This window comes from Paramormyrops kingsleyae, chromosome 12 (assembly GCF_048594095.1).
Source record: "Paramormyrops kingsleyae isolate MSU_618 chromosome 12, PKINGS_0.4, whole genome shotgun sequence".
Taxonomy (NCBI): domain Eukaryota; kingdom Metazoa; phylum Chordata; class Actinopteri; order Osteoglossiformes; family Mormyridae; genus Paramormyrops; species Paramormyrops kingsleyae.
Window position 1 is genome coordinate 30,120,637 of NC_132808.1, and position 72,089 is coordinate 30,192,725.

Genomic DNA, 72,089 nt, shown 5'->3' on the forward strand with positions numbered 1-72,089 from the left:
TTCTTATATTCTCCTGTGATACGACGGAAAATATACTATCTCCGGTTTTCGGAAGGAGGTGCGATGCTCATGGTTTCTGTGGCCTTTTTCCTTGCCCATCCATCATCAGATATTGAGAGAGGATGAGAATTGGCTTTGAAAAGGATCATTTTTACGGAAGGCCCTTCAGGAGGGACACGGCCACAATATTATTAACTCGGCCCATCTGAAGCACATAAAGGTCCCATGCAGGCTTACGGTCATGCAATATTTAAACACAATAAGTAGCTAAATAAATATTCAGTAAGAACAAAGCGATACCACTTGGCTAAAAGACAGGGTAAAGGAGTATACACAGTAGCGCAAATATTTTAACAATGCGTGAGTCTGCATTTGTTAGTGGGTTTGCTTCTAAGAAAGTAATTCATTGCTGTGCGACTCTAAGGAGGTCCCTGTTGCCCAGCTGCAGTATATCGTATTCTTTTAATTACTGTTCTTGCAGTATTTGTTTCCTGTCTGAAGGCACCCATTAATATACTGGCAAAACGTGCAGAATAAATGGGTTTCTGCGCAGCCGTGATGTAATGCCTGCATTTTCCGTATGAGGCAGTAAGCACTGGTATATATCTTAATATGACGTATTACCTCCCAGCTGCGCTATCTGGGCGGGTTATCGGTAAACGAGACGGCAGGTGGGATAAGCGGCGGAGGTTTTGCGCCGTGCTGTTTGCCCTTCGACGCTGTGAGTCTGCTGAAGGCCACAACTGAATCAGATGAACCAGGATCCAAGAATTTCTCGTAGAAGTTTTCAATAATAAAAGCTTTCAAAATTCAAAACTGAATACTGCTGTCCAGGCTCAGGTCAGCAGTGGTCTTATCTAGTTGGGTTAGTTAGTTGTTAGTGGTGCGTGGCTCTGTGAGCTCTTGCCTCTGTTCCTGTGATCGTATAGCCACCGGTTTGAGTCCTATGTCTAGCTGTGTAGCTACATGTCCACTGGGCCCTTCAGCAACACCCTTAACCCCCTGGAAACTCTGTGCGGCTGGACAGTTGGCCGACCCTGTGCCCCCAACCCAAGCTCTGCACTTTCCTCTATGTTTGTGTCTCGAAAGGTGAGCAGGATGTGATGCGTGAATAAACACATTGCGGAGTCTCTGCACTTGTGCAAATGAAGCCTAATTTAACTTAAATGCTACGATCAGGTAAAGGCTGAGGAATCTGATGAATTTGCAACACGCATCACCTTACTGAATATTGTTAGCGATCACAGCTGAAAATGCACATAAATCAGATGCTGCAGTTTCAGGTAAAATATCCTCATTTAGAGATGCATCGCTAACACCTTACTTACAGTAAGTCCATGTTTTTAGTCATTTATAAGCACATTCATAACAAGCAATAATGCATTCATAAAGCATTATAAACATGGGTATCAATATTCATCAAAAGGCATAATAGAAGATAATGTAACCGAAACATCTTAGTTCTGCTGTAAGCAAACTTTTTGCCATATGTTCCTTGTTTAACTACAGCTTGTGTGCTGGTTTGTAGAAAAACTGGTGGTGTTTCAGCTGCAGTCTCCACTGGCAATTCGCACTGGTGACTCGCAGTGTAGTAGCACTGCCATCTCCAGTGCTGGCAGTTTGAATCCTACTGTCATCCAACATGTGTGCAATGTGCTTGGTCTCGCTTTGTCATGTGGGCTTCCTCCTGCAGTCAAAGAATACACACAGTCTCTAAATGGCCTGGTGTGTTTGCCTACACACTCCGCTACCACCTTGTTGGGCATAACTAGCTAATAGCTCATTTTTGCCTACAGAATTTCTCAAGTAGGGAGTCGTATATCCAGAGAAGCCTTTCCACACGCTGCCATGGTGGCGAACTTTAATTTCTGCACTTGCGGCCTTCTTGTTAGTCCGCCCATTCTTCTCTGCCCTCTCATTAATAAGGTGTCTTTTTTTTTGTTTGTTCATTACAGCATCCTATGTAAACTCTAGACCCAGGAGCATGTGAATATACCAAGATGGTGGTTGTTTCTGAGATGCCGGAACCACCTTGTATGGCACTGAGGATCGAGCCACATTTAAAATCACACAGCAGCCTCATGCTGAGATGAACAGAACGTGGACCTCTCGCCCCTGAACGTGGACCTCTCGCCCCTGAACGTGGACCTTTCGCCCCTGAACGTGGACCTCTCGCCCCTGAACATTAACCTCTCGACCCTGAACGTGGACCTCTCGCCCCTGAAAGAGGACCTCTCGACCCTGAACGTGGACCTCTCGCCCCTGAACGTGGACCTCTCGCCCCTGAACATTAACCTTTCGCCCCTGAACGTGGACCTTTCGCCCCTGAACGTGGACCTCTCGCCCCTGAACATGGACCTCTCGACCCTGAACGTGGACCTCTCGACCCTGAACGTGGACCTCTTGCCCCTGAACGTGAACCTTTCGCCCCTGAACATTAACCTTTCGCCCCTGAACGTGGACCTCTCGCCCCTGAACATTGACCTCTCACCCCTGAACATTAACCTCTCGCCCCTGAACATTAATTTCTCACCCCTGAACATTAACCTCTCGCCCCTGAACATTAACCTCTCGCCCCTGAACATTAATTTCTCACCCCTGAACATTAACCTCTCGACCCTGAACATTAACCTCTCGCCCCTGAACATTAACCTCTCGCCCCTGAACATTAATTTCTCGCCCCTGAACATTAACCTCTCGACCCTGAACATTAACCTCTCGCCCCTGAACATTAACTTCTCGCCCCTGAACATTAACCTCTCGCCCCTGAACATTAACTTCTCGCCCCTGAACATTAACCTCTCGACCCTGAACATTAACCTCTCGCCCCTGAACATTAACCTCTCGACCCTGAACATTAACCTCTCGCCCCTGAACATTAACCTCTCGACCCTGAACATTAACCTCTCACCCCTGAACATTAATTTCTCGCCCCTGAACATTAACCTCTCGCCCCTGAACATTAACTTCTCGCCCCTGAACATTAACCTCTCGACCCTGAACATTAACCTCTCGCCCCTGAACATTAACCTCTCGACCCTGAACATTAACCTCTCGCCCCTGAACATTAATTTCTCGCCCTTGAACATTAACCTCTCGACCCTGAACATTAATTTCTCGCCCCTGAACATTAACCTCTCGCCCCTGAACATTAACTTCTCGCCCCTGCCTGCATGTTGCCACTGTAAAGCTGCAACCTCGTACCTGGGGGTCCCTGCTGCATGCATTAGCTAGCAGGTGCTACTTAAATTAAAAAAAATAATAATTTGTCCTTGGACTTAATGTGCGTTTGATGGACTGGTCCGCTATCCAGAATCTGCCCCTGCTTTGCTCGCTTATGGGAGTTTTACTTACACACACACACACACACACACACAGAATATTCTAAGGGCAGAAAAAAACACAAAAGAAAACGATTGGTTCAGAGAGAGAACCAATCAGATTGTGGAAGAGGTGGGTCCAAGCAACTAGAGGAGGCAGGGCCAAAATATCTGATTGGTTGGTTCCCCATCCTCTAGTTGCTTGGTCCAACCTCCTCCACAATCTGATTGGTTCACTCTTCGAACCAATCATTTTTCATTCTGCCCTCAGAACATTTTTGTGTAAGTATAGCTCCCATGAGTGATTTACTCCCAGTGCTGCCGGAGAGCCTCCAGTACTTCCAGCAAACCATGTCCAGGAGAATTCATTAGAACATGAATGGACGTTTTTCCTCAATATAAATATTTTTTACAGTTAAATAAAATGACATATAAGAATGGTTCCTTTTAGACTTCAGTCAGGGCAGGGTGCTGATATCCCAAGTATAACTGAATTAACTAATATTAGATTCACAAGTAAACACAAAGCAAACAGGAACGTTACATAAGCACTTGCCTGAATTTAGAACAGTTCTTCCTACAGCAGAACAATAAGTCACAAAGAAAGTACAATATACTGGTACACCTCCGCTATCTCTGAATTAGCTATGGACATGGATCTCCATGACACCGCCTGTACATGCTTATCGAGAAATGAAACCAGCCTCATGATTTTCTTGTCCAAAAGTGACATCCCTCCCGTGCAGCGGTGGTGTGTGGCTCAGTGGGTTGTTGTGCTGTGTCTGTGCTTAGAAGGTTGTTGGTTCAAATCCTAAGGCTCTCCCCTTTGAGTCCCTAAGCCAGGCCCTTAATTTTCAATTGTTCTTGGGACTCAAATGTGCTGGTTAACACCTCTTGTCTTGTTTGTTCAACAGAGATGAGGGGGGAGGGAAAGTAACCAGGTCTGGATAACTGGTTAGTCTTTGTTAATTCTGCCATTTCCACTAGCCAGCAGAAATAGCAAGCAGGATTGTTTATTTGATCTTCATCCCTCAAAACCTCAAGGCCATTTTTATTAAAACTTATGCATAAGGTCAATTTATTCTGTGGATCAGACGCAATTGAGCACCTTGTCATTGAAGCGAACGGCAGCTCGACAGTCCCTGGATGGCCGTGTGTTTAAAGCGAACACAGGAGCAACTGCCAAGGCTTGATAGAGCTGTACTGAATGCTTATTGACATTTAAGCCAATCCCTCATGTACTTAATGTGTGTGAGGATGGTGAAAAGCAGCGACACCTTACAAAAGAGGGAAGCAAGTAATCCCCCAAAGGCCCAACGGGCTTAATAACCTAAAAAGGGCCCCTTTATCACTCCTTTCTTGTAAAGTAAATACAATAGATGTGTTTTGCTGTTATGTATTTTATCTGTTAGACAAATTATTTGCAATATGTCTACGGAGATTGTCTAAGACAGGGTTTCCCAATTTCGTCCTCGGCGACCCACAGATTGTCCCTCCCACAAGAACTTGGACTGTCTGTGGGTCCCAGGGGACCGGACTGGGAAACATTGTTCTAAGAAGTGCATTTAAGTTCTGTCAAAATGTATGCTGCATGTAGCAGTAAATCTATCTGCTATCCCTTGCGCTGATGACACAGATAGTGCAGGACGTGTAGTTCTCACATAAAAAATAAACTGTGAATGAAATTATGTAAATGGCCAATCGAAACTTGGGTATGTTACTTACAGGGATCAGCAAAGTAGCAAAGCTGCCAAGACGAGTCACCTGCCTGTGAGGAACCGTGACGTGATGCTGGATCGTTTCAGTTCAGAAGGCAGGGTAGGATGGAAAAGTGACCTTTTGGGTAAGTGTACAACTATGGTCCATGGCATTGTGGGCAGACGCTGTCACCCAAAGTGACGCACGAAGCAGGGTTAGAATGTCCCGGAAAGAATTCGGGGTTGAGGGCCTTGGTCAGGGGCCCAATGCTGATATCACTCTGCTGACACTGGGATTGGAACCAGCGACCTTTCTAACATAGCCAAACAACGCTCCAGAACAGGGAAGTTTAACTGGCGTGATGATGATGGGACCCTGGAGCCAATCACAGGTAGCATAAGGCACACGGCGGGGGTGCACCCTGCCCGGGATGCCAGTCCGTCACACGCACATATACAATCAGACCGTAAGGGTGATTTAGAGGTGACAATTAGCCGAGGAGAGCAAGATCCCTAGAAGAAACCCACACGGTACTGGAAGCACATGCGGACTCTACACACAAGGAGGGGAGAGGGGATGAGAACCAAAGTCCTGCAAATGGGGGCAAAACCACTAGCCGCCGAGCAACCATGTGGCCCCCATGTATCCGTCACTAAACATCATACAATTACGGCCGTAAGCGATGGAAAGTGGATGCAGAATCAGCATCTGCTGCCTGATAAGTGTCCCGTATGAATGACACACCCATAACTCACCCTTAAAGTGCTCCGTAACCTGCATGAGAAATTGGAATTAGCAAAATAAAAAAAAGGAGCGTATAAAAACCAGTGACAGATGGAATTACAGGACCACAGCATTTGACATCTTCTGAGGTTATGGCCTGTCAGAAAATTTATAGCTAGTGTTCTGGGTCAAAGGAAGTTCTTGGATTCGAAGCCGCCGAATTCACCGCGGCAGAGATTTGCAGGAACCACTGCCTGTTTCATAAACCTGGAGAGTTAGGGTTGGGGTTAGGTTTAGGGTTAGGGTTAACAACGAATCAGCACGAGCGTCTTCCCTGAAGTACCCATGCAAATAGCTATTGTGATCTGTGCCTTTTTGTAATCTGGAAGTCTGTAATTAAGGTGTAGAGCCAGGTTTGTACTTATGTGTTGCAAAATAATGCGATCATTTAAAATTAAATATTTTAATATTTTCTCTCCTTTATTTATTAGTTTTATTACTCCTGTATTTGTTTTTGCATGAGAGATACAAGAACTAATAAATAATTATGTCTAATTTTAAGGACTTTTCTTTTACCAGTAAATATATTTCTGCTGGTGCATTTGGTGAAGCAGTTGTGGTTGTTTGTGCGATAAGCGGAGTTTGGAGACACCGTTTCGGTGAGCCCAGCGGGTCGCCGCAGTTCTTTGGCAGCACTAATTAGCTTCCCCTCTGTTTCTGGCCACAGCAGAGCAACAGACAGCGCTTATGGTTATAAAATTATCCAGACCATAAAAAGCATTTTTAACAAGCATGCCAAAGTCAGCAAAAAAACAATGATTTGCTTTTGAAAAGCAAACATTAAACAAACATGAAATTAATTGCATAGGCTAGTACATGGAACCAGTTTATCTTAAACATAAGCACTTTGTAACTATTGCATGAGTCTGTCATGAAAACTTACCAAATCAGGAAATACATACAGTTAAGTCATTTTTCTAAGAATCTTCAAGATGTTTAAAATTCAACACTGATATTACTATACAGGTAATGGATTTGAATGATGATACAGAAAGAAAATTCTGCTGAAACTATAACTGATTCCCCCAGAGAAAGCTGAATGGCTCCCCTAGGGCTCCAGGACATACACGCTTCCGCCACGTTTTGGTGCAATTTTACAACATTATTCAACGACAGATTTGAAAATGCAGAAATATAAGGTTCAAAAGCAAGGAATGTAACATTCCCCGCTTTATAAATTATGAAAAGCTTGCAGGAAATTCGTTTCTTGAATTGAGTGAAGCGCACTTACACACTTCTTTCAAATTACAATTTCACAAGACCTTTGCCATACGGATGACGGATACGATTTCCACTCATCATGCTCAATGTGAAAGCCCTGAATGGGAAACAGGATTTGGAGGGCATCAGGGAACAGGGGTAAACGTGTGACCGTGTGCAAACAGTGGTCTTGTTTCACCCTGATTTCCAAGAAATAATTTAAAAACGGCAGGCAGCTCATTCTTTATATTTGAATTTTACACAAAATCCACGAAACATTGATTTAACATCTGAATATTTGAAATTGCGGCAGAGTGGCTTAGTGATTCAACACTGTGTCCTCACATTGTACATGTTCCATAGTTTGCATGCTCTCCCCAAGCTCTCTTTTCTCCATGTTCTCCCCAAGCTCTCTTTTCTCCATGTTCTCCCAATGTTCTCCTTATGATCTCCCCATGCTCTCCCCAAGCTCTCTTTTCCCCATGTTCTCCCCAAGCTCTCTTTTCTCCATGTTCTCCCAATGTTCTCCTTATGCTCTCCCCATGCTCTCTTTTCTCCATGTTCTTCCAATGTTCTCCTTATGCTCTTCCCATGTTCACCCCATGCTCTCTTTTCCCCATGTTCTCCTTATGCTCTCCCCATGTCCTCCACATGGTCTTTTCCAGATGTTCTCCTTATGCTCTCCTCATGTTCTCCACATGGTCTCTTTTCCACATGTTCTCCCCATGTTCTACCCAGGTTCCCCCCATGTTTGTCCCATGTTCCATCTGCTTCTTCTAGTTTCCTCATGCAATCCAAAGACATGCAGTTAATTACTGTTGCTAAATTACTTGCATGGGTTTGGCATGTGTACCGATACACCACCTTTAATATTCTGCTTTCCCTTGTCCTTATGCAGAAATACAATTACATGAAACATTTCATATTGCTATAACATTTTTTTACTTGAAAACGGTGGGAAAAACACAATATTTAAACATGAAAGTAACCTATTTTACCTGTAATAGAAGTCCGATTTCAAGTCGTGACCTCACAATGATTTGCCAGCTGCTTTTTTTTTCCGTTTCAACCTTGCATGTCATAGCAAATTAACCAAAGTTGAACAAAAATGCTAATTCATCATCCTGTACGAGCGATGTGCATCGTACGAATGGGGAGAAATGCAGAAGAGCCGAAGTGACAGGAGTGCAGTTAGCTGCAGACGGCTCAGCGCAGCTGGCAGAGCCGAAGTGACAGGAGTGCAGTTAGCTGCAGACGGCTCAGAGCAGCTGGCAAAGCCAAAGAGACAGGAGTGCAGTTAGCTGCAGAGCGCTCCGCACAGCTGGAAGAGCCGAAGAGACAGGAGTGCAGTTAGCTGCAGAGCGCTCCGCACAGCTGGAAGAGCCGAAGAGACAGGAGTGCAGTTAGCTGCAGAGCACTCAGCGCAGCTGGAAGAGCCGAAGTGACAGGAGTGCAGTTAGCTGCAGACGGCTCAGCGCAGCTGGCAGAGCCGAAGAGACAGGAGTGCAGTTAGCTGCAGACGGCTCAGCGCAGCTGGCAGAGCCGAAGAGACAGGAGTGCAGTTAGCTGCAGACGGCTCAGCGCAGCTGGAAGAGCCGAAGAGACAGGAGTGCAGTTAGCTGCAGACGGCTCAGCGCAGCTGGCAGAGCCGAAGAGACAGGAGTGCAGTTAGCTGCAGACCGTTCAGTACAACTGGCAGAGCCGAAGAGACAGGAGTGCAGTTAACTGCAGACGGCTTAGCGCAGCTGGAAAAGCTTAAGTAAACCTTTCTGAACTGTTTATAGGCAACAAAGGAAATAGGGGCAAAAAAGGGGAGAAAAGCCTTAAATATCATGTAAAGCCAGGATTTCTAAATATCAATAAAGAGCCATAAGTCTCGCTCCTGTAGTAGCACGGTATTACATGTTAGTGATTTTGTCTAAATAGATATGTAAGGCTTTTTTTTACAGCCATCACAGGGCACGGGGCTGGGGTACACCCTGGACGGGATGCCAGTCCATCACAGGGCACGGGGCTGGGGTACACCCTGGACGGGATGCCAGTCCATCACAGGGCACGGGGCTGGGGTACACCCTGGACGGGATGCCAGTCCATCACAGGAGACACACACTCATACACTACAGGTAATTTAGAGATGCCAGTTAGCCTGACTCCATGTCTTTAGACTGATTATCCACAGGAAACCCACACATGCCATACCTGGAGGTGTATGACAAGCCACTGTTATTCACCGTTATGTTAGTCACCTGGATCAGCCTCCCTGACACGTTACAGAAGCATCCATATCTCCTGCGACAGTCTTGCATAGAAGCCATCCAGCCATAAGCTTCCTGACAGACTTCATGGCTGTGGGATCGTGAGTAGATCCCTGTGAGTAGATCCCTGTGAGTAGATCCCTGCGAATCGAGGATGGAAAGAAGATACAGTTCAAGTTTCAGTTTTACTGTCACGTGTTCCGAGGGTGCCACAGGTGCAGCATAGGGGACAGGTCCTTTAGGGGATGGGACAAACGGTACTGAAGTTAACAATAAGAGTGCAAGATATACTGTACTACAGTACAAGACAGGGCAAGACAAAACAGTGCAATAGCAATGTATAACAATGAGTAATAAATATGCACAATAAGGACTTCATTCGAAGATGAGTACGGATATGGGTTTGCCAATAGCAGCCGGCAGAGCCATTCAAGCAACAACTTGGGAACAGACTCAAAAACTAAATGAGTATTAGGTTGTGGAACAGGCTACATTTGTGTGCAAAGTTAGCCGACTGTCTGGGAGCAAGCATGAAGTAGCCAAACAAAACAAAAATAATTCTTTATATAATGATTAGGCACAAGACACAGGCGAATGCTTATCAACCAATTTTGCCTCAGCCCTGAACATCCATGCCGTCACCAGACCAGACTTAGAGAGCAACACCTCTATCTGGAGACCCTATGAACTCGGGATTAATGACTGATGTGAGTGCTGATGTATGAGCAGCGGATGAGGCACACATGAGGTGTGAGGTATCTGCAGTACTTATCATCTCTAATGGACTAGCAATCCCATAAAACTGCCTCTGGCTGAGATGAAGATCTGAGCAGATCTAAAATTACACTCACCTGATGTCAACAGGTCATGCGAAATTGCCTATTATGTTTGTAACAAGCAGCGGTTATGGATGCTGCTATTCTGGAAACCAAAAGAAAGGCTGTATTATTTGCTCTACTAACTGGATAGCCTATAATTCCACATGCTGTAGACAGAAGCTGCACAGTGATTAACACTGAGGTTGGTGGTCGTCAGTGTTCCGCTCGATTCATTTTGACATCACACCTTTCCAAACATACTTTGCACTCAAAGCAGAATCACTTACTGGCATACTAGAGTTTAGCGCAACTGTAATACCAAATAAAAAAGATAGAAGACAATGGAGGAGAGAAAACACAACTCCGTAGCTCGATACATGAGATACAAACCTCTAAGGTCAACTGCCTGCCCAATCCCACAGAGAAATGCCAATAATAGTCATATCGGAAAATGCTGCGTGTTTCCCATGTATAGTGCTGTCTTCTGCCATGCTGTCCAGCGGTCCCCATGGCACCTGTAGGTCAGCTTCAGCCATCTGCAGATCAAATCTTCAGTCACCTGCACACCAATAGCTCTGCCCATGGCTGCCGATATGCATGACTTGAGCTTGGTCGACGTCTGCCCAGGTTCGGGGCTTCTGGCCATATGGGAAGGACATTGGTCCGTGGGGTCAGTATAGACGTGTTGATATGTGACCGGCTAAGAGCAAAGACAAAGACAGATCGGTGACATACAGTCACACCAGCAGCCTTATTTATGGTAGGATAGACTAAAGTAATTGCTCTTCAGTCTGGATTTAATACTGACACGGGGCAGGCATCCCTCAGCTACGCTGGCAGCCTGTCCCATCGACCAGGCGTCCCGTGGTTGAAGGCTGTGGCACCGGCCGCCTCTTTACGTGAGGAATTACAAGACGGCCTTCATTCTGTGATCTCAGTACATGCTCTGGATTGTACATGCTGATCAGTTCAGTTAAACAAGTTCTGATGTCGTGTAAGTAAGCAGAAAAGTTTTCAAGTTCACCCCGTACTTAACCAGAAGGCAGTGGAGATGTATTAGAATAGGCGCATTACGGTTAAATGTGCTTCTCATATTTACAATCCTTGATGCTGCATGTTGAATCTGCTGTAGGGGAGGCAGTCTGCAATTTGTGCTTCCTGACAGTGGGGCATTTCTCTCTCTCTCTCTCGCTCTCTCTCTCTCTCTCTATATATATATATATATATGTGTGTGTGTGAGCTATTTTTCAGCCTTGAAAGGCTATGACACTCATCAGTTTAATGTTTTTAAGCTCAGATAATATGTGAATTAAAGCGTGGCTCTATATCAAATCTTCACCGAGGTCGAGAGCTGATACGGTGAAACTCAGGGTTAAGCACTGATAACAAGGCACAATGAGTAGTGTTATTACCTCCTAGTAATAGGACTTCTGTGTTTTCATTGTTTACAGACAGATAATTATCACTCATCCATCTGTTGACTTCATTAAAGTAGCTTACTGGGCTTATTATGGATGTGCGGCCATTTGGCGCGATTGGGATTTTTATTTGTGTGTCATCGGCGTATGAATGAAAATTAATTTTCCGATTTTGTATTATCCCTCTGAGAAGCGGCATGTCGCAAAAAAAGAAAAAGGTCCTAGGAATGATCCCTGCTGTACTCCAAATTTAACCCACAATTCCAATGATGCAGTGATATTTTTTTTTCAGGAAATGCTCATGAAGTTTGTTTGGATAGGAACCGAAGCAGTTGATCTGGGCTTACTCTTTATAATCAGACTTCACATTACGTCCTGTTTACAACTGAGCTGTCAACAGTGTCAAAAGCAACAATAAAATGAAAAGTAAATAAACCCTTGTGCCTAGCCCCCGGTTTTGCAGTGAGGTGAGATCGCCCCTTTTGCAGTGCAGTGTGATCGCCCCTTTTGCAGTGCAGTGAGATCACCCCTTTGTCGCTTGCTGTTTGTATGCCTCACTGGGGGAATGTGGTCTTGCGCATTTGAAGCGGGTCTATTGTTAAGAACATGAGGATCTGTATTTGACTTGATTACAACCACTTGTAAGTGATCCAGAATTACTCTCGAAGCTAGTAGAGTATTAATTATTATAAATATCAACACTTCCAGTGACTCTTTATGTGAGCTTTAGTGTACATGTTCTGTGTTTTGTTTTCAGATGTTTTTTTTACTCTCCTAATTCATTGGCCAGCTGGAAGTGTCTGGAAGCGCAGATACCCAGTCTGTCGAGAATTAAAATGTTTCGTGGGTTAATAATTATTGACTGAATTTGAAGTCTGAGGAAATAAATTTTGCAATTAAAGACGTCCATGAAATTGTTACCACTAAAATTAGAGGGGGTTGTGAACAACAGAAAGACAATTTTGTTAGGTGGGTTGGGTTTTGTTCTAAAAGAAAGTGCAACTGAATTTGTTATCGCCGATTCGGTAAGAGTCTGTTATACGTTATATCATGATACAGTAGGAATCTGTTCTCAGTTAGCAGTACTTCAGTTTAAGAGTACAGGCAGGATCATCAAAATATGGTACAGTAAGCACCTAGTAACTCGCTTTTATAGGAGCTGCTTTTTTCAGGGCCACTTTGAAAGCTATGTCGTAGTCATTTGTGGTTTCGGAATTGCAACCAGAGATGGATGTAACACCATTGAGTAACAATGTTAATAAACAAAAGCAAACGATGTCCTGCTGTTGACGTCCGATGCCGTGACACTTTTTTTATGGTTGCTGGGGCTATTTGTGAATGAAAAATCAATCAAAAAATGATCAGAAAGGATTGATTTACTAGAACGATGATCAGCTTCACAAGTAATAATTAGGCTTGATGTGTGATTATGCACATGCGTGGGCCTAATTACACACTGGTGGAGCTTGACAGTGTCGAGGATGGACAAAAAAAACTTTGCCAAGTCTGTTTCTGCATTTACATGTGTATAATGCCGTTTTATCTAAATTCATAGCCAAGTCAGAGAGGAGCTCAGGCAAGATTGATGAGTATGATACTAAAGGAAACTACTAAGGGAATAGAATAGAATAGAATAGAATAGAATAGAATAGAATAGAATAGTCAAACGTGATATTAGGTGTCTCAAATGAGAGCTAGCTGCTCAGTTTTAGAATATTTTAAGAATTTTATTTTTTTTTCTTGAAGATGGTCCTACGGCCGCCTCCTCAGCCTATGCTGTTGGCTTTGTGTAAATAACGAACAAATCAATGGGTTCAGTTTCCGGGAACGATGGTGCAGTTATTAGTATTGTTGCCTCACACCTCTGGGACTCGGGTTTGAATCTCCACCATGGCTCCAGGTGTGTGGAGTTTGCCTGTTCCTCCTGTGTCACTGTGGGCTGTCCTGCAGGTTCCCTCCCCAGTCCAAAAACATGCTGAGGCTAATTGGAGTTATCAAACTGTCCGTAGCTGTGCCCTGTGATGGGTTGGTGCCCCATCCTGGGTTGTTCCCTGCCTTGTGCCCATAGGCTCTGGACCCCCCCACAACCCTGAATGGTACTAGTGGTTACAGAAAATGGATGGTTGGTTTGGGCTTCAGCTAAATGTAAGGCATCTGTTGGCCTGAACCAAGTCTCTGTGGAGAGCAGCTGTGAAGTATTATATTGTTAGCTAGAGTATCATTACCACCCTGGGAGTAACATTTAATGCTGAGTATTGTGTAATAACTCGACTGGAACATTTTGAGCTTCTAGTAGTATAATAGTAATTATTTACTTAGGGGCATTCAGTGGGATATCTAATGTCTGTCTAGCTTTGGTTACTATTTTCTATTATGCAGGTTATAACATATAGGATGCAGTGGAAATCCAGAGTGAGTGCCTGAAGTTTGTTACACGGGGGAGCAGATTCAGGCATGGCGGAGCCCATGCTGCTGGTCCGGGGGGGTCTAGGGCTGACTTGGTCCCTACCAGTGTTGTTGAAACCATACCCACACCCTTGCGCAAGATGCTTTTTCATGCATATCACACTTTATGAAGGAAATCCACAGAGACACGAAAACAGATTTGATCTTCAAATGTTCTTGCACGGCCAAAGGTGAGCATATCAGAGATGTATCAAAGACTAAACTAAAGAAAAATAAAATAGATAGAGAGAGAGATATAGATATAGACAGATATATAGATATAGAAAGATAGATATAGTTATAGATAGATATAGATAGATCTGGTGAGGGCACTGCCTTGGCTGTTCTGCAGACAGCAAGCCCACACTATCCTTACACTGGTGTTCTGCCTCTGTTTCAGAACAGAGCCTTGGGGAGATTTTGGAGCAGAGACTGATGGGGGGGGGGGGCTCTCAGTACAAGTGGCTTCCGATAAGCATCCAACTTCACTAAGTCGAGCAAATTTTTCCCTGTCGACACGGGAATCTCTTACTATAGTCAGTGACGGCATTTCATCTGTGATTCAAGTGTTTTTTGAAAATACTATTTTGCAACTTATTATCCACAGTTGATATGGTTATATGTGCTTCCCATTAATAGCTGCTGTTATGAATCTTTAAGGTCATATTCACACATGATATTTAAAGCAAAAAAACTGAATACTGTGTCATTTTAATCTATTAGGTAGGTTGAGTAGTCTTCTGTATAGGTTTAATTACTGTATGTTGTTAATTAATCATAAATTAATTATTTTAGCTGCATGAGGAAAGAGGCCCACGTTTAAAAGATGTGTTGCCAGCTCCACTTTAGGGTTTATGTGGAGGTTATTCAAACATAACATTATGTTTTACTTAAAAATGAACCCTTTGAAAAACAAACTCTCTTCCCATCATGCACCACTGAAGAGAAAAAAAAAATGTTCGGCAAATGCAATTATCTGTAGATGCAATAGATGCTATTACTGAATAGCATCAAGTATGTTTTGTGTCCGGTCGATGCATCTGTCAATCTCTGTGTCTTTCAAGTCGCCTATTCAGTGTACGGCCGCGGTGAACCCGGAGCCGGCCGCCAGAAAGACAGGACACAAGGTGCAGCTGCACCCGGGACGGCAAGCCGGTCAGTCGCAGGGAATGTGCTTTTGCCGAACTATCCAAAATTATTATTCCCTTCATTTTCATTTTTTAAGTACGTGAATCTGAAGTATTTTACTTTAATACCGAAAAGGCCACAACAGCGTCTGGAATTAACAGCAAAACAACACGAGTACTTGTTTGTTTGCTTGGTTGTTATTATTACTATTATTATTATAATTTGTTAATGCCAAGGCGTAGCCACTTGTAGCCCCATATTATCACACAATGTGGATTCTGTCACCACGGCTGCATTGACAGATGGGACATCAGGGTAGTAATTACACTGAACAGATCTACAAAATGACAGTTGCCAAAATGAGGTGAGCATGGAATATAATCCTACAGAAATGCCATGCAATCAAGCTTTAAAAGTGACTGAAGAGGTATACAAAAATTAGAATTAACTTTGATAGTTAACATGCCAGATATGGCCTAGACAGTGAAAATGATACTTTTAAAGTGACTGTATTTGAAAGGCCTTTATCTCAGGGAAAGTAATTTAGATTGACCGGTAATACATATCTAGAATTACCAGTATGATAAATGAGTTTGGGGGAAAAAATAGAACATTTACTGAAATGCTCAAAATAAACTGCCTATTAAAATTTGAATAAATATTTATATATTGGTTGAGTGATTTCATTATAATGTCAGCAAATCCAAGGTCCATTTTCTAAAAAAAGATTTTGTTAAATGGGACAATTGCCGATAGAAACTTCATGAAGAGTTATGTAAATATATCCTCCAGGTTCAAAGGAAAACATCAAACATTGCATTTAGGAAAGAATTAGGCCAATACCCTCTAATGATTAATATCCTAAAAGGGACGTTTCATAAGTATGTTAGTAAAGCTAACAATGCACACACCCCACGCCCCCCACCCCCTCCACCCTGCCCTCGAACAATCACACGGCCAAACAGATGAGGCCGTACAAGTAGCTGAACGACATCATCGATAGCAACAGATAAACAAACACAAGCGCAGCCAATCAGAGCGACAGATGAAGATGACATACGGCCACAGATCATTTCGAAACACAAAATTATGGGCAGATTTAATCAGTGGCATAAATAACAATCTGATAGCTTGCTGTGTCCGATTTTGGGAATCTTCACAGAGATTGGTTAGCTGAGGTAACGTAGAGACAATGCGATCGATCTCATATCATAACTGCAAACATGCTGTGGATCAGCATAGTATATTATAAAGAATCATACATACAGGAGTACCTATAATGTATTATTACATATTATGTATACTGTACTGCATATTATCAGATCAGTAGAACCAAAACACTATTTTGTAAGTGAATGGTACAGATCTCTAATATATTTATGCCATTTAATTAGTAAATAAAGGCATGCAGATATGCAGGAATAACAAATAGGGACCTAGACTTAATTGTTTAGTATGTATTAACTTTAGATGTTGGTTAGTCATGCACCGCATGTTGAATTCTGGTTCTCCATCCCCCACGCGGAACACCTTCGAGATGTTTGTGGGTTTCGGGACACGGCCCTGTCGGTTTCTCTGAGTGTCTTCAGTCTGATTTAGGTTGACTGGGCCGGGTGTTTGTCCAGGTCTAAGTTCAGTCCAATGTATCTATATCCAAGCTCAAAATCTGGAGGCTCCTTTTCCATTTAGGATCGTTTGGGGGTTTTTTTTCCTTCCAATGAAGCATCAAAAGTTTTTCCTCTTTCGTCACCATCATATTTTTCCAGTTGTACATATTTTTATTCATTATTCAATTCGAAACGCTGTGCACGCTTTAGCCAGCAAGCTACACCAGCCAATTTGCAAAATCTTAATTTGTAGTATTTCAGTAGCCGCATACTAAGAAACATCATTTAGTCTTAATTAATTAACAAAACTTTTTCCTCGTCACTGGAAGAGAAAAGACAACATCGTGGCCTGATTTGCTGTCACAGTTTTCCATTCCAAATAAAAGTGTACTAGATTCAGAGATATAGGTACCTTAACATTCCTTCTATACTCCCTAATTATATTCACAAGCGGTCACTATAAACCTTTTTGATGTCCTGTCACTGTCTGGCTGAAGCTGGTCTGCAGTAACATTACAGTGGATTGGGCAGTGTTTAGAAATGGTGCACTGCATTTATACTCTAAGGGTCTTTTTTAATAGCACTGGATGATAAAATATGCAAACAGCAGACATCCGTCCATCTTCCAGCATCTTATCTTGAACAGGGTGTCGGAGGCGGGGGCGGGGGGTTCTGGAGCCTGTCCCAGGCAGCATATGGCACAAAGCTATAGACTCTGCACAGGATGCCGGTCCATCACACACACAGACACCCTCATCACAATCATACTCTATGGACAATTCAGAGACTCCAATTAGCCTGACTGCATGTCTCTGGGTTACGACGTGTGGAGAATATGCAAACCACACACACACACACACATACACACACACACACACACAAACATACATACACACACACACACAGACTATGTATCCCTGTCTTTTTGTGGACACATTTCTATGGGGAAACCCCTAATCCCACCATGACGACCTTAACCCCCACCCAGCCCTAACCTTAACCATAAGTAACCAAACAAAATACAAGACTTTTGGCATTTTTGCTTTTTTGATTGCAGTCACAAATTTGAATAAAATTGAATTTCCCTTGGTGGGGTGAAAAAATGGTCCCCACAATGTCAAAATAATAGGTTTTTATCACACTGTGCGGACATTTGGTCCCTGCAATGTAATACATGTATGCCCCCCCCCCCCCCGACCCACCCACCCACTGAAGGCATGATTCAAGCATCCAACCCTGGAGCAACAGTGCTAATCACCGCGCTAAATATATTCCTACAGTATATACATGAAACACTATTTACACTGAGTTACTTATAAATTATGTTTTTATATTAATTAATATTGCAGAGACTGTCACGATTAATTACAACTTCAGCCTGTGATAAAGGGTTTGTAAGCTCAAGAAAAAAATACTAGAATATGCCAGAACACCCCAGTTACAGGAATTCTGCATAGCTTTATTTGGTAAGTCTTTAAATTAAGTGCACCTTCATAATGCATTCATTATGTATTCATAGAACATTCAGTGCACCTTCATAATGCATTCATTATGTATTCATAGAACATTCAGTGCACCTTCATAATGCATTCATTATGTATTCATAGAACATTCAGTGCACCTTCATAATGCATTCATTATGTATTCATAGAACATTCAGTGCACCTTCATAATGCATTCATTATGTATTCATAGAACATCCAGTACACCTTTATAATGCATTCATTATGTATTCATAGAACATTCAGTACACCTTCATAATACATTCATAGAACATTCTGTACACCTTTATAATGCTTTCATAGAACATTCATAAGCAGTATGCAAGTACACCTTAACATCCTAACATCCCCTAACTGCTTTAATATACATTAATAACAAACATTACATGATTATACAATTATAATGTTTGTTATTATTATATAATGTTTGTTATTAATGTATATTACAGCTGTTAAGTGATGTTAGGATGTTAAAGTATACATACATGATGTTTATGAATGTTTTATGAATACATTATGAAGGTTTTATGAATGCAGTATAAAAGCATTATGAAGGTGCAGTTAATGTAAACCGTTACCCTTTATTTCCTCCTTTCAAAATTGACCTTAGCTCTTCCTAATAGATGTAAACACTACCAGACGATACTGTCTTTCCTGTCTTTCTGGTTGGACTCTCTTCTGTTCCTCTTTTCATTTTTTTACCTCTGTAGCTCTCGCCCTTGCTTGAGTTTCTGAGGGACTGCAGTTTATGTCTTAATCTGGTTAAAGTGAAACATAGTGTTTATTTATTTAAAATCATTTTATATAAGTAGTAGGTATTGCTAAGCAGCAGTAGATTTACAAATCTTTAGCAATTTAGCAAACGGGCAAATCATGCTATGTTGCTGCCGATGGTAAATTTAACTCACAAAAGTTGTTGGCGATCATCGTTTGGTGAGTACGTCTTGCAGTTGACCTAAAGAGTCTCGTCGTACGTTTGTGTACGTGAGCGTCAGTATCCACTGGGGGGTGGGGGGGGGGGGTGTTTTGGGTTTAGCGAACAGCCATTGCTGTTTCTTTGCTCCTCCCGGGGTTGCCTGTGCCGTGAGTATAACCTGGAGCCGGGTTCCATCTTGGGTACCGATGATGTCACTCCTGTGCTCCACGGAGACCCTCCTCCTCCACCGGCAGCCTGCCTCGCCTCCACCGGGGGAACCACAGCGCCAACGGCTCCGTCTGGCGGCCCGGACTCGCCAATCTGGCATGTCGGGGTTTGGAGAGACTGCTGAGCGGAATAATTACAAACTTTACAGGAGAAAGTGGTGGGAGTGGGGGGGGGTTTAATTATTTTTTACTAGCTAATAGTTACGTGTAATCATAAATATGATTGCATTTATTTATGTCCTAGAACTCACCTGTACATACTGTAGATATACTACACATTTTATTTACTCTCATAACTCATTAGTATCTTTTAAGTGCCAAGAAATGTTTTAAGACACCTGGTCTGGTTAGTAGCCTGCAATTCCAATAGGAAAAGCAAATTATGCTATGTTCACACTACCAAGCTGAAGTGACTCAAATCTGATATTTTGCCTGAATGTGACTCAGATCTGATGTTTTTAGGGCTTTGTGGGCACACAATTCTGATCTTTTCAAATCAGATTTGAGTATCTGAAATTTGTGTTCATAGATGAGATATGTATCCCATTCGTGGCTAAGGGAGGGCATAGTGCCCTCGTCATCAGTCAGCGTGTTTGTTGCTGTTGGTGCCGCAGATGACTTGTGCAAAAACATGTCAGCGTGAACGTGGGTGCCATTTCGGAGGACAGATGCGTTCACATTACAGATAGATACAGGTCGCTTGTAATTATGAATGTAAACTGTCAAGATAGGAAAATCCGATCTAAGCAAAGAAAATGGAATTGGACATTAAGTCTTGTAATGTGAACGTAGCCTTAGTGGATAATTATGAGGCTATCCTATCCTAGCTATCCTGGTCAGGGTCACGGTCGGGTTAAGCAGCATTTTCTACAATCTATATTGTTTATACATTCATGACCACAGTTCTGTGTAGATGGACTCAGTGTAGATACAATCACATTGTTACATGATTACATAGAAAGAAGCAGTTCAACAACAGTGAACTATGCTTTATCAATATGTTTATTATTTGTAATGTCTTATTTGTCAATAATGTTGGTTCTTTGATTTTGCCACTAGATGGAAAATGATGACATAAATAATGAAATACTAATTTACTTGAGAATTAGATGAATTAAATCGAGTGGAAATTAGTAGGGGGAAAAGCAAAATCAGCATATCAATAAAACCCCTGCATATTTTAATGTATTTGATGTTTTGTGTATAACAAATAATTATTTCCCATTTGATGTGTTGTGTATAACAAGTAATTAATTCATATTTTGAATATGCCCTAGTGTTTTGTAATGCATAATTTATAATAGTAAAATGTGTATTTGAAAGTTGACAAATGAAGTATTGCGAGCATTTCATTATGCAACAATCATAATCGCACGTTTGCGTTGTGCCTGTTTCGCCCTCTTTGGAGTTTGTGTTCATGTCGTCAGGTTCAAATGCCTCTCCAAGGGGCGACCTGGAGATCAGGCTCAACAGCAACGAGTACAAGACGGGAGTCACTGGCAGAGCCTACAGTTTGGACCCAGAATACATGTCATATCAGCAGGCAGAGCTCTTAAGCCTACAGTCAACCTTTAAACCATAACAGAATTGAAAAGCTCCTGAACAAATATTTGTGTCAAAAACAATGGCTGAAAGACCATAACAGCCTCATCTGTCACAAGCAGCAGCTCAGAGTGGCACCAGAGCATTATTGATGTCGACGTTCTTTAAAGGTTGCGGCGCTTAAGGTTTCTGCTGTCCTCTCCAAGTAGATCACCAGTGAAATCTGTTGTGCCGCAGGTGTTTTCTACTGAGTGCGCTGACATACAAGCCTGCCTCTTGTCTACTGTATATCCATTGGTGTCTCTGCTTCGCATGTCAACAAAGGACGTCTCTTTATTTTTTTTTGGTCTTAGCTGTAAGATTGAGGTAGGTCTTTACGGTTGGGCTTCCACAGCCACGTGTGTGATCTCCCCCACATGATAGAGTTTCGTAAATGTCGTTAAGGACAAATCGCAGATGATGACATCTGACGGCCCCTCCCGCGGCCCAAAGAGAAAGAGAGAAAACTCTCTGGGTATCTTGCGGTATTTTTAATTTCATGCACCATGAGCTCAACATTTCGTTCCCCTCGTCTTCCAATTCACCCCACCTCTTACACACTTGCACACATGCGTGCATGCACACACACACAGACACACACATGAAAACACGTTTGCTGCTTCTATGCAATACCTCACATCCAGCTCTCTCAATATTCACTCACTGATAAATACTAAACATTTATAAAACATGCGGAATCGGATAACTGTTGCTCCATGCTCGGTTGCCAGAGGAACACAATCATTTTAATAAGGAAAATAATTGTACTGGAAGAATAATATACTGTGAAATCTATGCAAGCACATGGATTTCAAGTCCTCGTCGGTGAAAGTCGAGCATCAATTGATCCTCTTTGGAAATGTCGGGAAAGCAGGAAGCTATCAGATGTGATTGGTATTCATAATTAGACAACTAAATGCTGCCTTTCATTTTAAAGTGTACAGTGTTTCGATTTTGGATCCATAATAATGGTTCACAGTATCACATGACACTCCACACCTCTGCTGGTTAATTAATGGTGATGTTGATTTCTGCTCGAATCAAACGATGCAAAATATATACGCAAGCAAGAAGAATGCCAGGAAATGTAACTCATTTATGCATATTCATTATATATTTTATGAATTTTTAGTTTTTATTTATAGGGACAGGAATCATTGTTTCAGCTGCATAAGAAATAATGTTAGAACTCATACTAAACATTTATTTTGTTTATTTCCCTGATGCTAAAGTAGCAATGAAAATGCATTACTTCAAACTCCATTAAATTATCCTGTTACCTTAATTACTCATCGTAAATGCATAACGTGGTTTATTACGTCTTGATTAAATGATGGTAGAGTTAAGCAATTCCTGACATCCTAAAGATGGGGCGCTGAATTCGGGCTGACGTCTTCAGCAGCTAAATCGCCTATTAGCGATATCAAAGCACGGAACATTTCCATTATGTACAACTTAGGCATGCATAGAAACACTGAAATCTGGGTCTCTGGTTAATAAAAAAAACAGTATAAGTTACTTGCCTTAATATATGCTATTTTCTTTCTAAATAGATTTTTGCATAGGGGATGTAACGTTGAGTATGTTGTGTCGTATCGATCACATAATCGTTTATCCCGTACCGTGAACCTCGAGCCAATTCCAAGAAACACAGGGTATTGGGCAGTGGACTCACTCTCTGTGCTGTGGATTCAGATCCTGACAGTCCATCACAGTGTACACACACAATCACTTACACACACACACACACACGCATACACACACAAACGCACATTATGGGCAATCTAGACTAGGGGCCATTCTAGGGTTTTTTTTTTAAGGTGGGGGGCATGAAAGGAGCCATAAATCATACAGAGGGGCCAACCTTATCATTAAGCAATAATGTATTTTGAGTTAGTGAGTGACAGGGGATGGGGGCGATCTGCCGGCCAATCAGCCTTCAGTCCTCCGATGGCCCCGCCCCCATATACCTCCCCCAATCTAGACATTCCAGGTCTAGCTGCACCTCACCTTTGTGGACTGCAGGAAGAAACCATCGCAACACAGAAAAAAACAACCCAAAATCATATCATATTCCGCACAGGTGGTGCTGGGGGGGGGGGGGGGGAAATCAATCCCGGACTGCTGTCCCCTAACCGCTACGCCACCTATATGTGGAATATCCCGGAAACCCCCTTTGTGCCGTTAGGAACAGTGCTGTCCGTACAGCCCGTGCTGTGGGCTTCCTCTATATAGTACTATAACTATTAATTTACTTACAGTTCAGGAGAAACATCTCTCCACAACACAGCGGGGGTGCAGAGAAGCGTAATGCGAATTCAGAAAGTGACATTCATCTTTCTTAGTAGAAGTTTGCTGGGAAAAGAAACAGCGGAGGGACGATGGTTTTGAAGGCGCGAGCTGGGACCCACTGTAAAGCGAAATGAAAAGGTCTGTCCTCAGCGCGCAAACAAAGGAAGTGGCGAAGATGAAACAGGCTCGTATATGAAACCCTCAATCTGTATGATGCAAAGGACACCCCTGCTGGTGCCGTGAAAAACTACGGAACCCATTTTTTTCGGAAGAAAATAATCTATTTCTGTATAATGAGCGTGACACTGTAACCCAGTACCTGCAGGATGGAGGTTCGAATCCCTGCCATTGGCTTGGTGTTATGCTGTGCTTGCATGCCCTTCCTGTGATGTATAATAAGGGTGACACTGTGGGTATCACTGTAACCTAGTACCTGCAGGATGGAGGTTCGAATCCCTGCCATTGGCTTGGTGTTATGCTGTGCTTGCATGCCCTTCCTGTGATGTATAATGAGGGTGACACTGTAGGGTATCACTGTAACCTAGTACCTGCAGGATGGAGGTTCGAATCCCTGCCATTGGCTTGGTGTTATGCTGTGCTTGCATGCCCTTCCTGTGACGTATAATGAGGGTGACACTGTAGGGTATCACTGTAACCTAGTACCTGCAGGATGGAGGTTCGAATCCCTGCCATTGGCTTGGTGTTATGCTATATTTCCACCCAGGCCTCCTCTAATGCTTCAGTGATTTAGCTCATGCCCTTGGTATGTCACTGTGCCCTTCCTTTGATTAGCACCCCATCCTCTGCGCGGAGATTCCTGGGAAAGGCTCCAGATTCACCGGAACCCCAGAGGGGATCAATGCTTGATTTCCATGTGACATCACACCCTGTCTGCTCATTAGCTTCATGAAGTAAATGCTAATCATGAAGTCAGTGAAGAACAAATGTATTGGTTATGTTTTCAATCAAATTGTGTCTTTGCTTTACATTATTACATTGCATTCATCTTTATAATTAATTATCAGCTTCAACTCATTGTAAAGAATTTTCATCATATATTTATATTATGACTAGAGTATTTAAGATTAGATTTTGATCTAGTCACTCAATTGCCATGCTTATAATTTCTGACAAAACAAATTCATCCCGGAACATAAAATATATTCCACAAATTTAGCATGAATATGACCTGCCATGCATGTAATATTTGGTTGCCGCTGTGAGACAAGCCAGTGCAATCTCTCTCCTCTGTCTCTTGTATGTTTTTGCCTCATTTGTGCATCATAAAACTTACATTATAATTTTCACCAGCAGCCGTGTTTTCCGCTGCGATAAATATTCATCGACAATTGGATTTTATTTATAACTTCCTGTTCGAGTGCTAGCTCTCTCATCCGGTCGTAATTATATTCGCCGGTAGTATGTTTAATTGTAGCTGATTTTGGGAAGTGGACTCCCCTGCGACAGGCAGAGATTTAAGGAGACGTGCTCTCATTCCGACGAGTCCCTGCGCTTCCCTCAGATCGTATTAAAACCGGTCGCCGTGAATCAATCTGTAATTGTAAACCACAAGAAGGGCTTGATGACGGCCTTTTCAGGCCGCATTTCATTTACTTAATGCTGTAACGTCCAAAAGGTCCCATTAGGTGGTTTTTTTTCCTCTTTATTTCTTTCTTTCTCCTTTGACAGGTATTTGCCTCCTTTGGTTTAAAATGCGGAAGCTGCGGGCAGGAATTAAAAAATCATGGCGCCTGGGTAATAACAGCATGATCTCAGGGATTCTTGGGGACCAGGAGGAAAAAGCCACATAAATTCTAAGCCTCCTACATGACTTTACTGCAGAATCTTGCTGAAACTAGATTGACCGTCGATGCTGAGGGCACACAATCGGACATGTGATTTCTGCCGCATCATGGGATGTAAATCCGGCCACCAGGAAGGTTTCCGCGTGACCTTGACTTGACGGAAGGGACTGTAAATTCCTTACGGACTTCTGCCAAGCCACTTGCCCCGAGTGTTAAGAATCACAATGACGGATTGTGGCTCTCTTCACACCGATCTTATATCGCCAAAATGAATCATCCCGCTTCTCTCTGTAGCTTCCTGTTCATCATGCAAGTCCAGCGGGGCGGGGGTTCCGGGGGAGGAGTCAATGGGAGGGATAACTGATGTATGCCTTTTGATATGTAGCAATGAATGTCAATAGTATAAATTCATATATGAAGGGTGGTCACCTCTGTCTAACAAATAACGGAGAATTAAAGAATATATATCTTTTAAGTTGTTCTTGCTAGATTTTAATATCGTAAAAAAATAACATGACATGCTTTGATGTGATGTGTACATGCTGTTCACATGGGGGTCCTCCCAGAATGAGTGGTTTAGGTGCTGTACCTTTAAATGGCTGGCTGTGTTTGACTGTGGCTCCTGCAGCAGACTGGCATTCCTTGCTGGATTTCCTTGGCCTTATGCTTTGCGAATCCTGGGCCAATCCTGGTGGCTATGGGCGCAAGGCAGGGAACAACCCAGGATGGGGTGCCAGCCCAATGCAGGGCACACTCACACACCAGTCACTCACACACCAATCACTCACACACCAGTAACATGCACACCTATGGTAACTCCAGTCAGCCTCAACATGTTTTCGGACTGTGGGAGGAACAACCGGATCACCCAGAGGAAACCCCCCAACAGCATGGAGAGAACATGTAAACTCTGCACCCATGGGGGGGTTTGTATCCGACAGACAGATACTGCAACTGGGCTCCTGGACCCCAGGGGCTGCTGCACTCCGGCCCACCCTCTGCTGTGACCCCCCCGCGTCCCCCCCCCATCTATCTCTAACTTGTCTGTGTTTCTGTGTGTCTCTATCATGGGGAAAGACAATTTCCTCTTGGAGATGAATAAAGTACCTTGATTGCATTGTGGTTTTAATTATAACATTAAAACGTCACGCACACAGTCACTGACTGCTGCAGCCGTGTGGACCCAGCAGAGATCCCCCCCCCCCCCCGGCGCTCAGTGCCCCCCCTGCACCGTCTGCCGCAGCCCGGGGCGGCTGCGTGGCGGAGCCGTCTGCGCAGCCAGGCCACTTTTTTAGGCGGCCCTTTTGGTGCGTTTCCGGATGATCCCGCGCTAATCCCGTCACGCCGTTCCCGGCGGGGAGTTAAGGATACGGATAAAGCACAGCGACAGTCATGCGCATCATGGACCACTGCCCCAGCCCTGGGGGGGGGGGGGGGGGGTGGGCGGTTGTCTCAGACAGACCTTCTGAGGCAAATCTGTAGCCGCTCAGATCGATACATGAGGCTCCACCGTCTGCCGGGAAAACAAGCAGAACGAAACACAAAACAGGCTCCCTGACTGCTGCACAGTTAAGCACTTTTCGTTCAGGTGCTATATCGGGACATAATCCATTTATCTTATTCTTCTAATGCAGGGTAATATATGATATGAATATAAAGTATCGGGTGACATGGTGGCTCGATAGTCACCACCGCGGCCTCACACCTCCAGCGTTTGATGGTTGAGCCCTAGCTCTGCGTGTGTGGGTTGCGTGTTGCCCCCCCCCCCTGTCTGTGTGGGTTGTCCTGGGCTCTGCTCTGGTTTCCTCCTGCAGGCCAGAAACATGAGGTTAGTGGAATTTGGTGTCTCTGAATTCCGCGTGCGGCTGCTGCCCGGGTCGAGGTCCCCGTCCAGCATACGGCGTATCCGTCGCCTCATTTCCCCGGCTGAGCCAGATAAACATCTCAAGGGCGGGTGGCAAACTTAGGATTAGGATAAGTTTTATGATCCTGTGAGAGAGTGTAGACAAAATAATGTGAAATATCGTACCTTAAAACTAGTTAAGGTAATACATTAATGTTAAAAAAGTGTGTGTGTCTGTGTTTGTGTGTTTGCATGCATGTGTGTGTGTGTGTGTATAAACACATTTTTTTCCCTAAAAGTACTAGACCCAAAACCTACAAAACCTGCTCTTCATGGACCATTTCATTCTGTATAGACAAGTGGGTTCCATCTGGCAAAACATCTCTAGAGGTTCTTGCAGCTAATGAGATACTTTCCCATTGGCCCGCTGGGTGCTGGTCATTCTGACCCACAGAGTAAGTGTAAATGTATACCTGAAATTAACAGTCGCCACTTTAGAGCAAAAGGGATTCTAAAGATTTATTAGAAATGACTGAAAAGCCGTAAAATAAAAATAAAAGTAGGAGAGGCTGGTTCACCGGCTAAGAAGATCACAGAGCCTCTCCGTGGCTCGGGGCTAATGGCTCTGTGGAGCCACAGTCGCAAACAGGCCATTGTAATCCCTCTGTTTGAGTAGGGCGATCCCTGCAAACATTCTCCTGGGCGAGATCAGTCTGCCGAGCCGCAGTCCACCCTGCTGTGGATGCACGTTCAGGATCGCCGCCAGTGTTTCTCAAGGTCTGCAGGACTACACAGGCTAGCCATAGGCACCAAGCATCTCTCTCTCTCTCTCTTTCTCTCTCTCCCCCCAAAGGCCTCAGAAACAGCTTCAATCTGCCAGGAGCTCAGGTCCTGTCCCAGTCACCTGTTTGTTATGGTAAAACACGAGATCAAGTGGGCGGGGGGGGGGGAGATGAATAGTTAACAGATGGGTTGAATTAGATTCCCACGTTGCCCAAGAGTACTTTTTTTTAGATTTATTTTTAAGATCACACCTGTTAAAATAAGCTTTTTAGCCATGCTTGTCTTTTTCATTATTAATGCAAATACGACGCTGTATTGTCACATGTTTCCATGGTGACATCTCTTTGATACGCAGGCAAACATTGATGAATTGTCTTCAGTCTGACCCCTTTCTGTCCCTGAATTTGCAGATACATTCTTTTAATAACACTTCTAAATCATTTCAGACATTTCAATGGTTTGTCATAATTAGAGATAAAATTCTGACTTAGCAATCAACTGTTGAAAACTGGGATTGCGCAAAACTAATATTTAGCTAGGAATGTTTAGTGACATATTTAAATGCAATTCCGTTACACTGCTGAAAATGTGGTATACTCTCTCAGGAAGCCACAGTGAAGCATACAAAAGGGTATTACTGCCATCTACTGTCCGCAAAGAGAATAATCACACACATGGTTAGAAGTGACAGGAGGTGGCCATTTTCAAATGCATGTGAAAAGGTCAGTTTGAAACCTGTGAAATTAACAACCGTTTAAGCACAAAAAATTCATCTGCACCCACAAATATGAGCCAGAATACTGTGTTTTTTAGTAATGAATACAAACTGTGGATAGCTGTATGCATCTTTATCGTCTGTATACTACATGATAATATCCTCTATTTTTTAAAATAATTTGTTGTCCCCATTCCCTTGGCATACATATTCCTTAAAATTTCCCTGTTACTATGCAAATTCTATTCATATTTTTGGGACGCTAGTCTCTTAGCGAGACCACAGTGTCTGTATTTTACTGCTGCAGGCTTTGCTTTTTATATAAGGACTGTTTTGTGGTTAAACTTCAAAGAAATCTCAAATAAAAAAAGAAGGATTATGCTGCATTAAAGAGGATTAAACCTTTCTTCATCATTAAATGTGCACCTTTTTTTTGCATGATTAACTAAGAAATTTATCTCTGTTTCTCATGGTAACAACACGAAAGAGGACATATTATTTAGGTTACCGAACTGCGGCACTGTTACTCACCTCTGGTACTTCCTTGGGTCCCTGGTATACTAACAGCGTGACCTTGCGCAAACACTGAAATGTTTTTTTTTAAGGTAAACAATGAAAATTACCCACTTATGAATGGTGTTTTTAGATTCTAAGATTTGATTTGACTGTGGGATTATTTTTCCTGTCCGTTATATTCCCTAGATATTTCTATAATGTTGAATACGCCTTCCGTTTTGCCTTCTTTCCCATCATTTTCCAACCCGCCATCAGTCCGTTAATCTACCGTCAACATGACGAGTACCAATTAGTGCTCGCGTTACCTCACCCATCAATGCGCCAAACCCGCCGATAGTGCAGCCCCCCCCCCCGGCTGACTTTGCTGTGGCCTCGTTCTTTGTCAGCATCCGTCTACAGCTAAGGACTGATAGACACGGCAGGTGGATCAAGCTGCAGAGAAATACAGGACAGAGCAAGGGCTCAAGGTAACAGTCATTTCTGCAGATGAGTTTGGGGAAAACTCGCATGTGTACAAGAAAGCTGTTGGTTCTTATGTTGGGCGATGACTGACGTTGGGTTTTCAATGACTGAGTAACACAATGTTATTATAAGGTAAAATATGTCACTCTAACATGAATGAGTTTATGTGTGTTGCACGTGCAACGTTCAATATATCCAACAAGAGCCAAGTTGTGTTCTTTAACTCCGGAGATGAGAAAATACTGCAGTTTAACCATCTCTGTGTTTGTTTCACCGCTGTGAATATCTCACAGTGCAATGCAAGAAATGGTTATTCTGCTCTGATTGTTAGCCCAGAATTCATCGCGATGACTGGTTGGGGCATTTTAACCTCAAAACCCAGAATTATATTGCAAAAATAATGAGATATTTTATTTCTGAGAGCAGATGAGAAAAAAATATAATGGTCAAGATAGTGAGTCATAAGTGGGAAAGAGTGTTTATTTATAATGGTCTTTAACTCATTTTTCAACGCTATAGAGCAGTGAAGTGACAACAGGCCTGTTTGTCTAACTAGCAGCCACATCAAATCAGCACCACAAATTGCACCACTGACTCAGTCTTGGTCAGAAGGTTCACTACGTCAGTGACAGGAGTTGAGTCTTCGGAACAACGTTGGCTCTGCTGTTGGTTTGACCGTCATGTTTTACCCTATTAACCTTTTACATTGTGGACAGCAGCGGAAGATTGCCGGAGGAGAGGTCCGGAGTAGTGAAGCTCGATGCTTTTTCAGACAAGGAGTAGAGGATAAGAATGACGGTGATTTGGGAGTCAGACCTTTTGAATGTCTCTCCGTAGGCTGCAGTGTAGCGCGTGGCGGCTAACGGCGTACTGGCTAACGGCGTACTGGTTAACAGCCTACTGGCTAACGGCGTACTGGCTAACGGCCACCCTGAGGCCACGTAGCAGGTGTGGCCGGTGCAGACCTCACGGGCTCCGCTCTCCCGTTCACCTTCTCTCTCGCCTTGTCAGTGTTGGAGAACTCCCTATTCAGTGACTTGACTTTTTATTTTTTGTGAAATTCCATTTTTATGCTTTTCTTCTCTTTTCAGTGACACAGAGGGTATTAGACTCAAAACACCTGGTTTAGACAGTTCTGCTTTAAGGAGGAAAGAAAAACCTATGTAGTCATTTGAATGGAAATGAATCGATAAATTATGCATAACTGTGTACAATTATATGTCATTTTCAATTAATGTTGCCCTAAACATGTGTTTTAAATGTCTGATTGTCCCCTCAAGATTGGGAAGCAATAAAATACCATCATCTTCAATGGTCATTCATTTCGGTAATATCAGTCTGGTGTTGAAATATTGTGATATTATCAAAGGCTGCTTCTCCGTTGGTGCGACGATGTCAGGTGTGCGGTAAATCTGCTGGAAATAAGACCCTAATGTATGTTTCTGCAGTCCGGAGACGAACAGTTAGATGAATTGGTGCTTCGAAATTGCCGTTTGTGCCTGGATGTGTGTGAGTGTACGCGTGTGTGTGAGTGTACGCGTGTGTGCTGGTATGTATGTGTGTGTCAATGTACGTGTGTGTCTGTAAGTGTACGCGCGTCTATGTCCTGTGATGGGCTGGCATTCCATCCGGAATGTTCTTCTACTGCCTGAAACAGGCATTTCCAGAAAACAATATACAAATCACGCAAAAACAAAGGCAGCCCCCTTTCTCCTAGCATGTATTCCATACATCACGCTGCTTTTGCTAGATCTTTCCAAACATTACATTTTTGTTTTCACTGTTTGGAATGTTATTTCAATCGAATTTTGTCGGGTCAGCTGCCACAATGTGATGAGAGCGTCCAATTCAATTTTTTTTTATTTTTTTGCAGCTATATTTCCATACGACACTGAATTCTATTAGCGGATGTTACAAGCCTCCAGCCCTCTCCCATTACCAGCCACTAATGGCACTTTTCCTCTGCTCCATGACTTTGCATGAAGTCTGCCACCCAAACTATCCTCCTGCCTTGCTGGGCATTGGCATTGCCCCCTCGGAGTCATGTGACACACGTACTACACACGTACTACACGTACTTTTTACTGTGGCACTTTTGAGCACAGTTAGGTGTGTTTATTTAGCTAACAGCTACTGTGGGGGATCAGACATGCAGCTTGTGATCTTACACGTTCCTGCAATGCATGCTGTTCAGAGAAAATGTCATGATCTTTTCAGCAGATCTGCTGTACGAATATCCGATTGATAGACTGCAGGATGGTGGAGATGTCCCTCCAGCAGTGGGTGACATCATGCATGCTATGCCAACGACTTTGAAAACATTTGAAAACGTTGAAGTTGATTAATACGTGTCCTACTGAAAATGCTCTGCATTTTAAAATCCGCTTTCATTTCTTGCATCTGGGTTTCACGCTCATCACAGTCTGAACGTATACTGCATATGTCAACATGAATTATATTCTCAGAGGAAAATTTGCTTCAAAAAATAGTTAAGTGAGGAGAGATGTGACATAAAGTGAGGGTTTGTTCAGTTGAAAAACATGGGACTGTGGAACCCTTCCGTTTTCCTTCTACAGCACCAAAATAGTACATATAATTTCCATTTTGGTGTTCTCTCTAATATCACTCTTTTGGAGTAATTTAGCCCATGAAGAGCAGAAGACTCCTATGGTTCCTTTCTGGGATGGAATGTAATGGAACTACAGTAAGTCCAGGATGACGCAAGAGGATCAATAAGGAGATTTACATGCAAGTGGTCAGGAAGCGTAAAAGGAAGAATATCAGAAATTCCAGGAGAGCAGAGGGTAACAGCCTGTGTGCCGCTGACAGAGCACTTACCTCAGACTATTGTGCTTTATTGTTCTTACTCCAAAGAACCAAATAAGACTCTATTTCCGACAGCACAGTGCTGGTCTGTGTGTCCTGAGGTGAGTACTGATACAGACTCGCTAAGAAGGGTGAATTGGAGCACTCCTCTTCACCGAGAGAGACGCATTAGCGCCATGTTAGATTGACTTTGCTGCTTGCTGTTTTGGCTCCACATCCTCCAGGCCGCGACTGTCTGCGTCTCAGTGCCAACTCCAGCGGCACCCAGTAGCAAGTCACGCTCTAAGAGACTAGATAAATGCTTCTGCTTTTAACGTCATGTCTGTCGAGGGCGATGTGCTCATCTCCGGCGACTCGAGATTTCCCGACTGCCACAATCCATCGAAACGCTTCCCCGGGGGGGGGGCGGCTTGGCGACGTCGATGCTTGATTGGATTTCTTTGCCAGCTACAAATTTCTCCTTGGCTCGTCCATCCTGATACAGAGTCCTTACGATGTGTTAATCAGGACCTTCATGTCGATACCCGCAGATGCTGAAAGATGGTGTAGATGCCTCTATCTTCTAACATGTATCCTGGTCCGGGTCAGAGGCGAAAGAAAACGCCCCCTAAAGCACAGCCTTTGTTAACAACTGGGGTGATTTTTCAAAACAGACTGCCGGTAACACGCAGGATGCTTCCCATTCTAACGGCAAAGGATTATAATATAACAAATTGCTGGTGTGGCTGCTCTTGGCACCTCCCAGGTCCCAGACCCACAATCTTCAATTGCAGACTGAGGACTTTCTTCCCCTTAAGTTCATTTCTACTGCTGCCCTCAGGATCTCTGCTACACCGCATCCCATAAATCCATAATCACCCAGAATCAAAAATAGCCAAACTCTGCCAGAAAATAGCAAATATGCCCAGACCTAGGGTGGAATTCAACCGTTCCACTAGGCACCTTTGTGGTAATAATTTGATGTCAATTATGCCATTAAAATCAAATTCAAAGCCACCTCATGGGCTATTGTGAATGGTGAATCACATTATTAAATGTCCCTTCTCTGAACTCTCTCTACTCGCAGAAACCTGGCGTAGAGACAGAGATATCAAAGTTTTAGCTGGAGGTTCACCTAATGGCTTTGTGTCTCACAGAAAGCCTGTTGCTGAAGGAGGGCCTAACATCCATTTTTAAAGAAACGCTAAAGATAAAGCAACGTCTCTTGTTAGAGGCACAGATCTCTGATATCTGAATTTCTCCTATTCATAGTCCTAGTTTGGAGACCTCCCCAGGATCGTAATCTTAATTTCCAGGAAGCCACTGATGTTGTTTCTGACCTATTTACTCTTGCAAATTAGAGCGACTCAAACTGAAAAACAACAGAACTCCAAGTCTTACAGTTTGCGTGGAATGATATTATCGTTGGGTGTGGATAATCTGTGTGCTGGTCAGTGTCCTTCTTCCATCCATCTTACAGAAGAGAACATGATCAATCTTTCTTTTAAAACCTCTGCTCACTTCACAAACAATGTTGCCAACAAATCAGGTACAGTGACAACTATTTCTAACAGAAAAAAATAAAATCCCTAGAAGAAGCCTCGATTACAGTAGACTGTGCAAAAACAGATTCAGCAACATCCATTTAGTACCTACCAGTCCACTTCATCGCAAAATACTTACCTATTTTCTTATCAGTGATGGCAGACCACATCTTATCTAATAATAAACTGCGTAGTTATTGTCATTGGCCCCAATATGTAGTTCCTCAGGGATCCGTGTTAGGACCAATATTGTTTTATCCCTATGAACTCTTTGGGAAGATTCCTTGAAAGAATAAAAGCGACTTTTATCCATATGCTAATGGCATACAAATGTACCCTTCACACAGACCTCATGACACTATGTCCTTATCAAACTGTTTCAATGGAAGTAAAAAATGGAAATGAGAAACGTCTGTCTCTCCGCACTGATAAAAATGAAGTTCTTTTACTTGGAGCTAATGGCAATGATAAGAATGCCTTGTTGTCAGCTCTTAACTTACAGAGTTTTAACTTTGCTGAATCAGTGCAAAAATTATGTGCAATTCTTTAACAGAGCCTTGCTCTTTAATAGTCATGTAACTTTTTTGAGATATTCGTCTCAGAAATATATAGATTGCTTTCTTACTGTTTAAGGTACAGGGAAAAAATGTGCACATGCATTTGTCTTTTGCAAACTGCATGAGTGAGATGCTCGATTTACAAGGAGTACAAAAGACACTCTGCCTTGAAAATATTTAAAAATGCTGCCGCAAGAATGCATTGCAGATTCAGGGAATATAAGCGCATTATACCTGCTCTGATGTCTATTCACCAGCTTGTTAAGTTTAGCCCAGACCTCGAAATTACTTTTACTCACTAATGAGCTGTTGAAAGGTCAAAGCTCTGCTCCTCTAACCGAGCCGATTAATGTGTGCTGATCCACGTTACGCCGTCGCTGGCTCACACATCGCGAGATGCGGCCCTTCTCAAAAAGGAGCTGGTTACAAAACCGGCAGCTGAGCTTCTAGCTTATGGAATAGTCTGGCAGCCAGTGTTTTCAATATTTTAATCTGCACCGAAGACCTGGTATTTATTGCAGATTGCAGTCTTTTTTGTTCTAGCTTGCCTTACATACAGCGTCTGTATGACTCAGCATGAATACCATGCCGTTAAATCGACTTCTTCTCCTCTGAGTCTGGGTGATATCTGCACCCAGGATGAGCATCACCTGAGTAACCTCAGCTCGCTGGCCTGCTGACCACCAATGGCTGTTGTAATTCCAGACAGAACAGGAAACTACGACTCTCCCCAGAAACTCCAAACTTCAGTTCACTCTTCGAATTCTAAAACATTATCATGCGCAGAAAAGTCTGGCCAGCCTGTTGGCCTCCAGAATGTTCTGCCTTATTCCTACTTTAGCAGATTTTGTCTCCTCTTTCATTTCAATCCACGATTCTTTTCTTGCTGAGTATTAAGGCGCTTTGGGAAAGCTGTGCTGGAAAGGAGCAATACCTAAAAATAACTTAATAAATAACTTTAGTAAATTGAATGAAACGCCCAATGTGATACCTGGGGAGTTGGTGGAAAGGCGATACTTTATGTGGTTAAAATTAGCATCTGCATCGATTTAGCTGATCTGTATATAGCACCTGAATATAGTAGTTTTTATGGACACGCAGGACAATTTTCAAAGTTGGTTTTGAACCACCTGGGAAGGATAAAGTGACAGGTGTAGAATTTGCACAGGGAAGACATTATCAGGGCGCTTGTCTTTGTACATCTCAGCACCTTTGCACTGTTTAAAGTGACTTGTATGGAAACCTTACACCTTCAAAGGATGTCTGATATAATCACGTTTGTAAAGGCTTGTCTCATTCTCCACTGCCACAGAATCTGTCTCTCTTTCTAATCAATGCTCTCATGTGGCGCAGCCATAAAGAGAAACGTTAACTCACCTTACAAGTTATTGAAATTTCAGAATTGCAGTTATATATCATACTTTAATTGGATTAAACCACATTCTAAAGAAGGTGGGGTGTTTCCAAACTGTATATGGATTTTTTTTTATTGTTTTGATATGATTCCTGCAATAACTGGTAAATAAGATCAAGTGTAATAAAAATGTAAGTAAATCAAGAAATGCATGTTTTAATTAACCGAACTGATTTTTTGTTTGATATTTATTTAAATTTATGTTACAATGTGGATGCAACTGTAATGTCACTGATGCAACAGTCATGCAACCGATTTCAGGCATTTCAAGCTGTCCACAGCATCATTCCTACTGGTTATGGGCTTGCGATTGATGTTAAGCCCACTGTGTGTCACAGGTATTTGATAATTAGCACAGGCATGAAATAAATTGTGCAATTATAGGCTATCTGTGGAGAATTATCAGTTTGCCAGTAATCCTAAGCGCAGGTAATTAATGATGTTAAAATGTTAAGGCACCTTTCACTCTCACACGTGCATACACTCACACACACCTTAGTCAGTGTACAAAACAATAGAAATATATCATGGGCCCTACATGCATTGTATTATGAAATATGGGCAATTACAGTCACAAAATATCCAAATATCCAAAAGGGTCCAGTGCAAAATGACTGTAAAGACGCATTAGTGTTAATAGTCCCATGTGCTGAATTGCCAGCCCATAATCGGAAATGAAGACCTCTTAATGAGGAAGGACTTGGACTAAGCAGGAAACAAGCCTGAGAACCATAAGAAAAGTGCCTCTAAAGTCTTTGATATAAAAACCACAATCTGAGAAATATCACTTTTTCCAGCATATAAAATTCTGCACATAAATAGCTTATTTCCTTCATGTGCATCATATCTCTACTCAAATCACACACGTTCCTCCATTTTAAATGCTTGCTACACAGTTTTATAGGGTCCATTGTGGTACATTATATAGTCAGTGTCATCTGTGTAAATAATACTGATCATCATAGAGATTTTTTTATATATAATTACCCTCCGCGCGCGCACTTTATGGTAAACTGTTCCCATGTAGCACCTCCTGTTTACCGTCTATGGTCCCGTCGTAAAACTCTCCCTTTGAAGTAACATTGCGTTATGCTTAAATGTATAATGACCCCTTTACCTTAATCGCCTGTCGTTCCGTCTTATTGTCACTCTCTGCGTCTTTTTCTGTGTCCTCATGTGTGGAATCGGGGATGCATCCGGCAGATGGCAACTGATGTAAATCAGCTTTTACTTTTTCATTTACTCTCTGCTGTTTCATCTACTCTCACTGCCCTCCCTGCAAATCTCCACTTTACGCTCATAACTTTGTGAATATTAATACCTCCGGTGGTCGGGAAGGAACCTTCATTTTCCCCTCTTTCTGACATAAGTGCCTTATTGTCTTCTATTCCTATTAAATTACTGGCATCGCCCCTGTTTCGGAGGCTGCCGCCTGTTCCTTAGTTCAGAAAAATAAACTTACCCTCTCGCAACTGAATACTAATGCGACCTTTAATATATTTTGGTACATTCTAAGTATTTTTTTTTATAATCTTCGTACACAAACAAACAGATATAATAACTGTGGAATGGTTTTAAAATATCACACTCTGAAATGATTTTTGTTAAGAAATATTGATTTTAAATCTTTAAATAAGCAATAATGGATATTGACCGTTTTTGGTAAAGTTAACATTTGATAACGTAGCTAATGTGCAATATGTGTAATCTTTCTTTATTGCACCCAGCATAAGTGAATGTATTGCAAAAATGTTCCATGTTCAACCTGGCTTCCTCCAAAAAAATCCCTAAATAAGATGTGATAGTTATATCACAGGTATCCTGCAGCAGTAACTAGTAACAGCTCCAGTGATGTCACACATCTCCATGGCTGAGGTTTTGAATCCCACCTGTGTGTGTGTGTGTGTCTGCGTGTCTGTCTGTCTGTCTGTGTGGATTAGGTTGGACCAAATGGCCCCCACAATGTAATAAAAACCTGGTTTTTTTTATATTGTGGGGACCATTTTTCAGGTTCCCCATCTTGCACCCGTTGTTTCCAGGATGGACTCCGGACCCCAATGGACCCCCAAGACCTTCCATAGGACAAAGCAGATCAGAAAATTGATAGAATATATAAGTAAATATGGCATCTGTTTCAATGATAAACTGAATAATAATTATCATTGTGGTAAACAAAGCCACTCATTTAATCAATTGTTTGTATTTTTTATTTCGTAAATGATAGTAATGAATATTTGATAGTATAATTATAATTATGCTTAACCCAGAATATTCCTATAATATAAATTATGCAACAGCATAATTGTGAGTAACGCTGTGTCACAAACGTGATTAGGCCTGATGATTTCGGCTGTAAGTTGATTGCGCCATAGACTGAGACAGAGACTGCTAGCGTCCGTTACATGCGACTTCGGTCACAAACGGAGTGCGGACCTGCGTCGCCACTTAAACTCTATCCTACAAAGCATTCTGGAACATTCCTTACAAAGATGGAATTCGGAAAAAAAAGGGTAAGATGGTGACAAAAACTGGTGTGACACGTCCAGGTTCCTCGCAGGGTTTCCATGTCTGGTGTTACACGTATTTCCACTTCGCAAGCTGTATCTGAAATGGGCGATTTACAAAGGTGTAATTTCTCGGTCCTGTTCATATCCACCCAGCAGAATCAACATAATTCAGTTACAACTGTGATTTTTGTTAACATATCAATCGATTGTTCTTGGCAGACTAAATCCCAGCACCTCTGCCTTGTAATCTGTCCAGTGTAACAGATGTGGGATTTGTACATGATAAAAAATGAATATTGGATAAGCATTTTAAGCCAGTCTCTCATCTTGAGGCATGTGTTTGCATCACATATTACAATCATATTTCTGTTTTTTCCCTAGATGCCCAGTGAGCAATATAGATGATTTGCTGGTGCATAAGTGAATCAGAAAAATGTGCGTTAAAGCATTTTTTCCTTCCTTTTGTCTTAAAATATCATTTGCTGTATATGGTAAGAGCTGGAACAGCACTAAAGACTTTTATTTTGCTTTTCCAGACTGTATAAAGTTAGACTCCATAGTTTAACATGTAGTGTTTTCCCCAAATCTTACGTGTTGCTTCCTGACACGAAGTTTTGTAATTAAGACTGAGTTTACAATTATGTCGAGAGGCACTTCTGAGAAAACGACATTTCTCCAGACATGAAAATGTGTAGATATGGGCAATCCTCTCGAACACAGTGGAAGCCAATTTTTCATTTGGCAGCAAAGTCTTTATCTCTGAAGAATATTCTCCAGGCCTTATTAATGTTGTCTCAACCCCCCCAAATATGAGACAAGTCCAATCAATACTGTTGCGTAACACAATAGTGTAGGCACCTGCTCTGCATGTTATTGGAAACCACATCAGTTTTTATAAGAAATATTATAAGTTCGACTTCTGCATCACACGAATGTACCACAAACCCGTCTTGATATATTGCGTTTTTTACTTAGCTAAAGCAGTAGACATTAAGGAGATCATTTTTTTTCTGACAGTGACAGGGACAGTTGTGGCACTTGAGAATTATTGCAGTTTGGTGGTCTATAAGTCTGACCCATTTGTTATTAATGAAAACAGTACTAATGGCTCTTACATGTACAGATTGAGATGGATTGTGTTATACCGATCGAGATGGATTCCCGGTAGTGTCACTCTGCCCCTTCCTTTTCATTTATTTCACATAACCAACCCCATGAAAGATGGATTTGTGGAAGTTATTCGCTGTCTTATGTATATGAATGTTTTTCTACTTCAAAAAAATATGTCAAAATGATGCCACTAGAATGAGTGTGTTTGTCAGACATTCTTCTCACAGTAAACAGTGATAATTATTTTAAAACGTTACTAAAAATGAACCAAGGCAAACTGAACAATGAACTTAGATTCATTGCTGTTTCACAGGCGTGCATTTTAAAAGCTGTTTGCACTTTCACATTGCTGTCCTCTAGGTATGTATGTGTGTAAAAAGTAATAATTTAATAACTGTAAACAAACCAAAAATAAGAGAGGAAAACAGTGTTTTTTTTTTTTTTTGTAATTCTCATTATCCGAGTGAATGATGTGTTTGGGTGGCTGATGACTGTGTCTCGAGCCAGATAACAGAGGCCTCACACTGCGAGAGCTTCAGGCTGAATGGAGGTGCAGTTTGCGATAATGAGCTGCACCACAATTAGACCTTTCGCTTGCTAACGGGGCTTTCGCTAAGTTCCAGTCGAAGGCAGGTAAACACGGTGACAGGTGATGTGGGTAATTATGAAGCGCAAGGGATAATTCATCCTGCTGTAGGTTGAAATCCTGCTAACAAAGTGAAATCTGTTTCGGGTGGATGTAATGTGCTTCGGTCTCGAGATGATTTTCTGAATGCTTTTTGCTACATTTTCTACATTTTTTTTATTATTATTATTGCTATAGCAGCTGTAGTAGCAATATTCGTTGTAATTACATCTTGTCATCTGTTGTGCTTCGTTGTTAAAAGCCAATTGTTGCCGAGAAACATCTGATAATCACTGTGCTTAAATGCTCCGTGAAGTGTTTGTAAAATGTCTGTTGTTTCTTCCCAAGGCTCCTGGCTTCTGTTAAGTACGACTTTAACCGAGAATATGGTGAGGGAGTAGATCTGAGAAGCACATCTAAGAAAGCTTCGAATGTCACGGGTTGCATTTTGAAGGTACGGTATTAACGTCAAACAGCAGACAATCAGCTAGACATTATAGGGTTTACCCAGCAGGAAATGGCTGCCGCACAGTGCACAGCTGATAGCCTGCTAGCCTTCAAGCTGCACAGAGAGACACATAGACAGTTATAAAACAGATCAACAGATAGAGAACATTTTATAGTTGGCTGTTGTATAGTTGCAAGACACCAAAAGTTTTGGTGTGATGAATTTTTTGACCACTTAGTATATTTCAACTTTTGAAAAGCATGAATGGTACACAGATCGTAAAAGGAATATTTTATATGTTGTGTATGGCAATATAATTGTCAAATAGTGGCCTCAGAGTATGCCGTTTTATATCTGTAAGATGAAACAGAGACACAAAGCGCATCAAACTGGGCGATTGTACCAGGGGTCAAATTTTGATTAAAATGCAATTTTTACCAAGGACATGATATTTTTTAACGCACATGGTCTTTAAGCCGTAGACAAAGAGGAGTCTCGCCAGAGCCTCGTTTGTCCGTCTACAGAGAGGTTACAGGCCCATATTCCTGCCCACCCTGCCTGGTTTTCTGACCGACGGTCCCTGAGCTTTTCTGGATCCTGCGGGTAACAGGCGGGGCGGAAGGTTCTGGAACTGGAACCAGGGCATGGCACTAAGGGTCAAAAAGCCAAACAAACAGACCGAATAAAGACAAAAAGCTTGGGGGGGGGGGGGGAACCTCACGCGGTTCGAGAAGCGACAAGACTGAGCCGTGTGCAGAGCCGGCCTGGGACAGCCAGCTGTGATTAAGTCCCTGGAAACTCAGTTGTAACAATTACGCAACTATAAGCCGTTTTCCCAAGATTCCTGTTTCGAAACCCGAGTATATCGGGTTTAAATTTTTCTACAGGTATCATCCTATGGATGGTGCCTTTGTCCTCAGGGTATAACAGGTTGATGCGCTTTATGTACAGGAATCGTTCAGCGTTCATGTGCCCTCTTGCTCTCCTTGGGGGGGGGGGGGCATACACAGAGATGAGAGGAAAGCTGGGGTCCCGGCACAGAGTAAGCCGTTCATCTGACACCCCCAGAGCATCTTCTCAGAAGTTTGAGGGTCTTGCTAAAGAGGCCCAACTCAGATGCGACTATTCTGCCAAGCACTGGATTTGAACTGGTGACCTGCTGTCCCCGGAAACCCACACTTAGCCCACTCGCCGCCCCCCCCAGGAGTGTTGCTGGAAGTGGAAGAGCCTCGTAACCATACTACTGGGCGTCTCCAGCACAGCCAGGGAGGATGCTGGACCGCAGCCAGGCCTCGGGCCGGACGGACTTGCTGACCCAGGGATGGCACTCGACACCCAACAGCTAAGTGCTGCAGAAATGGCACCGGCCCCAGAGGAGTCTGGGAGCAGCCCGGAAAGCAAAACACAAACGCACTCTTCACCGCGTCCCTTTTGGAGAACGCGCTCAGGGCTCGGCCTCCATGACAAACGCCCCCCTACCAGCCTCAGCCCAGCTCTGCCAAAGTCATATTGCCCCCCACCCCCACGCCTGACCCTCTAAGAAGCAGTGACTGTACAAACACTTGTTGTGCTGCTCCTATCTCCCATCTGAACAACGTTTTAGTCCATTTTCAGGGGAGGGACAAAGAAATTAATTTAGCGGTGAGACACGATTTATTTCCGTCCTTGTTCAGGTCATACCCCTCTCCGTACTGTAGCCCCGCCCTCACGCTACCATATGCTGGCTGCAGTAAAAATAACAACGGCAATCTCTCTTATGGCTGTGCTCATGCATTTTGCGATTCTGTGTGGTTATAATTCAAGTGAGGCTACATGCCTTAGGTGGTTTTGTTTTGGTTTTTTTGTTTTTCTTTCATATTAAGCCATTATATGTGACTAAAGGGCTTTAGCACAGGGTTTTCACCTGAAAGAAATACATGGATTTACTATCAGAAGTAAAGAAGCGATTCTATTACAGCAAGGCATGGAGAAATCTTAATCTATTACACTGGCTGACAATATGAACAATGAATCCAGAAGAGAAGATCCTTAGATTTTGAAGTTACACGAAACAAGCAATAGCGATGCTATTGAACATAGGATTCCAATAGCTGTGTTCTTAATTAATGTTGTAGGGATATAAATAGCTGCAGAAATAATAAACAATAAGACGATTTATGTGGAAGGTGTATATAATCCGATAAACTGACATGTTTATTCATTACTGAACATCAGATTTACCCAGATAGATAGAAAGAAAGAAAGAAAGAAAGAAAGAAAGAAAGAAAGAAAGAAAGAAAGAAAGAAAAAGAACCAGGATTAAACCAGGGTTTTAAAATGCGGATTTGTTTAAAAATAAAAAGTGGCCTCTTCATTTTTTCCACGGCTGTACGTTGTGATACTGTAAACCTGAAAATTTCTTCTGGATTAATGAAGTAATGCAGCAATGAATGATTTAAGTAAGTAAGTAAGTAAATCTGCAGTCTGCCTGCCTGCCTGTCTGTCTGTATGGAATCCCTGACCTGTGTTTGTGTTTGCAGTCCTTGCATGTTCTCCCCATGTTTCCTGCCTGATCCACAACTAGGCTTCTTCTGCACCCCCCCCCCCCCCCCTTTTATTTTTAACCCCCGCTATCCTTGGCCTCAGTCCTGGCAAACCTCAACTCGCGCCCTAACCGTACATCAAATACAGAACATAATACCATCATAGTAAAATATACATAGAATCAAAACTAAATATAGTGAAACAAAATAACAGATGTGGCACTAAAATGTATCCAAAATGTTGCAGTTCATCTAAGCTGTTGTTCTTTATTCTAAATCAGGCAGAATTCCAAGCAGCAGACAGTCAGGAGACTGAGGTGTATGAAGCAGGTCATTAAAAGGCAAACAGCTTAGTTTCATTGCCTGGCCCGATATGGACGTCTTCTCTTAATTGTAGGAGCTCATATCCAATAAACTTCACGCCACACGCAATCATGTATTCGAAGAGGCCTGCTATTCATTCATTATGTTTCCTGTTGTCCTGCACAAACAGCTTAATATGAATAATTCAGAGAAAGCGAAGGTCTATCAACAGGTAAGCATTGTGTGCGGTGGATGAATTGAGGGATTTGATAGGGATGATAATGGCATCGCCTTTCCTAATGTTACTTAGTTGACTTTTTGTTATATACAGAAATACAATGTGCTTGCAAGGCGGGTGATAGGGAGCCATTAGACAGCAGTGACCTAACTGGGGGTGCAGATAAGTCTTAATGACCTAACTGGGGGTACAGATAAGTCTTAATGAGCTTCCATTGAAATGTCTTTTCAAGGGTCCCATCAGTTGACTCAGTGCCTCTAACATTTCATTATATCTGTTTGGTGCTGCACTCTCTTCTTGTTCCACACTCTAGTGAAATAAATGGCATCAGCTCAACAAACAAACAATCTCTAGTTGCTTATCCAAGACAGCATCGTGGGGGGGGGGGGGGGGCGGAGCTTATTCAAGGCAACATAGGGCACGAGGGGAGGGGTACAAACCAGTCCATCATAGGACACACACATATGTATATTTTAGGCAGTAATATGCAAAACCACAACAATGCAGATGCATGCTGACAATCCTACGGCACCCAGCCTGTCCGCATATTAAGAACATATCTCTGGATAACGAGTCGAGGGTCCTCAAAGAAACAGAGTGATATGTAATTGGTTTAGAAACGATAATCCCTTCCCTGCAACCATATCGAGTTAATTGAAACACTTGTGAAAAAAAATGCTTTAAAGTAGAACTGAGGCCTCATTAAAAGCAGGGCAATATTAATCAGTGTGATGTATAATGGGCAGACTCAAACACCTTCGTCAGTGGCTAAAAGACAGGAAGTGTGTATTGTCAGCTCCAGGAGCGGTTTAATGGCTTTATTTCATTAGAATGGGAAACAAACAGACAAAGGGGCCCATTCCCAGTGCTGGAGAAGTCAGTCGTGGTGCATTTTTCGTCTGCTCTCTGCTTAATGGATTCTGATACAAAAAAATGAGTATGCAAAATAATGAAATGGATAACATCATGACATATTATCGCTTGATTTTAAGTGTAATAAAGTGAGTGCAGGAAACACAAAGCAGTGATTGTATTTTAATGTTACTGTTTATGTAAATCACAGAGGCACTTGAAGTGAAAGTGTGATGCCATAATGTGAAATAATGATTCAGGCGGCGTCTCTCTCTGCCTGCTCACTGACTCAGGTAAGCCTTGGAAGACCTGGAAACAGTAGCCATTAATTCTCCTGTGATTTTTTTTTTTTTTTATTGCAACACCAATTGCTAACATTCTGGCTTCAGGAAACTGCCAGATTGCTTGATGAATTGCATGGAAAGTCCCAGCGAAAAGGGAGGATGGTGTGTTTTATTCTTTATTTAAAATAGGTGTTACGCTGGTAATCAGCTGGAAAAAAAGCTTTTCAAATGTAGCATGTATTGTACTGCATATACAAAACCATAGCAGCAAGTTTGATATTGGGGGCAGATGACTTGTGTGTCCTGATTTCATAATCTTCATCATATGACTTCCATCCATTTTCTGCAACCCAGCTGGGGTCATGGCGGGAGCAGAGCCTATCCCAGGAACAATGGGCACAGGCAGGAGCCAACCCTGGGAAGTTGCCAGCACACCACACAGGGACAATTTAGTCAACCTATCCTGCACAGGAAACCCACACGAACATGAGGAGAGCCTGTAAACTGTAAAGCCAGGATCGAACCCAGGACCTTCTCATTGTAGACCAGCAGCACTGACCACTGCACCAGCATGCCACCTGTTATATGACATCACCCCATTAATTACAGCCAGTGTTCTCTGTTAAGTGGCTAGATGCACAGATTTCTAAAGTACCTTTTTTGTGCTGTTTTTGTTAAGATAAACATAGACAAACATATAAATATGCTTACCCACAAAGGCTGTACAGAGCAATGTAATGGTGTGTTTTTATTTCATGATAACAACAACGAACAATAACAAATGTATTTTTGTATAGCGCGTTTTCATAACATTACAAAGCGCTTTACAGCATCCCCACCCAAAGCCCCCAGTGAGCAGCCAGAGGCGACAGTGGCAAGGAAAAACTCCCGAGAAGGAAGAAACCTTGGGAGGGACCAGACTGAAAGGGGGAGCCCATTCTCCAGGGGGCAGCAGAGGAATCCCTAACCCTAACCAGACCCAAAGGGGGAGCCCATCCTCCAGGGGCCGGCAGGGAGAGTCAAATCGGAGAGGTGGCTAAGTGCCAAGTCACAGTATTATACTAGCGATTATAATAATAACAAGGTTCGAACCAGCAACCTTCCGGCCCCAAGCACAGAGGCAGATCCACATACCGCCCCCTGGTGGCCGGAAGCCTTGAGTTTGAAAATGAGAACAAAACTGACTAATGTGGATGAAAACTGTGATTGGTTGAAAAAGTGAAACACAAATTCCATCTTTGTTGACGCAGGAAAATCAAAATTTCAATACAAAGGTCTTTTTATGGGGAGGTGAATGAATTCAAATTCACACCCCCAATCCCGGGTCCTTCACCCCTGATGAAATGTATGGGATGAGTTTCTTTCATATATGAAGTAATGTGTTTAATTAATATTATGGAATAAAGAACGCAAGTCAGATTTGTTACACAGCATAATATAAGCAAGCAAATCTAATCACTATATTGGTGAAACATTTAGTGATCTTGTAGTGCTACAATTTGACCTCTGTTTGCTTCCCAGACTATTGTATGAGGAGCCAGAAAAGCTTTCAGTGCTCAAATTATACCTGGAAAAAAGTCACTTCTAGGAAATTGTAAGGTTTCATTCTGCAGCCTCAACCAATGAGCTCTTCTTGTGACTAAATATATACCAGCTCTTCTGGGCCGTGAAATTCATGTTAAGTATTTCTACTGAGATGTCTCAATTAAGCTACTCTCTCAAATAATTTAGGTGCATAATTATTCCTGTATGAAGAGAAATAAGTTTTATGGGGCTGAGAAGGAGCAAAATCCCTGATCCTTTTACTAAAAGGCTTTTAGCATCTATAACTGGGCTTTGTTTGCTGTGAAATGGCCCTGTCAAGCTTCCTGCGTTTCCACTTTATTCGTTTGTTTGCAGTGTAATTAGACGAATCACATGCCCTGACTGTAAGGCAGAGGAGCTGCTGTTACTGAACATGCTGCCAAACTCTGTAGCTTAGCATTAGTCTGTAACTTAGCATTCGTCTGTAACTTAGCATTCTTTCAGTAAGACTTCAGTTAGTATGTCATTTGTCATGTTGTTTTTCTACCTTTTAAAAGTAATGCACTGCTTTAATCCAAACCAGGCTCTATATTATCAATATTCTAAATAATTATTAATCGTTTTATGTTTAAAACTGTTAATTAAAGTTATAACAGTAAGTGTTAGTGTGTTAGTGTTTAAGTATTTTATTTTCTCCTCATTTTTACTCCGCTTTTCTTTGGAATTGCAGTGTGCTTAATTCGTTCCTTTGTTCTCTTTAGAATGACCACTGAGCACTGCATTCTGTTGAACTAAGATTATGAATTTAGCAGAAACTACAGACATACAAGTTCTTTCCTTACTTTTTCTTATTTGCTACAACTTTCAGCATCGGTCGCTTTAGGCCTTGCAGAAGACCTCAAGGAGAGCCTGATCATGCTGAAGGAGCCCTTTGAGTTCTACCTGGATGCATTACGCAGTTACCTCAACAGAGGCTGCTTTTACAGACACGACAGGCAGCGGTCAAGTGACCAAACTGGGCGGCTCCAGGGAACACGAGTGCAAGAAATCAGTTTGGACGTGACAAGTTGTCTCCTTCAAAGGACAGTAATAGTGTTGTATGACAAAAGTTGGCCACTTGACCTAAACCCAGTAGAGATGGTTTTGGAGGAGTTTGACCTGAGAGTGAAGGGAAAGCGGCCAATTAGAGCTCAGCATATATGTGGGAGCTCCTTCAGGACAGCTGGAGAAGCATCCCAGGAGGCCACCTCATGGAACTGGTGTAGAGGAGACCGTAGAGGAGACCGTAGGGTCAGCCAGTCCCTGGAGCAGTTAAGGGCCTTATTCAAGGGGCCAATGTTGGGATCACTCTGCTGACCCAGGGTATTGAACTAACAACCTTCTGAGTCCCAAGCCACAGAGCTGCCCCCCCCCCATTTTTTTTTGCCCCATATATGTTATAAAATGGCATATGTGTTAATTCCATATATGTTATTTTACAATGTTTATATCTTTAGAATCATTCTTAAATGTAGAGAATAGAACAGGTAAACCTTCCTTTTGACTCCTGAAGTCTGGGAGGTGCAGAGGACCTGGGTAGACCTGCTGGGTGATTTCCTGATGGAAGACTCCTAACTGACCTCCTCATGTTTGTGAAACTGTTACCCGGACAGATGATGGCGGTTTGGAGGAGTTTTCAAAGACAGCTTTACATTTTTTGCACACTGCTTTGGTACCTGTGTCTTTCTTTGTGTGTGTGTGTGCGTGTGTGTGTGAGCGTGTTTACCTATCCTTATGGGGACATAATGTCCCCATAACGTGATAAATATCAGTTTTTTTTCCCTTATGGGGACCGGTTAACCTGGTCCCCATAAGGGAAAACTCTATTTTATAAAAATCGGTGACTGCTATGAAAAAACTAAAAATGCAAAAACTCTTGTATTTTGTTAGGTTACTTATGGTTATGGTTAGGGCAGGGTAGGGGTTAAGGTTGTCATAGTTAGCATTAGCATTTTTCCCATTGAAATGAATGAGTGGTCCCCATAAGGATATGTTTACCCTACACGTGCGTGTGTGTGTGTGTGTGTGTGTGTGTGTGTGTGTGTGTGTGTGTGTAAGCGTGTGTGTGTGTGTTTTCATTTCCAAGTATTTACAAAAACATATGCAATGTAAAAATGATAAAAACCTACTTTCCAGAAAATCTACTCAAACTTTTGACTAGAGAAATTATATTGCTCTTACAGTAATAAACTTAAGTGAAGAATAACTAAGTACTATAATCATGGGAATGTAAATAAGACAAATAATGCAAATACAAAATAAGAAAATAAAAGTGAATTTTTACAAAAAAATCTATGAATAAATCAAACCTAAATTAAAATTGTAATTATAATTATAACTGTAATTGTCTGTGCGTGCTTCTATAGCATACACATGTATATCACAATCTTAAAATCCCTGGCTGTTGTTCTATACATAGACACTTGCATTAGTATATATTTTATTTTCATATAAAATCTCACAAACGGTCTTTAATATTGACTAGCTTGCCTTAAGGAAATAAATCTAGTTCTTGATAGATTCCATTTCCCAATTTTATACTCTTTTTTTTTATAGCATTTAGCCCATAAAACTGGAACATAAAGTGAGCATTTCTGCAGTGTGTAACTGGGAGGAGAACGTAAAGCGCTCCCTTTTAGAGCAGAACTGCCTTGTAAACATTGTTTTAAAATGTTGAATGTTCACAGTGGACCATAAAGAAATATACTTTAAAGAGGTCATTGCGGGCATTCATCCGCAGCATCCTCATTACTGTGAATTTATAACTGGACTTCCTAACATTTGTTTTCATTATCTGGTTTTTGAAAAATATTCTATACATTCTATACAGTGTGGAAAAAAATGGAACTCTGATACACAAAAATGAAATCAATTCATTTGTCCTTTTTGTATTTTTCTGAAACCAAACATTTTTATCAGCATGTATGTTTTGAGACTCTTTCCTGTTATCTGAAATATAATGTCTTTTTTTCCCTCTATGCCTTAACATAGCATTTCTTACTTTCGTACTCCAGAATCATTAAATGTCTTTGCAGAGTAATTATTCTATTAGCAGTTTGTCAAAATAATGCTTTTCCTGCTTATTTTGAAGATAACTTGACAATATGGAAATCTTTTTTTTTTCTGGGAATATCCTTTCTATTTAAATATAAGCGATTTGCATAAATTATTAGAAACCAAGATTCTTGCAAGGGAGTACCTACAGTAATGTGAGGGTGGGGGGGGCGGGATAGGGGGTTGATAGGCAAGTCTGTTATGAGGGCATAATATAGGACATTTAAAAAACAGTGATCTGTCATCACGAACTGTCTTAAAGGTGATGTCGGCGTGGGAAAGGGACAGAAAGACCTTTCTTAAAGGGTAACAGGGCCTGGAGGCACGCTGAAAAAGTCTGACATGCATGAAGAAGTGGGGAAAAACAGAGTCATAGCACATGATTCAAAAGAGGAAAACAGTCTCTTCTGTAGCCTCTCTCCAAATCACTTCAGTAAAAAAAACTATACAATCTGAACAAAACAATAAAACGCACAAGTCTTGTGTTGTTGATAAAAGGCAATAAAACATGAATTATTCAAATTTAATATGCAAGCCAAGCTTAGATCAAAAATATGAAATTATGGAAACAAAAACAACTTTGAAGACGGAAAATACAGGTAATCGTTCGTGTTCCTCTTTGTTCTTTAAACTCATGAGGCTACAAAGCAGTTGTGGCAGAACATTACAATACAGATTTTGAACACAACAGAAGAAAGACGAATCATTCAATGATGGAGAAGCCATTTAATGCTCTGATATTACGGCTCTTCGAAGCGGCCATGAAAATTCACAATGTACATTAACATTACGCTCTCTAGCCGTGTTTCGGCAAAACGATGTAGGGCAGTTGGATATAAATGAATGCAAGTGTGTAGCTCAGTGAGTTTGGGGGTCTGTATCCAGAAGGTCATAGGTTCAAGCCCCATGGCCAGCAGAGTATTCATATCACTGTTGGGCCCTTGAGCGAGGTGCTTAACTGCAACTACTACAGGGATGTTAGCTGACCCCGGTCAGTGGCCTCAAGGCTTCCTCACTTGTCTGTTGGTTTGGGAAAAAAAGCATAGAATAAATCAATCTTAAATTTATGAAGCGCTTGCATTTCAATTAGCTCAGGCAAGCTTATTATTGGGTAACACTGCCGCACACTGCTAACTGCGCATGGTGTCGACAGACATTTTTATCGCGTGGGAGAGAAGCAGGGATACGGCAAACTACAAAATGAGACGTGGGCATTTCGAACTGGACCACGGCCTCGAACGCATTGAAGAACTGGGGAAAATGGGAGGCAAGTTGCCTCCAGAGCAACCAAATAAGAAACAAAATTGAATTCTGTAAACCAAAGCGTTTGAGTCCAGTAAAAATGCGGTTCTGCTCCTGAGATGCAGGCGAAATACTGAGAATGGATCCCCTCTCTGCGAACCTCCAGCCTGTACATGTGTTGCTGTTTATTTTTTTGAACATTATTGATCACTTTAGATCAGCATCCATTTGCAGTCACACCCCCATATTGGACACCAGCCCTGCAACATCACATGGTTATTTCATAAACATTCATTATCAGCGTATCCTGTGTATTTATTTATTTTTTTTACTAAAATCTTACTATTCATTGTATTGTAAGTGATTTATTACTTCAACCCCCATATTAGGATATATTTGATGCATTGTTTAATATAAGCAAGCTTTTTTGCGGTCCTGTTGGATTTTAAATAGTTTATCAGGACCAGGGGCGTGTTCCACAAAGCAAGATTTCTAGTTAGCTGGGTTAACTTAAGCTAGATGTAAGGAGCATTGCTATTGGACTATCAGGATCGTCCAATAAGAGTTTAGGTAAGGAACATTGCTATTGTACAATCATGACTTCTAGCTTAAGTTAACCCAGCCAGCTAAGAAGTCTTGCTTTGTGGAACACCCCGCAGAGCTGCAAAATTTCAGCAAAGATTGCTTTAAGAGCGCAGGGTGGCAGATGGAAATTAACCGGGGACCCGTTCAGATTAGATTAAATATATGCGTTGTCTTTGAGAGGACAGTGTTCACATCTGAAGGTGAGAAAAGGCAGAGCGTTTGGATTATGTAAGCCAGTGCTAGATGAAGGTTAACCACCATTCATATATCATATCTAAGTAAATAAATCAAACTTTATACATAAATCAGCCCAGGCGAGTGACCAGAGCAGCTGGCAGAATACCAGGTAGATGCAGATGAACACATTCATTCATAAGTCAACGTTTTACTGTTATTTGGAAAGAGCACCCAATTCCACACAAATAATCCCAGCTGCAGACAGTTAAAAACTTTAAATCCTATAAGCCCGTCTTGACTGCAGTGAAATGCCATGAATGTTATTTTTTTTCTACTCCCTTTTGGTACATGATGAATATTTGTTCTCGGGGAGCAAAGATGAAATCCCATCTTTCTATTGATAGCTTTCTTCGCTCTCACGTCTGCGGGCCGCCCTTCTGTTGGGTTACTGTTTGAGAGAGAGATTATGAAATGTCAGGCTATTTAATGAGAGGCTTAGGTTCAAATGAACTGGGAAGCTTTGAAGACAAACCCACGGCACACATCACACCATTCCATCGTACACTGACGGGTACATCACTCCCAGCGATGCCAGCGCAGTGACAGTCTGCCAAACCATGTAACGTAAACTACGATTAAAGTCTGTGCAGGACCTTAGTAGGGGTGGTAAAGAATCAAGGTTGGGGCCAAGGACGTTGTTTGGGTTCAGGGTGGATAGTGGGTGTGGGATCACAGGAGATGGGGGCAGATCTTAGGTGTCCCTGGAATGCGATTTGGGGCAGAGTCAAGTACCCAAAACTAGCCCAGTTTAATATGCCAGGCAATGATACAGAGGTGAGGTAAATACACTCATCACCTGAGGATTTTCCACAACACATACAGTAGGTAGCTTGCTGGGGTGGTGGATATGGGGGTAGATTTCTCCTTTCGTTTCACATTAAATGACGTAGATTTTTGTTAGATGATATTGCCCTTCTGTATATTTAGAATAATTATTGATGTCAGTATGCAGTATGCAGTATGCAGTATGCAAGTGACCTACCCATGATGCACCATTCCATCACAAGACACACATGATGAGCTGGTGGCACCAGCTTCCTTCAATACTTTTTTTTTTTTTTTTTGTAGAAAACCCATGTGCAGAGTTAAAGTTCCGAGCTCTGGAGGAATGACAGCACAAGGCCAAGCACCTAGCGCCTTTGTGCGGCACATCGACAGGAAATTAACTTTGTAAACAAAAAGCACTGTATATTTCATTCCATTATTAATAATTCTTTTCAGCAGGAGCAATGCAAAGCATTTAGTTTGTCTCTGTGTTTTACACAAACGAACATTATCTAAAATCCAAGTATACATCCGTTCTGTCCTACATGGATGAATAACATTCTTACTGACAGTGTGTGATGATTCACGATTTCCTCATCTCGTTGAGTAGGCTGTTTTTTGCCATGGAAATATACTGTATCTGACCCCAGAATGAATTTAGTCATTTCTAAAGCTCTCAAAAGCCTCACAGTAATTGTCTGAGGTTACCATGGCATCCTTAGGATGCTGTTTGAGCCATCGCCATGGTAGCGAGCGAGTCACATCACCTGCCGCAATGTGGCACGTTCTGAGCTGATGAATGAGGATCCTTTAGGCTGTGTTGGGATCTGAAGCGGCTGGTCAGCGGGAGGGAAAGAGGACTGGATAAACTTGGAAGCCGAAAATGAAACAATTTAAGCCTGAGCTCCGATAATCAATTACTGTCTATCCTGGGAAGTCATTGGTTCCAACCTCTTAGTCCAGATTTATCGTCAAATAAAGTCTTTGCCTGAAGACTGACCTGTTATTTTGCTCCTAAAAACACAGTAAATGTGATCATCAGCATTCATCTGACCATTTGACTTCGATATTTTAATTTAGAGATATTGATGTTTTAAAGTGTGCCATTAAAAACTTAAAAATAATAACCTTTTTATAAGGGAATGCATAGTGGATAAGACAGTTAATCAGCTATCGTCTGCTTTAAGAAGAGTACTTTAGTAAATATAGATTGTTTTGCAGCGTCGGATGTTAAATCCACATGATTGTGAAATATCCCTTTGCCCAGAGGGGTGGAAATTATGAGATGTGTTATCTGGCAGAAGTGAAGCCATGACAGGTATTATCCACGTTAGTATTGGTCTATTTTTTATTAAAAAAAAGGTAACAGCCCCCCAAAAAACCGCATGCCCGGTAAACCTCTGTTAGCAGAGAAGGGCGGGCACTGTCCCTGAAGGTGCAGAGAGCACAGGGTACAGACAGCCCGAAAGGTTAATCATGCAGGGTGTCAAACAGCAAGCCAAGCCCTGTAATTCATCACTCGCATCAAACACTGCCACCCTTCCAGGCGAAGAGAAGCATTACATCGGTGCCTCTGTCATTTTCGGCATTTCGGTTCCCGTAATACTGCGGAGATCGCATGTAATTAACTAACGTTGGATGTCACCTGGCAGGATGGGATGGCGGCTAAGGAATGGCCGTGTCACCTGTACGTTTTTTTTTTGGCTGCTATCAGACATTTGTCTTCAGGTGTCATCGCAACCTTTCACGATGGCAAATGTCTTTCTGAAACATACGAGGCTATCCTGACCGGACACAAACGTAAGTGTTTAGGAGGGATTTTGTTTTATAGTACATCACCCATCACCTTCTAGCTAAACCCTCAAAAATAACTTGACTAAGTTTGTGACACACATGCACACTCACACACACAGTGTGTGGCTCCATTCCCCTGATTGGATGGTTGCTACTTTAAATCTTGTGACTAGCAGAGTGATGTCACCGTTGGGCTCCTGAGAAAGACCCCTGACCCCAATGGCTTCCAGGATGGGCTGACCCTGCATTCTCAGTCGTGTATCGCTTTGGACGGAAGCATTTGCCAATACGCCGCTGTTCTGTTAAATATTTCATTCAGATTCGGCGTAAGATATCATGCCACCATTGTAAACCCGACACTGACTGGAAAAGAGAATAAAACGTAGATTCTTTCCCACACAATGTATCGAGAAATATTTGGATGCCAGTAGGTGCAGAACGGGCCACACTCTCCAGTCCCAGGAACAAAAGTGGCTGCTATTGGCCACCTTCTACGAAAGAGACAAGAGCATATGGCTGAAGTGAAGCCCAAAAAGCCTGAGAGCGTCTTTGCGAATCCTCCATAATGCCCTCAGTAACACCCACAGAAGGTCACTCATTGAACCCACAGTGACCCTGCAATGGCAAGAGTTTGGCCCACAGTTTCCAGTGTCCCACTTAAAAATGAATGGGAAGGTGTGACGCTGCTGCCACGGAGAGTGGAAGGTTTCGACGCCAAGCAGACTTAACTGCAGAGTTTCTAGCTAGATAGCAACTAAGCCAGCCAAAAGTCTGCTTGTTTAGTGGGGCAATAACTCTCACAGGGAATAACTATTTTGGCTAAAGTACATACACTGACTGTCGTTTTAAGCTTCATAGCAGGGTCGGTTCTGTCTTTTCAGGGGTTCTAGGCAAAGCTTCTCTTGGGAGACCCCCTACCAAGAAAATAGGTGAAAATTTCACTTCCTCCACAATGCAGGTAATTCAAGGACCCTGGGCGACTGGCTATTCTGCCTATAGCTAAGTCTGCTTTACTCCATAGGTGTATAAAAACTGACATACTCTACTGTCAATTGACAATAAATGTGACACGTGTGTATAAGAATAGAAATGCAATTACTGCAGATTAAACAGCCACATGTGATTGTACATCTCTTGACAAAAGCATTTTTAGCAAACTATACTGCAGAGTATAAATCTGAGTATATTTATCTACCAGTAAATCAAAACCACGAGATGACAATATGTAGTTCACTGCAATATAGAATAACTTTACCTTCACCAAATGCAGTGCAATCAATGCTTACTAGCAATGACACATGTAGAATACGGCTAATATTGTTAACTACCAGGATTACTTTTCATAGGTGGCTTCGGAGTATTTTCGGATAATTGTCACTGAGCAATCATAAATATCCAAAGGCAAGAAAACAGGGATGAAAACAGAAATTGAAATATTCTGGTCACTTTGCAGACATCTTAAGGCCGAGGATAAGCATTTTTGCCAGAAAGGGACAAACATTCCCCCTGGTACTAAGAAAGAATACTCTAATAGGAGCTATGGAGTCCTGGTTCTCTTCCAAAGTGGTCACATGTCGCAGAGAAATGAGCGTGGCGGTGAGCGCATTAAAACTCTGTTCTGAGGCTGCAGACCTCGCTGGGCAAAGGTCTGCGATCTTTCCCTCTGTTCATATCTATTATACTTTAACGATGCCTGCTGTCTGATATGGTGTGTATGTGATGAATATAGATGACAAAAGGGTTACGGGCCAGACTCCCCGTCCGGCATTCCCCATCCCGTAACATTCATTATTTAGCTCAATTCTCGTCGCCTCCTTCATAACGGACTGAGTTCTTAACTTTTTTTTCCACACTGATATATTCTGTAAATTGGCCTGTATTAATAAATGGATAATATGTGCACTGAATGACTGTACAGAAGGAAAAGTGGGGCAGTTTCCTGTTTTATTTGTGGATTCCCCTTGTGGGACAAGAGGGATAAGAGGGGAATCAGGACAAAAAAAAGATGCAATAAACAAACATTAAATAACCATTTGAGCTGGGTGGTGGGGGAGGGGCAAAGGCAAGATATAAAAGAGATAGACATTGTGGGGGGTGGGGGGGGAGAGTGACGATGAGATGAAGCAGGTGGAAAATAGACGGTCACCTAACTAACGTCCTTAATAAGCATGACCTCCCCCCCACAGACACACACACACACACACACACACACACACACACATGTAGGGTAAACATATCCTTATGGGGACCGCTCATTCATTTCAATGGGAAAAATGCTAACGTTAACTATGACAACCTTAACCCCTACCCTGCCCTAACCATAACCTAACAAAATACAAGAGATTTTGCATTTTTAGTTTTTTCATAGCAGTCACCGATTTTTATAAAATAGAATTTTCCCTTATGGGGACCAGGAAACCGGTCCCCATAAGGGAAAAAAAACGGATATTTATCACGTTATGGGGACATTGTGTCCCCATAAGGATAGGTAAACCCGCTCACACACACACACACACACACTCCACATCCATTTACAAATCACAGTTACTGACCTGGACCACTGTCCCTCTGCATTTTGTGGCCCAGTCACTTCCTGTAAACATAAACGCATTATTTCAAAAATAATCATCATAAATCAGGCACTTAATTGTCACGCATGGCCTGTCAGCCACAGAGCACTGTTGCCTTAGCGATTGCCGTTCAGGAGAGAGTCTGGATTTGGGAATTGCTGTTCCATTAAACCATAAAAACACACACACACACACACACACACAAAAACGCCAAATCATTCAAGAAACATCAAATTTGATTTGCAAGAAATACCTGCCTATTTTTAAGTATTTATCTATTCAGTTTTTGTATTTTTATAATTGCATTCATTATGGATTTCAGGGCATGAAGTTAATTACAGCAAACAGTGCATGATGCATGATCGGTTGCTGTGACGGGGTCTCTTATCACCGGAGCAGAGCCAGGCGAGGTGACTGGCAGCAAGACGGAGGCCACGGGCATGCCCCCCCCCCCCCCCCCCCCCCCCCAACATCCCAACTTACTGATTACCCCAGCTGGGGGGGGCTGAGAGAACCAGGGGAGGGTGTCGTCTCTTTCACTGAGTGCACAGGCTCCGTTATACTATAAACGTTTAAACGAGACTGACCTTGAAACCCCTGATTTGGAGAAGGGAGGGGGGGGGGGGGGTGAGGTTTAAGAAGGACGACCAACAGTGAAGTTTTATGTCTCGCTTGCCTGTTCGCTCGTTTGCTCGTTTGTTCGTTCGTTTGATTGCCGTTTCGGTTGCTCATCCCCCGCTCTCAGCCAAGCTTGACATCATCTCCCGCTGCAGAGCGACCCCCAGCTTTGCTCTGTCTCCCCCGGCCACGTGCTCCCAGGGTGCCGTACGGCCCGTGCGATTAAATAGCAGCACATGGGCTGTTGGCGTCTGTGATCCTTCATCCGTTTCACCAAAATCCTTTTAAAACAGTGCTGACAAAACACACAACAAGAGCCCAGGCCACAGACAAGGGCAGGAGCAATACATATATATTTTGCTCCCCTGTTTTCGGGAACTTATTCAGAAATTGCATTGCCAATGTTACTTTGATATTTGGCTATTTCATGACATGGAAAAGTGCAGAGACGAAAAACGACCGACCCTAATCCTCTCCTCCACCCCCACCTCTGCCAGCTCACGATACAGAGACAATGCCATCTAGTGGAAGAAGGTATTTAATGTTAGATAGATAGATAGATAGATAGATAGATAGATAGATAGGATCAGGTGGACTGACACTGGAGATGGATATTAAGAGGGACGTCGCAGCTGCTAACAGTTGCTTGCATTCTGCTTTTCTGCTTTTATCTTTATCTGTGATGTGCACATTTCCTAAAAGCAGGCGGGCGCAACAAACAGGAGCAACACCTGCAAATGTATGAATCAAACACAGAATAAAGACAGAGGCACCTGTGTCCAAAATGGCCACTTATTGCAGTGAGAATGTAAGGGACACCCCGGGCAGGAGGGCAGTAAGGGACACCCCGGACAGGAGGGCAGTAAGGGACACCCCAGAGAGGAGGGCAGTAAGGGACACCCCGGGCAGGAGGGCAGTAAGGGACACCGCGGGCAGGAGGGCAGTAAGGGACACCGCGGAGAGGAGGGCAGTATGGGACACCCCAGAGAGGAGGGCAGTAAGGGACACCCCGGAGAGGAGGGCAGTAAGGGACACCCCGGAGAGGAGGGTAGTAAGGGACACCCCGGGCAGGAGGGCAGTAAGGGACACCCCGGACAGGAGGGCAGTAAGGGACACCCCGGGCAGGAGGGCAGTGAGGGACACCCCGGGCAGGAGGGCAGTAAGGGACACCGCGGAGAGGAGGGCAGTAAGGGACACCCCGGGCAGGAGGGCAGTAAGGGACACCCCAGAGAGGAGGGCAGAAAGGGACACCCCGGAGAGGAGGGCAGTAAGGGACATCCCGGAGAGGAGGGCAGTAAGGGACACCCCGGAGAGGAGGGCAGTAAGGGACACCCCGGACAGGAGGGCAGTAAGGGACACCCCGGACAGGAGGGCAGTAAGGGACACCCCGGAGAGGAGGGCAGTAAGGGACACCCCGGACAGGAGGGCAGTAAGGGACACCCCGGAGAGGAGGGCAGAAAGGGACACCCCGGAGAGGAGGGCAGTAAGGGACACCCCGGAGAGGAGGGCAGTAAGGGACACCCCGGAGAGGAGGGCAGTAAGGGACATCCCGGAGAGGAGGGCAGAAAGGGACACCCCGGAGAGGAGGGCAGTAAGGGACACCCCGGAGAGGAGGGCAGTAAGGAACACCCCAGAGAGGAGGGCAGTAAGGGACACCCCAGAGAGGAGGGCAGTAAGGGATACCCCGGAGAGGAGGGCAGTAAGGGACACCCCGGGCAGGAGGGCAGTAAGGGACACCCCAGAAAGGAGGGCAGTAAGGGACACCCCGGGCAGGAGGGCAGTAAGGGACACCCCAGAGAGGAGGGCAGTAAGGGACACCCCGGGCAGGAGGGCAGTAAGGGACACCACGGGCAGGAGGGCAGTAAGGGACACCCCGGGCAGGACGCCAGTCCCTCACTGGGCACACACTACCTCACCTAAACACCGGTTTTTGGGTCAATGGTTAAAACTGGACCTGAAGAAAAGATGAAGAACAACAACAGGTACCATGACCCTGCATAATGGGTATAGAAGACGGATAATAATGAACACATATGTATTATCTACACCGATATCACAAGAAATTTCAAAGTACACGGAACTCATGACTGCGTAGTTCCTTGACAAACCCCTGGTACTGCACACTTTTAAATTCAGCATATTTTTTATATGACACATTCCCTCAATATCTTAGAGCCTCCCAACTGGCCACATTTTTCAACAACAAAATTATTTTTGCTACAACCTCATTGTACAGCAATAAAAAAAAAATCCCCAAATGTTTCGAATGGCTGATGGACATAAGAGCAGTTAGAATTTTACTCTATCACACCAAGTCCTAGTGGAAATAGCCGGAAGGCAACGGCGGAGCGGAAACAAAAATCTCCGAGGCTGGATGCAGAACAAAACCACGTACCTGGGAGCTCCCGGGCCAAGCGATTGCCCGCCTCTCAGGGCAAGCTAATGTTTCACGGGTCGAGAAATAAGTTTTTAGCGCCGGAGCTGGGAGTGGAACGGTACGCTTCTGACGGACTTTTTTGCTTGATTCTGCAAAATAAAAGTTTTAACCCGAAGCTAAAACCTCACAGCAAGACATTCATGTTATTAGTAATAAAGCTATTTTTTCACAATTTAGACAGGGATCATTTTCACTCAGCTGTGTTTCACTTAGATTACCCAGAAGGCTACGGAAACTGCCAGCAAGTCTGACAGAGAGTTATGCTTCTCTTTCATCGGTATGGGAATCAGATCTACAATGCTCCCCCCCGTTTGATCTTCGTCGGTGGCCGTACACAGAGGGATTACGGAGCCAGTGGCTCTATCTGTGGGACTTCAGGATTTGAATATGTTTACCACATCTCCATTGGCAAATACGGACAAAATAACCACTTACAGGCAAATCTATGCACACAACTGTCAAACACAATAATATTAAGTTCTATATTCAGTTTTTTTTTATTATTGACAGGAATGGTCAAAGTAGCTTCTGTACTGTGGCCAGGATGCAACCAAAATCAACATTTTAAAGTGTATTGATATCAAAGTGTGCTTTCAAATGGAAAACTCTGTCATCAAAAGCCAGTGTGTCTCCTTGGCAAAATATCAAACCTGAATTCTGTAAACTATTCTGTGCTATTGACTGTCAACCTGGAAACAAATTGTATTAATATACAGCTCTGGAAAAAATGTAGAGACCACTCAATATTTAAAAAAAAAATCTGCGTTGTTAAATCCTGGTTTAATCCTGGTTCTGCTGGCAGAAAGCCCATAAAACAAGGAAGACGCCCTTCAATGAGAGGCAGGAAGGACCCAGGCCACAGTTTGCAAAAAAAAAATATATATTTTACACAAGCGCATCATAACTTGAGAAATGTGTGAAACTGAAAATTTTGCTGTGATCTTTTAATTTTTTCCAGAGCTTCTCCATTATAAGCATTCACTGAAGTATTTAAATAATATAATAAGAACCGCTCTCTTTTGCACCAGATGACGGTTTGAGAGAAATCGCTAAAAATATCAGGACACAGATGGGAAACAGAGGCGAGGTCTCGATTCTACAAAGGTACTGACACAAGTGTGACGATTGTCTCCCTGTGCGTTATGGAGCTCGTACATCAGTCATATTTTATTACACTAATGCTATCAGAGAGATAAAAATTCCATCTGATATATTTTATTTTTATGGAGAGATTTGGTTGAACAGACAATCTGGGCATCAACATGTCCCAGGAGAACTGAGTCTGTGTTCACCCTGGCATAACACCGTCTAAACTCACTCACCATGACTTATTGGCATGGAATGTCAATAATGAGAACAAAGTTGTACATCTCAACCAAACATTTGCTTTTCCAAACAACAGATGAAATTTTAACTCATGTGAAAACTGTCACGCTCTTGTGGTTATACCAAGGTTATGTCTGCCAGTGGATTATGCCATCCCAGTATGAAAATGATATCTTACCATAAAAGATTTAGCAATAAATGATATATACCTTACTATTAAAACACACACACACACAGACACACACACACATCAGTCACTGACACACTGACACTGTGGTTCACCTTAGCACATATGGAGCTGAGGTGGAGACTCAAACTCTGGAATGATAATAAAATAATGATTTCGGAAATATGGATTAATTTTTGTGAAGAAATGCACTGTAAAGGTGGAATGAATGTTCTGTGTGAGCGCTGAGATGTAGCTCCGCACTGCGGGTCACGTCAGCCATAATGGACCCGGAAAACAGCCACGTCGCTCGACCCCCTTGTTGGCGGGAAGCTCCTCCGGAATACAAAGCCAGCCTAGTCATGGGTTGCCTCTTCCACGGACTTGACTGCTCTCGCCAGCTCTTGACAGGCCTTTAACGGCACGTGGTCATGTCCGGTGTTTTGTACCTGCTGGTGACAGGCAGGCCTGAGAAGATGGAATAACTTAATCCTACAGTGAGGATGACATGCGGCACATGCACGTATACCCACACGCACGTATACCCACACGCACGTATACTACCTACTAGGGGTGGAGCCGAACCCGAATACGGTATTCGGAAAGGCACAAATAATGTGTTTTTTACGAATACTTATTTCGAACAAATACTTAAAAAAATATTTGTATTCGGGAACAAGAAAAACTTTATATCAAAAAGCTGCGTTTCCTCTTGAGACCGCAGTGCATGCCCGGGTGAGTGAGTGAGTTCAGGAGTCGGGGGGGCAGTAAAAGAGGTGACTGACACAGGCTGCTCCACACAGTAACAGAGAAGGCTCGGCTGAGCGAAAAAAGACTTAACTGTATCACTATTTTTGTTGAATAGATTTTTGTACCTTAACTGGGTTCCGGAGGCAGTTTATAACTTTCGGGAAGCAGAGTTTGATCGGGAGATTATTCCATTACGCTGCATTATTGACGTCTGCAATCAGGTGCTCTCATGTTCGCTCTGTTTACGTAGCTCTGTTAGCTCGGTAATTTAGACAATAGGCTGTTGACAGAGTAACGTTAACGTTTGGTTAAAAAGGTTAAAACAATGCTTGTGTAGTTGTGTCGAATTGTATGCACTTGTAGGAGTTATATGGTACGTTTAAGTTACTCTGTCTACTGCATATCCATAATTATAATTAAAGAATACTTACACTATAACGTAAATTAGAAGTGCAACGCAAAAAAACTGGATTTTTACGCCTATTTTGAATTTTACTCGAATACGAATACAAATACAAATACAAATACTTTTCCCCCCTCAACAAATACAAATACAGATACAAATACCGGCTGCTTTGCACACCCCTACTACCTACACGCATGTATACCCACACGCACGTGTACCCACACGCACGTGTACCCAAACGCACGTATATCCACACGCACGTACACCCACACGCGCGTACACCCACACGCACGTATACCCACACGCACGTATACCCACACGCACGTACACCCACACGCACGTACACCTAAACGCACGTATATCCACACGCACGTACACCCACACTCGCGTACACCCACACGCGCGTACACCCACACGCACGTACACCCACACGCACGTACAATGCAATGCAGTGACCGGAAACTATTATTATTATTATTACTATTATTGTTGTTGTTGTTGTTGTTATTTTTTGTTGTTTATATCCCCATGGCGATCTCCTAAGTCGGGCGAAGGCCAGGCCACTGGACAGGTGTATATATGTAAAAGGCATTTCTGGACTCTGCAGCATGTGTTTATTATTGGTGTTTTTTGTAGTGTAACGTATGTGTATGGGTGTACATTTATTATTATTATTATTATTATTATTATTATTATTATTAGATTGGTTATTTTTGTCACTGTTATTACTTTTTGTTTTCGCCATTATATTCCGAATTAATGGCTGCATACAGTATACGGTGCTCATTGCCTTCTTACATAAATGTCCTGCTTCCTCACCTACCATGTCAGCCCAGCAGTCCTTCTGCCAGCGACTGAATGTTCCCTGCGAACAACAAATGGACCCCCTAACGGCCATGATTCAGCTTTATTTCTTTGTGTTAGGGATGCGGGGCATGGGAGATGTGCTCAAATTGTGGTTTGATACGGTGTACGTTTCTGCTATATATCTGGTGCCGGCCTTTCACTTTATTTTCGGCAGCTTTGGTAACACAGCAGATAGAAGATAGCTATAAAATACATGCAAACTTTCCGTGTTCTGTAATTTCTTTGTTCCTTGTGCCACAAATAAGTCTCGGAAAAAGCTCCTTTGCTGTTTGTTAGAAAGATGACTTGAATTCTCTGTGTTCTTTTACTGCCAGACAAAGCGGCTCATTCTGTACCGACTGGCGAAGACGTAAACACGGCATTAAGCTAATGGCACTCTGTTTCTCAGAAGGCCGTGGACGGAACCGAGGATCTGGAGGTGGTTCATCACGCAACCGTCATCATTCCTGCTGGTTTCTCTTCCTACCAGAGTAGAAAGTTCCTTCCAAGTGATTAAATCCCATCGCTGTAATGGAATCAGCCCCAGTGTACTCAACCTTTTCTCCGGCCAATAAGTCTCTTTGAAGCTTTTGCTCAATTTGCCATGCTCCGCTGGAAATCGCTGACTCTAGTACATTACTAAGAAAATAATAATCATTCACACAATGAACAAAATTACAGGTCATGCTGCTGGAGCAGTGCGGTATTAAAATAGACCGTGCACAAGAAAATACACACACACACACGCACACGCACACGCATGCTCGAGCACACGGACACTTACACGGGCGTGCAGGAGTGTTTCGAAATGCTACCAAAGAAAGACTGTACATCTGCATGACTGAGAGTAATCAAACTTCGATGACTGAATTTAAATTAGGAAGCTGGCAAAGGAAATGAACCCCCCCCCCCCCCCTTATCTCCAACGGGGTGCTCATTTTATATGGAGCTAGTCTTGGCCTCTAGAATCCAGCATTACTTGTAAATGCATAGCCGCATAAAGGAACCCTTTACTCACTCTTTATATCTGGCAGCATTTTATTTGACAATTTTTGAGCATATCATAGTTGGGTGCCTAAATTAACTTTATGAGCATGATTTTGATGGAAAGTTATCCATCTCAATATCCCACGGACCAAAAAAAAACTGAATAATTTAATCCTGATATTTATTTTATTATGAAGTATAATATGTCACAGTCGATTGACTGACAGATGACGGGCGATATGCGAGCGGGATGGAGGTGACCCAAGGGCAGAGGGCTTGGTTCTTAATGATCACAGGGCTGAAGCAGCTTGGAGACCCTTCAGGCTTCATTAATGACACCCACCTGGAACTGATGGCTTTGTTAGAGGTAAAGAGGGTCAAATGGGCTGAGGCAGGGGTGGGGGACGGACGGACGAAGCCTCCATTAATAGAATTTAGCACCTCCACCTGCTATGCAATGTGCATATACTTTAAAGCTTATTTTGTGCTTCCCCTCATTCGGATTTCGAGCTTCTGATTACTCATCTCTGCCTTACGCATCTTCTAAGTCTTCTTATCCTCTTAGACCAGGATGAGCTCCAGCCATCCATTCATTCATTTTCCATGAGTGCTTACCCAGTCCATGGTGAACCTGAAGCCCCCCCCCCCCCCCGGGAAACACTGAGCAGAGCTCTGGCCAGTCCATCGCCATGCCCACAGACACTTTAGAGATGCAAATCCACCTGAATGACATGACTATGGGCTGTGTGGCGAGACAGAAATACGAGAAGAACATGCAAACTATACACATATGGTAGTGGGCCAGGAAGCAGAGCCCCATGAGATAGATAAACCCTTTACTTGCCATCTGTGCAAGTACAGGTAGATTGGAATGCTTCCCTTTGCCTGTCCCATCTTGCTCTCCATAGCTTGGGGGGGTCACAGCACAGGGTCAGCTAACATGCACTGTCCCTGGAGCTGGGGGGTTAAGGGCCTTGCTCAAGGGCCCACAGACATGTGACTATTCTGCTGAGGCTCAAACCAGCAGCCAATCAGGGGCACCGCGACTGAGGCCGCTGAGCCACTCAGCAATAAATCAATCAATCAATCATTTTTAGTAAAGTGCATTTTTAGAAGCAAGTTTCTTCATAAAGTGGAATGGAAAAAAGACCTCAATGTCGAGGGAAAAAGAATCTCCTTAAAAGGGGCTGGTCTTGTAGTAATACTGGGGAATAGTGTCTTCAGAACGTGATGGCAGTAACTGCAGGACAGAGAGAAGTCTTGAGAATGGAATACAGCAAATGCAGCTTTTAGGGGCAAAGTGATTCTTGCGGGGAGCTGGCTACTGCGGCCCAGCCTGGGGTGTACAGAGGATTGGTAAACAGAGCTGGGATCCATCAGCAAGGCGCTGAAGTAGCCTAGATATCCGGGTCCATCTGATGATCCATCAGACAATCTGTGTTGATCGAGAGGTTGTAGAGAACGGAAGTCAATCAGCCACACCATTGAGCAGCACTAGTGAACCTCAATAAAATGAGAAAGGCAGAGGATATATGGAACTATCACTGAGACCAGAGATATCAACACCAAGGAAAGGGGTGATTGCTTTGCATATAGTCTGTCTTTGAACATTAGACACGTGCAGGTATATTACTACACTAAGCAATATGGCTTGTAAACAAATTGTCCTGGAATTTATGGGGCGAAGGAGAAAATCCCTAAGATGCTTTGGCACAAGGCTTTAAAGGCATGAAGGAATATTTTATATTCCACTATAATTTTTACAGACACCAAGAGGCCTGTATTGATTCAGAGACCATTCAGCCTGAAGTCTGAGAGAGCACTGGTCGAATTATATAAAGCGCATCAGTAAATTACGTGTTCATTAAGTGAATAATATTCCACGCCCGTAACATGCTGATTCAAGGGTTTAGTTATCATGGATAGAGATCACATTTCAAAGGAGAGGTAGAGGAGCACATGTGGATGGGGCATCGGTGACGAAGACCACCGAACTTGCTGATGCTCCACAAGGATCCCCCACTAAAGTTGCATGGATGGAGGTCTGAGGGGAAGATATCATCAGACAGATGAGTAATTGTGAATCATGTCACTGCAAATGTCAACCTAAGGTGCAAGCAGGCAGCTTCTTCAAGTACAGTCCGTCGAGAACATCACAGAGACGGATAATCTGCAATAGTGTCTCTGTGCCACATGACACCGCAATCTAGAGGGCGCAATCGCGCACGTGCACGATCGCGCACGTGCACAATCGCGCGTCCTCGCCGCATGGCAACACCTCCATATAAACCTCATGCCACCACTGACCACATAAACCCATTTCAACATTTATGACACATTCTGGCGTGGCGTTCCCGCAACCACAATCAACAAAGCACCAGATTATGGAATTCATTGCAGAAGAATGGCGCTTAATCATCGCAGAGAGGTCCAGACGCTTGTAGAATATCTGCCTGGGACAGGGAAGCTCTCCTGGCAGCAGGCGGGGGCCCAGTGCCCTGCTGAGATGGTTTATTTTAGGGTGGCATTTATTTTGCCAGATGCTTGTGTGCCAGGATAACTTTGGGGCAACCGGAATCATTTCTGCATTATCAGAGTGCAACAGGAAGATGTGCAATGCCAACCACTCTCTAATGTCCTTTATGCAGGATCCAGGCTTAGACAGTAGAAATATTTCAGTCAATTAGACAGATACATGGAGCTGCGTGTCATCAGCCTGGCAATATTAATTAACACCATGGTTTTGAATAATAGTCCCAATGGGCAGGATATATGGGGAAAAGATTAGTGAGACCAGCACTGTCTCCAAACTATTTTAATTAAATTGTATGGATCCAGTGTATCCAGATCGGCCTTCTCGAGTAAGGTTTTGATTACAGCTGTCTAAAGAGACCTAGGGACAGATTCCGAGGATAACGATGCATTTATAACTTGGACTTTCCAATTAGAGGTAGATGTGCATTCATTAGCTTTGCAGAACTGGGTTCCAGCAAAGAAAAGTGGATAATTTGCATCTTATAACTGGTGCGGCAAGTTCGCTTAGTGTAACAGGTGCCAATGACGCGGCATGCTGAGTATGTGTCGTAACAGAATTAAGGGTAGCTGAATCACAGCGACGATGAGACAGAATTCAAAGAAAAGACTTAACTTTTCGCAAAACAGACCTCCAAAATCATATCTGTAGGCACTGCGAGGGGTAGGAGTGAATGTATTTTCTATACGTCACTTTTCTTATTTCACAAGGTTTGCCAGTTTCAGTTGGATTGTATTGAAAAATTGATTTCAGAACTACATCAAATCCACATATTCAGACATGAACAGGAGCCTCTGATTATCATAATCACATTCTAGACCTTTATTACATCTTTAAATGAAGCTGACAGGTTTCAGGAACATTTGCAACAGTGGACAGAACATTATCACTTGCGTTTTGCGCATGACGTTAAAATCTCATTCAGGCCTAACTGTTCTGGTATAACTATTTGACTATTCAGTTGACCGACATGGAGTCGTGGTTTGAGGGTCAGTCAGCACCACTCGCACGCACTCGGTGACAAAAGCCGGAGTGACCCCAGCAGATAGACCCTGGCACACGACACAAACGCAAGAAGTCGTAAAGACATCCCACCTGCCCGTATTTAGCTCCCCGGAGGTGGCGGAAAAGCACGGAGGCTAATCATCCGTCAGCGGCAAATGAATAAACATTAGCCGGCAAAGTGATTCATACTTGTCATTTGTTTCATTCTGCTTTGGCGGCGAGGCGCATTTCCAGCTGGCCGAACACGTGAGGCTTGCTCACAACAATCACACGCCTCCGTTAATGACGCGGGCAGCGCCAGCCGGGAAACGGCGAGTCACTCGGCAAACTTCACGCGCATATGCATATATAAACCCGCATGTGCTGCTCACTAATCCATATATATGAACTGCAGCCCTGCACACCAGACCACGGAGTTTTTCTTCACTTCTGCATTGGTATGCTTCTGCTCCTCCAAATCGGGCGCCAACCTCCACAACCCTTTGGCGCGAGGACGTTGTCTGGGGGAAAAGGTCATCATTGATAAAGCCGTTCAGCCAGAGAACGTCTTCCAGCCACATAGAGACCAGAATGTCTTTCTCAAATTTAAGATGCAGTTAATCCCAGCTACTATGTATTCTCTACTCTTAAATTAGTTTCCAGGGGCTACAATACTTTACTCATAGATTAAATTATTAGCACTGTGAATTAATTTCACAGTGACTTTTTAAAACATTCTTCATTAAAGTATTCTTTTATCTGAAACATACCTTTAAATTGCATGTTGTACATTATTACCCAGGAAATAAGTTTTGCTTCATTATGCATTTACACTATGTGCTTAAATGATATTTAATTGAGTTACTGTTGTATTTTGGGTGGGAGGTAGAATTTCCTATGTTATCTTGCATTTTCATGTAAATGTAACATATTTAAGAGTTATTTTCCACGTCAAGTACTAGGTGTGATTTCCAAACGGCTGAGTACAGCAAAACGAAAGTTCGCTTCCTTTTTATCATGGTCTCCAGTGCACTTTGCGTGAGCTTTATAGCCCCTTGGCTACTGATGCTCTTCAGTGCAGGGGAACATACATGAAAGTGTTTCTGAAAAGTGAACTGGAGGGTGAATGGGATGACTGGGAAACGAGGGCTCAACACATCTAAGAAAAAACAAAGGTGTTTTCCATTCCTTTCTGCCTCATTCCTTTATTTCTTAATTTTACTGGCAGATTCTATAAATAAAATGGTTCGTTCAGTCAAGAGGCAAACAAATAATTTATGAGCGAACTCCAGGGAAGAAAAAAATTAGGTTTCAATGGCATTGGAATCTTGAGAGCTTTGGGGTAGACTTGTTGGGGAAGTTCAAGGCTAGCTTAGAGTGGTAAACACAATATCGTTTCGAAGATGATAGAGTAGAGGCGGCGTGTCCTCGCCCTGTATCAGCCCTGGCCCTCGCCAAGCAAACCGTCGGCTCGTTAGGGGAAATACTGCTCCACACCGCCCAATAAAGGCTATTTAAGGAGTAGCACAGCAATAGTCCTTAGCAGGTTAGGAGGTGCTGTTACTCCGATACGGCATGTAATTACTGGTTTTGTGTTTCTGCCTGTTCCTGAAAGGGAATCGCATAAAAATGGAAAAAAACGAGCCAACACCTCCCTTCTCCCTCTGACAGTTGTCGCTTCTCACAGCATTAGCGAGGAGGTGCTCCTCAAACCCACAGGCTTCATCATTTTGCTAGATCTCTGCGGATTACAGTGGCTGCGTCCAGGCTTCTAAGAGCTGCGACTCCTCATTGACTTTGTGGAACAATGGAGGAAACAGCGTATGGCCAGAGCAGGCAGGATGCTGAGACCTGAAGGACCTGGAGGCTGAAGGAGACCTGAAGGACCTGGAGCCTGAAGGAGACCTGAAGGACCTGGAGGCTGAAGGAGACCTGAAGGACCTGGAGGCTGAAGGAGACCTGAAGGACCTGGAGGCTGAAGGAGACCTGAAGGAATATGTTATTCCGCAGGAGGCTGAAGGAGCTCCCCCTCTGTAGGGCTGCTCTTCAAGTATGAATTTCTGAAGTCTCTGGTGTCCAGCTCCTTAGCTGCTGTTCCTAATTTCTCTGTTAGGAGTCCCTGAAAGGTGCCTCCTCTCTTCTTTTTGCAGGCCCTCCGTTCCTCTCTGCTGGTGGGGGCTCCACAGATCCAGTCGCTCCTCGGTCTCTGACTGAAAGCTCCCATTGGTGGTGGGAGTCATGTGACATGCAGGCATTTATCTGAACTCCCTTCTTTTCATGTGTTCCTATCGCCCCTTTATGCCATCGACCGCATCGCCATCAGCGCCAACTATTATACGCCCAGGGTCAGCTGGTCGGGGGTCAGCCAATCGGCTCAGTCGTTACGTGAGATTCCATAATACAAGAGGAAACTGCATGTGTGATAGATAACACATTCAGACCATTCCGCAGACTTACATACATCTGATGCATATGGACACAGCTTTGGTGTCCAGGGTCAACTCAGCATGATGCCCAGCTTAAAAGGGACCCAGACCCGGCGCCAGTCCACCCTGGAGCGCCGACTTCTGAGCGGGCACTGACTTGCCAGCCGAATTCACTCTCCCTCAGAAGGAGCCAGGAGCTGTACTGCCCACAATAGAGGCCAGAATGGAGTCCAAACCGCTCCTTAATTATACGCCGATTTCTTTTATACCATGTTCACCATCATATTCCATACATGAGTGTGTGTCTGTGTCTGTGTGTGTAACATGTTCAACCAGATCTGAATTCCCATTTCTGATTAATGTATGCAATTCATGACTGTGATCTCTAGAGGTCTCTGTATCACAGTTCATTTTAACCATTTACAATTGCAAGGCAATATGCTGTTCTTTGCAGATTACTATTATGGATAATAATAATAATAATAATAATAATAATAATAGCATTATTATTATGTAGGCTATTCCATTAAAGTCTGTAATCATCTGTAATCATCACTTTAATCTTAGACTGTTGCATGCTTTACACTTATGCATGCTTTGTAAGTTTAATCTTATAGCAACCTATTGTCAAACTATTTAAGCTATTTCATATTTTCAGTGCATATTTGTGACGGACAGAACTCTGGCATTTTGAAGTTTTAACCTCTAACCATCTGGTTATCCATCTCCTTAAATTGTATATGGATTTATTTAAATTATATACGAATTTATTTAAATAAAAAAGGATACCTTCAGTTAAAGAGTGGTAAACCTTACTGTTCAGAATTAGACTTCAGTGTAGAACACAAACCGAAACACTATTGGTACGAACCCGTAAAGCAGCAGTTATTTTTTCTGAGCAGCAGGGGGAGCTCTCGGAGAGACGACGTCATTATTTAAATTCAACACTGTCTATGTGAAAACGGGTTAAAAGTCCGCCGAATTTATTGCAGCTGCACTGTAATACTTCTGCAATGAGACAAACACAATCCTGCTCAGTAATATCTCAACAGTGTCAACAATCTCCATGTCAAACTGCTGTCTGTCAAACATAATTTAGTTACAGTGATGGACTAAGGCTATGTATTATTCGACAACTGCAACCAAAACGGACGTGTCACCAAGCGCTTTTGTTTTATGTTCTTTTGACTGATTGATACCCGCTAAATTTCTTTTATTGGTCATTCAGTATCATACAGAAAATATATGAATCACACATACTTAATACATGATTTAAAAACAAAACATGCAAAAAATTGCCCCTTAATACTCAACATTTTTGTCCTCTTCAAAGCATTCACTTCACATGAAAGAACCATGCCCATTAATATTTATTTACAGCAAAAACGGGGGGGGGGGGGGAATAAATATCGTCTTCACACTCAACTCATTCTCATGCAATACCGATACAAAAATAAACTTTTGTTTCATCGATTTTATATACACAAATATAAATATAAAGTTATGTATTTTTAAAATACAAAGGCAATTACGCTCACGTTGTGTACACTGTGTACCGAACAAGAAAATGCAACATATTTGGATATTTAGCATTCACAGAAAACATCGACATTATAAATGCAACTAAATTATAATTGCAGTTCTGTTTGTTTCCTAAACACGGAAAAAAAAGCTCGAGTCCCACGTCTAGCTCTGCTGGACGTCCTGCAAGAGTTTGTTGATTTCAGCCACCAGCTCGCTGGTGCCCACCATGTCGTGCCCGTCTGCCCGCTTGCCCTGCAGGTGGCTGAGCACGTTGTCGAGCTCGTCCTCCTCGTAGTTCTCCGGAATCTCCTCCATGGCCGGCAGCCACCTTAGCGGCGCCTGCGAGCTAACGTGACTAGCCTGCGTGAGCCCGATGCTGCTGCCCGGGTTCTGGAAGTGCGTGTTGGCCGCCCAGGCCGCCACACCCGGCGCGCACGCGGGCGGCTTCCCGGGCAGGTGCCCCTTCCGGCGCTCTAGCGATCCGGCCCGCTCCGTCTCGCTGCACTCCGCGTACGAGTCCAAAGAAGGCGGCAGGAGGCGCTGGAACACGCTACTCATCTCAGACAGGAGGGAGGGGCCACACAGATCCCCGCCCACATCCTCCTCGGCGCCGGCGCCCTCCTTGCCGAACGTGGAGAAGCTCTTCTTGCTGTTGGAGTCGACAGACTTCTGGTCCTCTTCCACTGAAGCCTGCTGTGGGTCGTCTCCAGGGATGAACATGTTACTTCTGTAGTCAGACGAGGCCGGGAAGGT

General features: G+C 43.0%; 1 protein-coding gene across 2 annotated transcripts in view; it reads right to left on the minus strand.

Moving 5' to 3' along the window:
• Positions 1-71,008: 71,008 nt before the first annotated feature.
• LOC111847302 (protocadherin-18-like) overlaps positions 71,009-72,089 on the minus strand; it is a 6,561-nt gene continuing 5,480 nt past the window's right edge. For both annotated transcript variants that reach the window (XM_023818356.2, XM_023818355.2), the window contains exon 4: positions 71,009-72,089. This exon is cut by the window's right edge and continues 68 nt beyond it. In XM_023818356.2, coding sequence (XP_023674124.2) covers positions 71,499-72,089 — 591 coding nt within the window. In that variant the 3' untranslated portion in view covers positions 71,009-71,498.